Source organism: Sprattus sprattus (genome assembly GCF_963457725.1).
Source record: "Sprattus sprattus genome assembly, chromosome: 18".
In the NCBI taxonomy this organism is placed as follows: Eukaryota; Metazoa; Chordata; class Actinopteri; order Clupeiformes; family Clupeidae; genus Sprattus; species Sprattus sprattus.
This window is the reverse complement of record NC_137916.1, coordinates 23967696-24039784: the sequence shown is the minus strand read 5'-3', so window position 1 is coordinate 24039784 and position 72089 is coordinate 23967696. Positions and strand designations below refer to the sequence as shown.

The window sequence follows — 72089 nt, the reverse complement described above, 5'->3', positions numbered from 1 at the left end:
TGTATTAGTCAATTAAGGTGTCAATATCTGATGAAAGAATCCAGCAGAGGCTATATAAAAGACATTTATCATTCACAGACAACTTTCAACTTTTCTATCTAGTAGCTAATTTGAGTTTTCCTTTACTGATGGATCAATTGGTGTTGCAGGTCAACTCCAACGGAATGCTCACTTTTGACAGTGGATTGACCAGTTATTCTCCAAGCCGATTTCCTGGTTCAAGACGCAACATCGTTTCCCCATTCTGGACAGACATTGAAAATCGATATAGTGGCACCATATTTTACCGCCAGTACACCAGTGGCAGTGTCCTCCAGAAAGCTACAACAGACATTAACCAGTACTTCCCTGGAAGAAGCGTCTCAGCCTCCTGGGTCTTTGTTGCAACATGGAACAGAGTGGAATATTATTCCAGTCGTGGAACAGTAAATACATTTTTTTAAAGACCATATTATAGTTTCTGAAGCTTCATCAATTTAATAATTGAACTACTGTCTGGGACAAAAGCTTTACTTGTAATGGAGCTGGCTTTCATATTATTTAAAAGTTAAACTACTCAATTCTACTCCAATCACTACTTTAACATCCTTCTCTTGTCTCATTATCCAAGCAAATCTCATTCCAAGTGGTCCTGATCTCAGGGGCTGAAAGCTCATTTGCACTGATGAATTATGGTTACATTTCCTCTTCAAGCAGAAATGTGCAGGTAAGCAGACAATACAGGCTTAATGTCATGAGGTCCTCCAAAAAAAGGATCAAGAATGGGCAAGACCTATAACATGATAGTATAGAAAGAAATGTATGTACTTTTCGATTCAACCATCGCATTCTTGGTTGTTAGGCTGGCTATGACACCATCAACTCAGCACATCATTTCTCAATCCCTGGCTCCTTCACGAGCAACATCTTCAATTCAAGGTACACTAGCAACGTCAACAGGCCAGGTCGCTGGGCCTTCCAGATTCATGATGGACCACGAGGGTGCCAATATAATGGTAAGTAAAACAATTATTAAAGCACTCTAACATTCTTTATTCAATCAGTTTGGGAATTAACTCATTCACTACAGCAACGTACTATATAACAGACATGCATACATGTGATACAAGTTGTGGAAGATAACGTTTTACTTGTTTTCTATATGGCCATAAAATGGTCACTCGGTACACAGGCACACCAAGCTCATAAAACACAATAATAGTGAATACGTTTAGACATGATAAAGAATTACTATTTTAAGACACAGTATGCAACATTTGGCCACTCTATGAGGTTTGTTTTTTTATAGGCAATCAGTTTTGGTATCACATTTAAATTCATTGAATTGGTCTATGATCATGTGAGGTGCAGAGACACACCTGTCGTTCCCACCAGCCACCCAGGCTGTGTATTTTGTAGATCTTCACTCCAGCATTGACCACCCTGCAGAAATGACACCAAAGCAATAACTAAAAAAAACTAATGCAGACACCTCGCTTAGGTTCACCTGTGCAGGCTGGAGACTCTTTCTGGACAGATGACACCTGTCAGCAAAGATGCACCTGCACCAGTGGAGCTATCCTCCAGTGTCAGCATCAGCCCTGCACCTTTTCCCAGGCCTGTCGTCGAGCGGCCTTCCAGTACTCCTGCCAGAATATTCAGCGACGCACCTGCACCATCTCTGGTGACCCCCACTACGACACCTTTGACGGGAAAGTCTTTCATTTCCAGGGAACCTGCACATACATACTCTCTGAGGTATTATTCAGTCAATGCCTTTGAAAGAGATGGGATAATTGGGTTTTAGTTTGGAAGCTTTAATTATTTTCGCTTAAACTTCTATTAGGCTTGTGGCAATGGACCCTACTATCGTGTTGAAGGGAAGAATGAGCATCGGGGCAGCACACGTGGGTCGTGGACCCGTCTTGTAAGAGTGTCGGTTTACGGTGAGGAAATTGAACTTGTCAAAGGCCATCATAACCAAGCATTGGTAAGTACAGTATACATACCAGATAACATGAATACATACCAAACTTGCCCCGACACCATATATACAAATTTAAGCTCCAAGTCCTCCATTCAGCCCAGTGTTAACGGTAGCATTCTCCTTCAGGTGAACGGTGTCTTTGTGACGGCCCCATTTACCCTACTGAATGGGGCCATCCAGGTCTACCAATCAGGTTTCTCTGTGGCTGTCAGTACAGACTATGGCCTGCTGGTCACCTATGATGCCTATCACTATGTCAGAATCTCAGTGCCCTACGAGTACCAGAACGCTATCTGTGGCCTGTGTGGCAACTTCAACCACAACCCTAATGATGACTTCCGAACCCGTGGTGGGCAGCTTGTGAGCTCAGACGTGGAGTTTGCCAATAGCTGGAAGGCCCCAGGGGACACTGACCCAGGCTGCCAGGACGTGCCATGTGCAGGGCTGGCTTGTGCTGCCTGCACCAATAACCAAAGGACTCTTTACACAAACACCGCCCACTGTGGAATCCTCAGCAATAATATCGGCCCGTTTGTTTCCTGTCACTCAATGCTGTCTCCACAGAGCTTTGTAGAAAACTGTGTGTATGATCTGTGTGTGAGTGACGGCTACCAGCCCATCCTCTGCCAAGCACTCAACGTGTATGCTGCCCAGTGTCAACAAGAGGGCATTCAGGTGGGCCAGTGGAGGACAGAGGGATTCTGTGGTGAGTACTGCTTCTGTCATGTTCCAAGTCATGTTCAAAAAAGTTGTCTGACACAAGCATTGAAAACACCCATTTTTTCCTTCTATAGAAATCCCCTGTCAAGCCAACAGCCACTTTCAGTCTCAAGGAACTGGATGCCCTGCAACCTGCAGCAACCCCAATGCTACCCAGAATTGCCCACTGCCCAGCCTGGAGAGCTGCATCTGTGATGCCGGCTATGTACTCAGCGGTGGGGAGTGTGTTCTGCAGAGTGACTGTGGCTGCACCTTTGAGGGGCGGTACTATACAGCTGGGGAGACAGTGGTGCTAGACCAGGACTGTGGGAGGCGCTGCCACTGTACTCATGGGACAATGAGCTGCCAGGCACACAGCTGCAGTGAGCTGGAGGGGTGTGGGGCCCACGGTGGTGTGCAGAGCTGCAGTGCTGTCAGCTACCCCACCTGCTGGGTGGAGGGTTACGGGTCATATCGCACCTTTGATGGAAAGACCTTCCATTACCCAGGTGCCTGTAGTCTGACATTGGCGATGGTCAGGGGACAATCACAATTACCTCATTTTCAAGTAAGTGTTGAGAAAGTTCCCACAGGCCTCGGAGATTTTGCCAGACACCTGAAGTTTGAAGCAGAAGGAACACAAGTTTCTGTGGAGATGGGGGAAGGAGCCACCACAAAGGTAAGTTATGTACTTACTTAGACACAGGCATGTCTAACTAGCGAGCCTGACACAGAAAACGCTTCTCACTTTTAATACCGTGATACACATCTGTAAGTATAAACCTAATGTTCTCTCATTAGGTGGATGGGCAAACAGTGGGCATTCCATTCAGTGTCAGCTCAGGTCATATTCGCATCTACCACAGCAGTGTAAAAGGTGTTGTCATAGAGACCAACTTCGGAGTGATGGTGAGAGCTGATTGGCCACATGTCATCCGTATCACTGCTCCTGGCAACTACAACGGCACTCTGGGAGGCCTGTGTGGAGATCTAAATGGAGACCTTCGGGACGACTTCCGTTCCCCCACTGGAGTTCCCATCTACGACTCACAGCAGTTTGGGGACAGCTGGAGAGATGGCTCCCTGTCAGCATCCTGTGTGGAACCTCAGGTCTTGGAACAAGGACAGTTCCAGAACACTAGCCAGTTCAGGGAGCTCTGTGGCATTATGGGACGGGCACAGGGGCCTTTTAGCCAGTGCCAAGCAACGCTAGACCCCTTGGGACGGATTGAAGACTGTGTCCAGGCTCTAGCGAGAACACGTGGTACTCAAGAGGCACTGTGCGAGGCACTGCGTGGCTACACCCTGCTTTGCCAACAGAGTGGCATCTCAGTAGGGGAATGGAGGACTGTCACCAACTGTGGTAAGAGATAGACGGGTCTTAATCCCCCCAGGATTTTGTGAGCCTTTTTCGAGATAGTTGTGGCCTAAAATTCCGGATTTCATTAGTGAAAAAAAAGTTGCGAATTTCCCTTTTTGTAATTACAATTGAGTCATTTGTTGAAGAATAAGTAATGAATGAACAAACATGAATTAAAGAACAAAGCCACTCAGTAATGGTGCTATAAATAACCTTGCCAACATGCCAACAAAAGATTACCAGGACTACAGAAATGTAGTAGTATAGGCGTTACTTATCCACTACGAAGTGCACCTGTTGGCATTACAAAAGGACCATCAGTTAGACTCAATAGAATGTAGTGAATGTCTCAGACTTCACATACTGCAAAAGAAAAAACAGCCTGTATCACTGTCATCTGTCTCGTCATCTGACGTCGTGCCTGCATTTCTGCTGTTCTCATTCTATGTTTTGCAGTGGCAAAGTGCTTATCAATCTGTTTTGCTATCCTTGTTAATTCATTTTATCCATATAGGTGTTTATATTGTTCAATTTAATACATTCATTTAATGTAATTTAATTTTAAGTCATCCCTTCTTCAACAATAGCTGCCACCTTATCTTCAATCAGAAAGTAACTTTTAATCTCCATGGTAACAGTTCTCGAGGGTTCGGGAAATAATCGGATTCATTGCTTCCTTCATTATTCACAGCAAAATATATAATTAAATTAAATTTTATAGATTCATTACCAGACTCTATGTAAAAAGGGCCACGTACACCTTGCAAAAAATAATAAAAATAGAAGCCAGGTCTATATCTGAATTCTTCGGTGGACATGGGCGGAGCGTATGTTCCGTTTCCACATCTGGTGTAGCCATTCTCATTGTTTACAACGGATTAGAACTCTGCTAGTGTCCGCATCGCATCTGCAGGGCAGAATTCCACCCTTGGTGTAACCTTGGGGTAAGGCGGAAGGGAGGGAGTAAGGCGAAAAGGAGGGAGTAAGGCGCAAGGGAAGGAGTTGTGGGAGACGACGATGATTTGTCAAATTTGCGGGAAAGTTGCGGTGGTTGGCTTAAGTTGCATCACCACCCTGAATTCCCAGGGATTAGTTGAATTTGCGTTAATAGTTGTGATCGCAACATCACGAAATCCTGGGGGGTCTGGTTCTTTTGAATCACCTTTGTCAATCCTGACTTTGTAAAGTATGTAAACAGCAAAATTAATCCTTTGAAATTGAACTTACCTTTATTTCCTCTTTATAGATGTAACCTGCCCACCCAACAGCCATTATGAGCCATGTGGAACCTTCTGCCCAGCTTCCTGCCCAAGGATGTCTTTCCCCTTCCTGTGTACTCAGCAGTGTCAGGAGGGGTGCCAGTGTAATGACGGGTTCCTCCTGAGTGGGGATCGTTGTGTGCCAACCATGGGTTGTGGCTGTCACCATGGCGGGCGCTATAGAGAGAGTGGAGAGCGCTACTGGTACGGTGAGGAGTGCCAGTTCCTGTGCCAGTGTAATGGCATCACCGGACAGTCGCATTGCATGGCCTCTTCTTGTGGTGCTCAGGACTCTTGTCGAGTCGTGGATGGACAGTATGGTTGCCATCCTAAACCTGATGCCACCTGCTCGGCCTCTGGAGACCCACACTACACCTCCTTTGACAGACGCACCTTTGACTTCCAGGGTACATGTCGTTATGTCCTGGCATCAGTTTGCAATGGAGCTCGAGGCCTACCTCACTTTCAGGTGGAGGCCAGGAATGAGGCGTGGAATGGTCTGCAGGTCTTCATCCCTGTGGCAGTTTACGTCAATGTGTCTGGACATCTAGTACACATCTCAAAAGACAATCAGGGGACTGTGCAGGTAAGGGTTAAGTTCAAATTATTGTTAAGGTCATCTTCATTCTCATGCTATCATGGTGGAAGCTAGTTTCTCAACCTGTCATCTATTCTTATTTGTTGTGATAACATTCTTATTAATGCTGAAGTAATATTTAAGTTAGTTATTAGGTGAGATTAGTCTCTGCTTGTCATATTATTCTATTTAAAATAACCTTACCCTCTGACTCTGACTTCAGGTGAATGGGGAGACAAGAAACCTGCCAGTCCTTCTTGACGGGGGCAGAGTGTCTGTCTATGCGAACGGACTGCACACGTTTGTGAAAACAGACTTTGGCCTGACTGTCGGTTATGATGGCCGGTTGGTGTTGGACATCACAGTGCCATCTAACTACAGTGGTGCCACATGTGGCCTGTGTGGAAACTTCAACGGCCTCCAGGGTGACGACTTGACTATCGAGGAAGAGGGTTCTGGCTATGTGGACGTCCTTGCTTCTGATTTTGCAGACCACTGGAAGGTTGATGACGGCATGCCCTGTACTGGAGGATGTGGAAACTCCTGCCCAGTGTGCCAAGATGACTCAAGCGCCCGTGTCCAGTGTGAACTACTCAGAGCTAGCAATGGACCACTGAGCTTCTGCCATGCCCATGTGGACCCCCAGCCATTCTTCAACGACTGTGTCTTAGACGTGTGCCTGTCTGGGGGCAGAAATGAAGTCCTGTGCCGTGCGATGGAAGCATATGCCAGCGCATGCCAAACTGCAAGTGGCACTATCTACCCCTGGCGTCAAAATAGCACCTGCCGTAAGTTTCCAGAACCTGGCTCAAACCCTGCTGTACTTGTTGTTTTAATCTTTAGCATCTTACCAGAAGCAATCAAAACAATATATTTAAATTAACTATTCAAGGTACAATCTATGATTCTGGTAAAAAGGTTGTTGATATTTGAGTTCATCATATCACATCCCTCCCTTTCATGCTCCTGAAGCCACATGTTGATTGGTTGAAAAGGTTTATTAGTTGGTCTGACACACTAGGTTTGTTCCCAGTTTACAAAGCCAGGACTGTGTGTGAACTCCAGAGTTGTTTTGAGTGCACATACAGAACGGCCAAGTAGAGTGCCATGAGGAGCAATTTGACAAAATGTGAATTGGATATGAATCAGGGACTGCACCCTTCAGCTTTACAGCCGCAGTGTTATTAAGTTTAAAAAGTAACAAAGCCATTACCCATGTCAACAGAAATGGAGTGTCCAGAAAATAGCCACTACGACCTGTGTGGCACAGAGTGTGGGCACACCTGTGCCAGTAACATTGATGCCAGCTGTGACGGGACCTGTGCTGAGGGATGTTTCTGTGATGATGGATTTGTGAGGAGCGTGGACCGCTGTGTCACTGTGGAACAGTGTGGCTGTCTTTATGACGGCTTCTACTTTGAGGTAAACACAAAATGACCAAGGGTCTACTGTAGATTGAACTGTACATATGCAATCATTTTAAGGAGCACATAACAATATAACATTATGACTTCTAGCAGGTATTTTTCATGTCAGTGTTGCTCTCTTGTCTTGTCAGATTGGGGAACAGTTCTTGACACAAACTTGCTCTCAGCGCTGTGAGTGTTTTGCCCCCAATGACCTCCGCTGCACCCAGTCCTCTTGCCCGCCAACCTTGCCCTACCTGTGCTCTGTCAGAGATGGCATCCGGGGTTGCGATCGTCTGTCAACCTGCACAGTCTGGGGAGACCCTCACTACCTCACCTTCGATGGGGCTTTGGCTCACTTTCAGGTAGGATGGAGAGTAAATAAATCTAAAAATCAAACGAAGAGAAAGGTCCTAATTCTAAGATAATGTTTTCAAAATGAGGGTTTGAACTTCGTACATAATACAGATTTTCCATTCCCGTCTCCAGGACACCTGTGCCTATGAGATTACCCACACCTGTGGCAACATCCCTGATGATGCCTTGGATTTCCGTGTAGTAGCCGCTAATAATCACCGTGGCAACTTAATTGTTTCTTTTGTGTCCACCGTGGATGTATGGCTCTCTCGTGGAGGAGTACAAAGCCACATCACTATTGGGCAGAACAGGAGAGTCAAGGTACCTCTCACAGAACAGTGCACATGAAGAGTCTCCTCAGTTAGGATGTTCTTGTAGTTCAGTACATAATGCAAACACTTCTGCCCCACCTCACTGCAGCTGTCTCCTGTTTTGTTATCAGGTTGATGGTCAAGACAACAATGCAAACACCATTCAGGTTGGCTCCCTGGCGCAGTTGACTCGGGAGTCTGGATCTGTGGTTGTGAATGCCTCAGGGGAGCTGGTGGTCCAGTTTGATGGTCGTAGTAGACTTGTGGTTGGACTGAGTCCAAATTACAATCAATCTGTGTGTGGGATGTGTGGTAATCACAATAACAACCCAGCAGACGACAAGGCTCTGCCCAATGGCACTCTGGCCCAGACTGACAGGCAATTTGGTCAAAGTTGGAAATCAGATGCAAGCAGTCCTGGGTGAGTATGATTCATGTGAAGTAAAAAAAAATATTGGGCAAGACTTTCAAACTGGGACTAAATGGAAGACAATAAATATGTAAACTGCATGCTCAGAAATATTCAGAATATATCAAAGACCATCCCTTTAGGCACACCACGGCACTTATTAATCAGATTTCCAGTTTACTATTTAGAATTTAAAAGTGAAGCGATTCTAGGTATAACATGTAAGTTATTGCACCTTTATCAATCAAACTGGCAACATGTGTGTGAAGGACCGGGGCGGTCACCCCACGTTGTTTGGGGATGTGTCGACTGGACGGGGTGGTGAAGGGTTGAAGAACAGTGCAGGAGATGGTAGTTGTATAAAAATATATATATTTATTTACAAGGGCTATAAACCCCAACACAGTGCCCCCAAAATAAACAAACAAAAACATTCAGGCCGTACCGCCCGGCACTCAAGTGCGTGGCACCCTGGGCACCTGCTTGGCCAATTAGGCCCAAACACCGGCACCTGCTCAAGGCCCAAGCCAGGCCCCAAACTAGGCCCAAAGCTAAGTACATAGCTAGCCACTCAAACATAAACACATGAACTAAACACATCAAAAGGCACAAAGACAAGGCACAGAAACAAGGCACACAGAACAAGCACAAAGGAACAGGCATAAAACAGGGCAAACGCTGTCCACACATCTAGACAGAAAAACACATACACCTTATAAAAACAGGGAAGTACTTTACCCTAATACCTCTCATCATTCCTCTCCACTCTGTCGTGTCTCTCTCAGCCTCTCTTCTTCTTGAGAATGAGGCACCCTTTAAATAGGCTACAGCCACGTTAGGTTACTTAGCTCAAACATTGGAATCAGGTGCGCCATCCCCAACCATTATGGGGGAGGAGTCCAAAAGTCTTAAAGGGCACCATCACTTTCTGCCATGGTGAGGAGGGGGAGAATTCACCTTCTCACAATGTGATTGATTTTGTTCAGTATCTCCTGAACCTCATTGCGGATCATGTTTTTCTCCTGATCTTCCCTAGATGTGGAGCCAGCGACTGGATTGAAGACGGGACGTGTCTCTTCAGAGCAGAATACACAGATCTGTGCAGCATCATCACCAACAGCAGCGGCCCGTTCCAGCAGTGCCACCTGTTCGTTGACCCACAGGCGTACCTCACTTCCTGCGTGTATGATCTCTGTGCCTACACACCAGCCAATGGCATGCTGTGCTCAGCGGTGGAGGCCTATGAGGAAGCTTGCACTGTGCTGGAGCTCCAAACAACAGAATGGCGTTCTGCACTGCATTGCTGTGAGTACATAATTTTCATTGCCTACATTTTAGTTGGAAGTTTAAAAGCAAAAGACCTATTAAGTCCAATTGCATGATTATTAGCCTCAGGGGGTGGACCGATTGTACCGTTACAAACTACAGATCAGACGAAAGTGGAAAATATATTTTTGATACACCTCGCTCAATAAACAACTATGGTCCAAGAAACAGTAGACAATACAGCATTCAGTAGTTCGGAGAGGAGGATTAAGGTGATAAAAGAGAGCAACGACATCTGTAATTAACTCATGATGATTTAACCATGTCGTTTCTTTTACTATTTTAAACTTCATGTGCCATACCTTTAAATCCAGCAGCTGATTGTGGCAGCTTTCACTGGCTGGGGTCGGACAGTCGCCGTAAAGTTATTTATGGGACGTTATCACTGTCTGTCTGCACCAAACAGAGCCGTGCGCTTGCCACTACAGTCTCAAACAGGCGGGATTCCTGTGCTACTTGAAACTATTTTATTTCTAACTCTAAAAATTCAACAAAATAAGTTCACTAAATCAGTTGTTAGGTGTGAATTTGACGATCTCAAAATATTTTTTTAAATATTTTTTTGGTTGGGCTAAGGAAACTTTTGGGGGCTCCAAAATAGGGCTACATACGCCCCAGTACGCAGGTAAACCACATAGCAGAGAGAAATATACAGTATGTATTATAATAAGGCAACCGACATAGGTACTTCTGATGTAAACCAGGCATAAATCAACATCTACCACAAAAAGTTCCTGCAGCGACTGTTTGCTTAGCCTGAGCCATAACAATATCAGCATGACCTGCAGTGTAGTTCTTACTCCTGCAGTGCAGAACTTACTCCTGCAGAGTAATACACACTGTGCATGAAGCCTGTTATGACTTTCCTATTGTAGTGTAACAATTAGTGGTCTACTGATAAATCCAGGTGCCTCCACCGATCATATTTCACCCCACCTGTTTCTGCCAATGCCTATTTCAATTAATTCTACCAATACATCTGGATTTGCCATGTTTTTGAGCAGCTGTTGCTGACCCCTGTGAAGAACTCGACTGCAATGAGGATGAGTGGTGTGGCAAGAAAGGTGGGATCTACGGCTGCTTCTGCAATGAGGATCACCCGAGACCTTATGCTGAGTCCTTTGGTAAGGTCTAATATGACTACATACAGTGGACCCTAATTTTCAAATGCAGTTAAGAAAAAGTTAACGCATATTTTTTCCTACCTCCACTTATGTAGTTCCTGGGACAATTCTGGTATTCATGAAAGTGTTCTTATCTGAGATTCATTCTTAACTAAGAACAGGATTTAAGAACGCGGAAAAGCAGACGTAGATAGGCCAGATTGGAGTGGAGAGAGAGAGAGAGGTAGGAAGAGAGGAAGGGAGAGAGAGAGAGAGAGGGCGGAAAAGCAGTCGTAGAGAGAGGGAGAGAGAGGTAGGGAGAGAGGGAGGGAAAGAGATAGGGAGAGAGGGCGAGAGAGAGAGGGTGGAAAAGCAGTGGTAAATAGGGCAGAGTGGAGTGGAGAAAGAGGGAGAGAGGGAGAGGGAGAGTGAGAGGGAGAGAGGCCAGAAAATAATTTGTAGATAGGCCAGAGTGGAGTGGAGTGGAGTGGAGTGGAGTGGAGAGAGAGAGGGAGAGGGAGAGGGAGAGGGAGAGGGAGAGGGAGAGGGAGAGGGAGAGAGGGACAGAGAGAGAGGGAGACAGGGCATAACAGCAGTTGTAGCCAGAGTGGAGTGTTGAGAGGGACGGAGAGAGGGAAAGAGAGGGAGAGGGAGAGAGACAGGGAGAGATGGAGAGGGACAGGGAGAGAGAAGGAGGGGGAAAGGGAGAGAGAGAGATAAAGCAGTCATAGATAGGCCAGATTAGAGTGGTTAACCCTGACCCTAACCCTGGCCAGATTGGAGTGGCGAACCCTAACCCCGACCCTAACCCTGGCCCTAACCCTGGTCAGATTGGAGTGGCGAACCCTAACCCTGGCCCTAACCCTGGTCAGATTGGAGTGGCGAACCCTAACCCTGGCCCTAACCCTGGTCAGATTGGAGTGGTGAACCCTAACCCTGGCCCTAACCCTGACCCTAACCCTGGCCAGATTGGAGTGGCCCATGTTCTTTAGTTCTGAATTTGTGAAAAATTGTTGGTGATTGTGTTCACATCAATTCGACAGACATCATCGGATTTAAAGAATTATAATAATAATACATACGAGAATATTTGTATCATTAACAATTACGTTTCACATTTACATTCATGATTCTATGAGGACATTGTGATAAATAAAAGCACTACACGAACAATGCAAATGGCATTGAACAAATAAAAAAGAGCTAAACTCAATTGCGTAGATATTGCCATAGTGGAATATAATTGACACAACTACATTCTGCAACAGTACCTCCACCTCTGCACCAGTGAAGATAGGTCTGAGTCTAGCTGGTGCACAACCAGTGTTTGCTCTCCGCTTTGACATGATTTTGATCTCAAGTTGCTTTCTGGTTGCCTGTGGATTCTGTGTATTTTGCACACGTCTCTATACTTGCATGCCCTTACAAGGAGCTGGCGGGGCATTTATGCATGCTAATTCAGGTGCACGCATTCAATTAAGGAATCAGTGCCTCGCTAAGAACACCTTGTCAGTTTAAGAACACATTTCCAGGCGTTCATGAATCCGGCAGGGATCTTTCTTAGTGATGGTCTTACGAAGTGCAAAAGAGGTTCTTAAAGAAGACACTTAAGAAAATGTTTTAGAAATAGGTCCATTGTTACTACTAATGGTACTACTGCTTTTATTAAATTCCTCCTTCTTTATATTCCCATATCACTCTTCCCCTCACCATATTTTCCTCCCTTCTCTCTCCTCCCACCTTTCTCAGACTCCCTGGAGGAATGTTCCAGCAGCACAGGCACCATGTCTCTGTCTCGCTGCCAGCTGTTTGAAGAAGGCTTCTCTGCTGTCACCCTCCACCTCAACGACCCCAGCTGCAATGGCACACTCCAAGATGGCAGAGTGGAATTCCTCTTCGACAATGAGAACCACATTTGTGGAACCACTCTGAGGGTATAACAGCTTCTACACCAAAGATTTACAAAAGAAGCTATTATTTAGAGGGATATTGCTTTAAGTGTAAAGTTCAAATCAGAACGGCAAAAACATGGCAAAACCCAGACAGTTAAAATATGATACTCAGAATTCACAGCAGAAGATGGATGAAACCATTGTTGGTTGCTACCGTTGTTGGTTCCTACCAATAACATTTACCCTTGTGTGTGCTGTCTGTTGCCCAACAGAGCAATGGTAGCCACTTCATCTATGAGAACATAATCCAGGGGGAGGCCAACTCAGCCGGTGGCCCCATCAGCAGAGAGAGACGGATACAACTGCTCTTCTGCTGTGCCTACCCCCTCACTCAGGCACTCTCCATGGACATGGAAATCAACCCCCTGGAGAGGTCGGCACTTTTCTATCACTTTTTCTTGGTTGATTTGCAGCCTTTCTTCAGTGACCAAACACAATACATTGGAGACAGAATTCTACTATTTCTCACTCATAAAACATCCAGAGAGTAGTCTTTCACAATATTTTAAACAAATATATGTTTACAGCACACACAGTGCATCAACTACTCCCCCCAAATTAAAGCCTTTCATAGAGGAACTATCACTATCATCAAAGCATACGTTTTCTGCCTGTCTTAAAATGATCTGAATTATTTCTACAGTGTTGTGACTAAGAAGTTACCAGGAGGTCATGGAACCTACCGTGTCCGAATGATTCCCTATGAAGATGCAGGATTCTCCAATGCGTTCTCTGGGAATGTGTCTTTGGGGGTAAACCAGCGGATGTACGTGGCAGTCAACGTGGTGGGAGTGGACAGCCGCCAGATCGCCATGGTGATGGACTCCTGCTGGGCCACTCCTGTCAATCAGGCAGACTACCACATCCGTTGGGACCTCATCATTAACGAGTAATTTGTGCCAACGCACCAACATACCCACTCTTACTTCTTACATACCTTTCTACCAGACTAGACTATCACACGTGCATAAGTTAATAAGGGACGTAGAGCTCCTCATATAAAACAACAACTATTCCTTATTTGTTCAGCCTTGTTTTTTGTTGCTCATCATGTGGGTTGATTCCCTTTTTCATTAGTCCCTATTGTCCTCACTGTCTCTTTTGCCATATGTTATTCCCCCTCTAGGTGCCCTAACCCCAATGACCGCACAGTGCAGCTGCTTCAGAATGGCAACAGCACATCAGGTCACTTCTCCTTCAAGATGTTCTTCTTCACTGCAAACACCTCCAAGGTTTACCTGCACTGCAGTATCCACCTGTGCTTGGTGGCGGGCAACGACTGCACAGCCGTAAGTTCACCACATCTAGAGCACACCAGGATGGAATTTGACTAGTAGATTAATGTCAAGGTTTGGCTGCAGTTGTAGCCTTATATGTTCGTCTTTAAGTGTTTAAATAAAATACTAATAATAATATTTCAATAGGAGCAAATGTTAAAAAGAAAACAAATCTGTTCCTTTTCTCTTCCTGTTTACAGCACTGTTACCCAGGGTACCCCCTGAGGAAGCGCCGCTCTGTTGATTTCCATGACAGCGCCTCCCTCTCACTGGGGCCTCTGGTTTGGGCCAGTGGCAGAGCAGGTAAATATGGATAATTTATCACTGACTACACCCAGCTAGATGTCAAATGTGTGTGTGTGTGTGTGTGTGTGTGTGTGTGTGTGTGTGCGCAGGCTATTTGATCCTTTGTTTATATTTAGTGTTGTTACGGGTTGTAACCTTCCTCACCCTAGATAAGGGATCTGCCCATCCCACATTCACTTTGGTCTGAAATTGTTCCCTTAAATCCAAATTAATTCTGTCATCTCATTTGTTTTGTTTTTCCAGGTGGTTAAGACATGATTGTCCCGACTGTCTGACTGCATATCTGATGGTCCTGTTCCTCACCCCTCTCGTCTAGAACAGAACACAGATACACAATCACCTGGCTCTGAAAAAACAACATTCACAGCTTTCATAGAACACAGTTACACAATCACCCAGCCCCGAAAAAACAACATTTATTGTAGCACAGAACACAGCCAGACAATCGCTACAAAAAAACTCTTCCAGCCACACTGGCTACATCTGAACCTACTGTATATGTGCAAATATGTATGGCCTATTTCTTTAAATATTAACCATTGGCCTCAATGATGGTCATCTCTGAGATGATCTGACAGTGCTGTACCATTTCCTTTCTGTGGTAACATACAGGAGAGCATGGTGTCCTGCTGATTGATATTCATTGATGTGAGAACATACCTAGACAATCACCTGGGTCTGGGAAAGACCTACATAGACTGTGTTCATATATTTCTTATATATTCACAATTTTCCTGACGGGCTATAAAGGTATACTATTGCTTTGCTGCGCTATAGAGCTATTCTATTTTTTTCCTTGCTAAGCTATAGATGTATGCTATTTCCTTGTTGAGCATGGTTTATTGCTGATTAAATTACATCCTTTTATGGTGTTAACTGTCTTTTCGGGGAAATTTCAAATAAATAAAGTGGAGAGTAGAGAAAGAATTTTGCATGTCACTGATGTCTACATTATGGCTCTATGTGTGTATAGAAAATATAATGCTTGATTCAACATTGTTCTTACAGGAAACCTGTCAAGTATGATTGGTTGGGTTCAGTGTCTTCATGACGTAATGTAGGGACACCCAGTGAAGTGTCATTATTGGGAATAGTGGAAGTACATATGGATGGATGGACAGATAGAAAACCAGTAGGACCAGCTGACTGATTGGTTGGTTTATTTAATGAGAATACTTATACACACTGTGAAATATGATTGCTTAGGGTTTTCTGCCTTTCTGAACTAAATTGATAAAGGGGGTATTTATTTCAAGCTTTTAAAAATGGCTCCATTGTGATAATCCAATGTGGAAAAATCCAAAGTAAAAGGTGAGAAAAAGCAAAGATGAGAAAGAGGGATAACACAGAGTCATAGTGGTATGTTCGAACAATGGATAAGCAGCAGAAGCACCTAAAAATTACTTACTGAGTGCACATGTCATGATTACATTAAGCTGCTGTTGGCCGTGGGCCAGAAGGGCTGTCACTTTAATAAAAGAATGTGGATCTGTGTGAGGGTGAAGGGAATTGCTGCAAAGCACCTGCCTCCTGTCATGAGACAAGTCAAGTTTCAGGTTCTTGGTATTATCAACTAAAAAATAAACAAGCAGCTGCTCATGTGACTTCAGGTAACTCAAAATGGTGTCTTCAGTGATTGATATATCTTTAGAGTTTTACTTTAAAAATGTTAAATCTTGAATAATATATTGGAAATATGAATGTTTGTCATATAAAACAACTACAGTCCGAATGAGATGGAGCCCCCCTGGTGACATTGCTGGTAAAAGTATCATTGCCTGCCAGTTAGTGATGCGTGGGAATGAGACCATAAGGACATCTACTTCTTCTCCTGACCCTAACCAGCCACCTGCCCCTGCCCCTAACCCTAGCCATCTACCTACCCCTACCTCTTTTCCTAACCCTTACCAGCCACCTGCCCCTAACCCCAACCCTAACCATCTACCTTCCCCGGCCCCTGCCCCTTACCAGACACTGATTGGCTTAGCCACTTTAACCCCTCTGAGCTAGAGCTTGAGTTGCCACAGCGCATTAAGCGCAGGGAAAATCCTACAGCCCACTCACACGGGCACTCCTCCCTGGGCTCAGCTCTGTCCACTTTGAAGTCCCTTCCACCTCTGTCATCCAGCTCCTCTGTGGGACAGCGCTGACCAGGCCCAAACAGCAGACCATCACCAATGGTAGCAATGTAGCGTTAGCTGCAAAAGAACACACTGCTATCATACCTCAACCCCCCACCCCCCTCTCACCTCTACATCTCATTCAATGACAGCCCATCCTCCACACAGCCCCTCTGCCCCCACCCCTGCTCCCCCTCCCTCCTCCTCCTCCTCCCCCCACTTATCTGGCGATGTGTCTGCCTCTCCACCATCCTCTCCCATGCTGCAGGGGTCCGCAGTAGCCCCTGTAGCTCCATCTCACGCTGTGTCCCACCAGTCCAGAGCCCCCACTCCATCTCCACCTGTAGGCAGAAACAGATTAAGCCTGTTGAAAAAGAAAAAACATCCATTTTCAGACCCAAATCAATGGGAACCGGTCAGACATAGAGAAACCCAGCGTACTCGCACTCGCACACTGACTCATACACTGGTCCATCCAGATCTGCAAACCCGTTGTCTTCCTGGGGGACTCGAATCTGTCCAGAATTCCCTCCAGGCAAGACATACATTTGCAAATTGACAGTTTTCCAGGTGCGCACATTCGTCATTCGTCAGACTTCATTCGGCAGACTTCATTAGTAAGACACCTCAGCCAGACCCCTGTCCGACTACAGTCATCTTGTTGGTGGGCTTACTAAACCGTGCCAACTCTGAGGCCACCATACGTAAGGTCATATTTTAACATCTGAGAGCTGCCAACATCCAGTTCCCGGTAGCGAGAGTGTTTTGTTGCCCTGATTAATGACCAACCAGGTCTACCATATGAGACACGTAAATTGATTCAGGCTTTTAATAATTACCGGAAATCAATCAAAAGTATTTTAAATTGGAGGGCTTGGATGCCATTCAGTGGACAGTGAACACGGCACAGTGTATTTTTTAAAGTTGGCTTTTTGAGGTACACTTCTGATTTTAACTTCAGTCAGACAAGCACAAAAAACAGTAACCCATACATGTCGTGTGCCCACACATTTATCAGCATCAGCGCAAGTGTTCTGTCTGCTCCGTGAGACTTGCCTAATTGGTTACTGCAGATCAGGGAGAAGCTGATTCAGATGGGCTACCCCAGTGACATCACAGTCAAGATGGTGTGATGCTGTCACCAGGGAAGGAGGAAGAAGGACCTCTGATTGAGGACCATCAGAATGCCTGTTTAATTTATGCCTGTTTAATTTAATTTCTTATATTGTTTTAATTCATCACATGAGCTGTGTCTCAAATAGCATACACCCATTTCCACATGAATGCATATGAAGAAACACAAATACTCATACTTATATGATCTCTTTCTATATTCACATATATATTACATACTGTCAGAAAGTGCCTACGTTTTACTAAGAATTCTGCTGTAGAAACTCTCCTCTAATGGTACAACCTGCCATTTCAAATATAAATCTTTGTTATTTTTGTGGTCTTGAAATGTTTCTCCATATCATGAATAATTTCCTACAATAACCAACTATTTCTAAATATGAATGCCATGAACTGGACCCGGTACCTCAAGATCAGTGTGTCCCTATGTCCAGCCGTTTTGTGTTGTGTGTGCCACGTTCCGTTTCTCTTCTCATGTGAAAACTGAACCCTTCCTCATGCAGCCGCTGAGTGCGCTGAGCTAAAATAAGTACGAAAAATGTCCCACCCACCTTGTGTGGATGTGGCAAGTACTAGGCTACAGGCTAGGACTGTAAAAAATAACCGATACGTATCGATATCCTTTTTAATCGTGTAAGATACAACTACATCGATGCGTGAAGTCCCGTATCGTTATTCAAATGACATGAACCGGTGTTTGCCCGATTTAAAAGTTATGAACCGGTTCACAAGCGTTTGTTTCTCCGTTAAGTTGCTACGCAAAACACTCACTTGCTGACATGTTGCATTTGATCTCAGTCAGAACAATGACAGCCTCTCATTGGCCAAAGCCTGCATTACATAAGCCAATTTGCGAATTCAATTAACTATAGTATAAGGTTTCTAATGGTGAATGTGACCTACTATAACTGTTATTATCAATATATTGAAGGCCTGAGGTTGTTCAAATTATTATTGGTACCATGTGAACTTTGTATAATGTGTATTTCTTCATTTTCTCTGTATTTCTTCATTTTATATAATTAGTCTTTTTGTATATATTTATCACATTCTTGGATTATGCACCTGGTGGAGGACAAATCAATTTTCAACTACAGAGTTTTGTCTCCCTGCAGCTCTTTCTGCATACCCTAAAAGACTCTTGACACGATAACCCTTTGACATTTGGTGGCAGCAGTGGGTTTGTGCGTGAAGCACAAGGGTGCGCTTCCCGAAGGGGAGGGCAGTGTGATGATGTGTCGTCACTACACATGAGTGTGTGCTCTGACTGCCATGCATCGAGCATAGCTCTTTGACATTTGGTGGCAGCGGTGGGATTGTGTGTGAAGCACAAGGGTGCGCTTCCCGAGCATAGCTGTTTGACATTGCAGTCAAAGTGCAGGTTTTGCACCCTGTAGACCTGTGTTCAAGTCTGGCTGGTGTGACGACTCTCTCCTCTGCGCTACACTGTGCAATATCAGATGGCTGTTAGCATGAATATATTGAGCATCCACCATTCTGCTGATAAGTGTCCTGCTCAGGGTCAGGTGAATCCTGGTCATCATTTAACTAATTTTCATTGTTTGGCTGATTGCGTGCGCGGTTCGTCCCTGAATGTCCTCTTGTGTCTGTCACGTCACACTCCTCCCATGTATCAGTCTCCATTAGATCAGTTGCATCTGCAATATCTGCACCAATGTCATAATGTATGTGACTCTCATCTGCCAAACTATTCAATGCATCATCAAAAGCTGGTTTATCATCCCTTATGGTTATGTCCTAATTCTCTGAATGTTTCTCTTTCAGTTTTGATGAGGCCCTCAGTACTTTGGTCATATAATGGTTTGGACCTGGTAATGCCCTGTAGAATTCATTCTTGTTTTGATACCCTTGGAGGAGTTCTGATGGAGAACATTTCATACAGTGATCTTGACACCATTATCTCAAGCCAAGGCCATTGATGTGTGGCAAGTCTTTCAGCTGGTTGAGATTTCCATTTTAATAATGCTAGTTTCAAGATGACTTAATGTTTATTTTTTTTTTTTAAATATTTTTTATTGTATATTTCACCATAACTCACCAAGATATATACAAAATAAAAAGAGGAAAATTGCCCTTTGAAAAGCTATAGCATCCATTTAACACTACTGTAAATACTGAACTGTAACAAAACACTAATATGAAGGGTGATAATACTGTATTGACAGATCATGATAATGATAATCTACATGGTGTCTCAAAATGGTGTATTTGACGGCACTTAACTGTCAATGTCTGACCATTTTTTTCCTTTTCTATGGGTGGTGATCCCATCAAACAGGTAAAAAATGTTAACAGTGGTCTTGTCTCTCTCATGATCAGGGTTACAGAAGACAATGCAATATACACACCTGTTAAATGCATTTAGTTTCTCTCACAGAAATAACAATGCTGAATAAAATCTAAATAAAATCGTTATTAATAATGACGCTAGTATTAATGAAGCAAACTCTCATCGCTGCCTGTATTTTCCAGAGCATATAAACACAAAATACCTACATCCATAAGGAGGGGGCACTATGGGCTGTATGTAGATATGCATCTGGCTGTGCAAGAATAAGCTATTTCACACTGCTGCCTGCAAAAACTGGCATGCACGCACACACACACACCACAGAAACACATACACAAACACAGCTGTTATTCTGCTACAGCTTCTGGTGGTTCCTCTTCTCCTTGTGCTTCAGCTCCTGCCTCCTCTAGTTTCTGTTGGTACTGACTCTTGAAGAAGCCCGACTGAAATTGAAAGACAAATATGAAGGAAAGAAAGGACAGACAGACAACAGGCAGATAAATATATGGCATAAAAGAGAGACAGAGTGAAGACTGAAATAAAATCGAATAATTGCAAAATTCTATATTGTTCATTGGTTACCTTGGAGAGGCCAGCTGTCATGAGAGCCAATAGGATCAGACCACCCACTACTCCACCAATGATCTCCTTAGTTAGATTTGGCTCCTCGTAGACCTCCACAAGTGTCTCAATCTACAGGGAACACACACAACAATGCAATGTACTCAAACTACAAATTCACTAAGACTGTTCCCCTTTTGTCTGTATACATAATCATATCCCTTTAACATTGTTCAGCAACACCATTTTAAACTCTAAACTTAAACTGTTTGATTATGCAACTGCGACTTTTTGACTATGTGCTCTGCTGTTACCCTGGTGACAGGTGCAAGGCGTGAGGAGTCTGAGGAGTAGAAGATGTATTTGTTGTTGTCGTACTCCAGCGTGGCAGAGCTGACCAAATGGAACAAAGCAGAACGCAGTCCAGTCTGAGAGAAACAACAAGAAAGAAGGAGAGGAAAGAGATTATAATAATAATGAGGAGAGGAAGGATACATTTAATAAAAATTAGAAGAGGAAGGAGATTATAATAATACATAATGCATTAATAATAATAATCATAACCAATGCAATTCTGTGTCTGTTTTCAACACATTATTGAACAAAGATAAATCATTGTAACCCTTTAAAGTAACAGAGTCAGCACCTGTTCAATCCATCCTGAGCTCACGTTCCCTGAGATTGTGTAAACTCTGCGGGCGTCTCTAGTCATGTATGAGGTACACCTGAACTCCAGACACGCAGCAATGGAGCAGTTCTGATGAAGATGACAGATGAACAGCAATGTGACAAAAATCACATCCAATGTCAACGATATGTAACTGGAAAAACTGTTGAAAAAAAAGCATTATGTTATAAATGTAAAAAGAAACAAGAAAAGAGGGGGGCAGAGAGGTGGATAGTGAAGTAGTGAGCATGTTCTAGGGTTCCGTTTCAGGGGAGCATGTTCTAGGGTACGCTTCAGGTGAGCATGTTCTAGTGTGTCCTTCTGGTGAGCATGCTCTAGGGTGAGCTTCAGGTGAGCATGTAATGGGTACGCTTCAGGTGAGCATGTAATGGGTACGCTTCAGGTGAGCATGTAATGGGTACGCTTCAGGTGAGCATGTAATGGGTACGCTTCAGGTGAGCATGTAATGAGTTCGCTTCAGGTGAGCATGTTCTAGGGTACGCTTCAGGTAAGCATATAGTAAGTACCCTTCAGGTGGGCATTTTCTAGGGCACTCTTAAGGTGAGCATATTATGAGTACGCTTCAGGTGAGCATGTAATGAGTATGCTTCCGTTGAGCATGTAATGAGTACACTTCAGGTGAGCATGTAATGGGTACGCCTCAGGTGAGCATGTAATGGGTACGCTTCAAAGAAAGATCACTCATGGTCTCCCAAAGAAGGGATGTTTGAACTTTTTAAAGCATCATAACTAATCCCCTTATCACAATAAACACTACAAGTACTACTTGAAGAAAGTACTTGGAGATGTATCTATGTAAAACTTTAAGTAAAATGCTAGACCTTGAGGTCCTGTGAAATGTTATAAAGTTCTGCTAATCACCACATCAGGCTCCTTGTTGTCCTTGAAGGTGTGCTGCAGGTCTGTGATGGTTGGGCTCTTCTCACCCCCTCTAGTGCATCCCTGGATCTAACAGAGGATGAAAATACACAGTCCATTAAAACTATTATTCAAAACATAAACAGATTATCTCTGAATCAAATGGGCAATGAAAAAAGACATCCCTGTACTCCCTGGGAGTTAAATTGAGTACACAGAAACTTCACAAAAATATCAATATATTGTTGGGAACAACAATTTGACTTATTTTCTTTCAATATATATGCAATTTTCATGAACATCATCTGCAGCTACTTATCACTGTGGCCTGCATGTTTTCTATTATAATTACAGGATATATACTGTATATAGGGAGCTTGTGGTGGACTACCGGCGGAGCTGGAGGAGGAGCCCCCTAACTAGAGGCTGTTGGGGAGGAGAAAACGCGGAGGAAGCTGGGCTGTTTTTATTTTTATATGTTGTATGTGTATGTTTGATTCCTATTCATGTTGTCCCTTTTATTCACTTCATAGTCCTGCTGCTACAACCTGAATTTCCCTAACGGGATTAATACAAGTTTATCTTATCATATACTATATAGTAATTATATACTGTAATGTATATTACATAACAATTATAATAGTGTTAATATTAATGAGTACGCACATCTAAACTGTCCACATTTGTCCAGATGTTTTTGCCTTTCAGTTTTACTGGAACATGTATGATGGTCGTCAGATTGAGTCCTCTAAGGCCATTTGTCACCTGTGATAGAAAGAGAGACAGACAAACAGAGAGAAGGGGGCGTGGGGACAGAAAGAGAGGCAGAGGAAGGAAAATAGAGAGGTGAACTAAATAGTGTGGATGAGAGCTGGATCAATCTCTGTGGATATGATTGTACATGTTTTTGTTTTGTTGTAAACAGGAAAAGATGTAAAAAAGATGCAGGGTGCACTGCCACCCTCGAACCTAGCCTATGGCTTATAACCCAACAGGCTGCACTGCAGCCATCATGCCCATGCCCATAGCCCCACACAACAACAACAACAGAAACACCTCCGTGAGCATGTCACTGGGGTTATCAATGGACACCTTCTTTCGTCAGTGTTTCACTGAATTAGACCCATAACACCCGCTGAAGGCTCAACAGTAGTGTGTTTCACTGAATTAGACCCATAACACCCGCTGAAGGCTCAACAGTAGTGTGTTTCACTGAATTAGACCCATAACACCCGCTGAAGGCTCAACAGTAGTGTTTGGCATCCCAGACCTGGCCCCCCTCCATGCTAACAATGGGTTAGGAATGTGATCGGAATAAAGATGATAAATATATCATGCCATTCTTTATACATCCAATGTTTATACATCCAATGCAACTATACCACTAAGTATATAGTCCATCTAATCTGACTTATTAGGTTACAAAGTAACAGAGATTAACACAACTTTACAATTTCAAAGTGTAGTGTTTTGCAAGTACAAGCATCAGTGGTTTACTCTACCTCTAAATTCTGCATCACTGGCCTTTGGAGGTCGTTATTACCGGCGGTAAAATTAATGTAGTTTGTTGTGTCATCAAATCTGATTGAACAAGAAATGAAATAGATTTTTTTTTAAAACTGCAGCCTGAGAGAAATACATTTTAAGAGTGTTTCAAAGAACTCTGACCTTTTCAGTATGACATAGATGCTGTATTTGACCCCAATGTCCAGAGACTTGGACAGTTCGCTATCAGGAGCGTGTTTCTCGTTGTCACTAAAAACAGATCATAGTTTGACTCAATGGGCAGCATGGGCTTTAAGCCCTAACATCTCAATACCTGGGTAGTGAAAAACAGATGTACTAAAATATATGGTCAACCTGTACTACCGTTCAAAAGTTTGGGGTCACTTGTTTTTCATGAAAACATACATGAAATTAGTTTGAATAGGAGATATAGTAAAAGGTTAGAAATAATGTTTTTTAATTTAAATAATAATTGTGTCCTTCAAAATGTTCTTTTGTCAAAGAATCATCCATTTGCTTTTCTTTCGAAAAAAAGGAAATTCCTAAGTGGCCCCTAACCTTTGAACGGTAGTCACATTGGGCCTGTTATTGTGGGTGTAGAATTTACCTTGAAGCCTGGGCCCGTATGGTGACTCTGTCAGCAAATTGACTGTTGCCGTCAATTCCATACTGAACAACAAAGACAACCTGAAAAATATAATGAAAATATTATCATTATAATAAAAATATAATTAAATAATTATCGTTATAGTTAAAGTAGAATTCCGGATCAATTGCCTATCGCTTACGATATGCTAGCGGCTAAAACTAACTAAATCTCTTGAAATGTGCTGACTTTGACATTATGACAAACTAGTTAGTCAACAACTGTCCTAACACAGTCAAAGATCAAGCAAGTGCAACCCAAGACAAAGCAAGACGGCAAATAAGCTACTTACTAGTTCGACAGTGAAAAAACGGGCGGCTTCAGGCAATCCTACATTTAGCAGTAATATGCCTATGAACCCTGGTGGCGATTCTCCATATTAAAAGTCATTGTAGTGCCCCAATTTTTTTCAAGCTGTTATTTTAAGGTAAAACTGCTTATCCTAACCCTAATCCTGAAGTACAATTGTTGCATAATGCTTCTTTAAAATAAATGTAAAAATCTGGACTAGGCTTTTGCATTTTCACATTCCTTAAGTCTATTTTGTATATATAAAAGGATAGTGTGTACTGTATGTGTGTGTGTGTGTGTGTGTGTGTGTGTGTGTGTGTGTGTGTGTGTGTGTGCTTTCTATTGTGATGAAAACATTTGGCTCAGTTGAAAATAGAATTCAGCTGTGAACAGCGCCCTCCACTGGTGTTGACCAGTTATCACCACTGATAAAGTAAAAATCAGAGCATGTACTCAGTTTTTCTTACCTTTTCACCAGCCCTAAGGATGGGTCTGTTGATGCTGCAGTCAGTCTTTCCCTGGGTGGATCCATCTGGACTGTCTAGAGAACTGCACTCCACTCTGCCCTGTCACAGCAAACACAGACACGAGCTTAGTAGTGAACATTCTTTTCAATAGAATACCAGTATTATCATATGTAAGGATAATGGATGACAAAGGGTTTGACTAGCAGACAATTCTTGGTAAAGGTCCTGTAGGAGAGGACGTGAGAGTAGGACAGAGACACAAACACATATAGTCACGCAATCATAAAGACATATATACACACACACACAAACACACACACACAAACACACACACACACACACACACACACACACACACACAAACAAATGTCTTGGTGAAGGTCCTGTAGGAGAGGACGTGAGGGTAGGACAGAGACACACACACACACATACATACATACATACACACACACACACACACACACACACCTGGGTCTTGGCGAAGGTCCTGTAGGAGAGGCCATATGGGTAGGACAGAGACACACGGGTGTTGTAGGAGTTTTCTCCCTTATTCTCCACCATCACCGTCACATTCATCTCCTGTGCAATGCCCACCTCTATGGCAGAGGACCTGTTTGAACCAGGCAACAGTGCTCTCAAGTACCCTTCTACGAGGAGTCTTTACCAAAAAAAGGAACTCCTTGCTTATGGTTCTTCTCAGCAGATTCACCTGCTGGTCAAATGTGTGTGGTGCAAGGCTATGGCATCCTCAATATGAATTACTGTCAATTCAGGTTTGAATGATGTTTTCACCCCCCAGTGAGAGTGTCGTCTTGATATTCGTTTTGCTTTCATGATCATGCTGCATTTTGAGCCACTGATTTCGTTACATCCAGGGTAAAAATACCTCCACTTGACATCCCATAATGTAAGAGTAGCATTGGTCGTCCTGATTGTGGAGTTTGCAGTGTATCGGTAAACCAGCTGCAGACAAACATAGCTGCAACATCTACAGTGTCTCTGTTCTCTCTACTTCGTGTTGCTTAGGTCTGCTAGTGGTGGTTCAGTGGTTAGCGTCGCCGCTTTCTAAATGTGGTCATTCATTCGCTTAAAGTGGCTGCTACAGAACCAGATCTTTACCTGTTACTCTTCATGTTCCCAATAATCTGTTCTACAACAAATACTTCCAACGCTGGCTCTCTCCATTTGTATTCACTATCAATCTGATGTTTCCTTGAGTGTATGTATACATATATACAGCATGTATGCAAATGTTAGTTATACTGATGCATGTATGAACTTATCGGCTTGCTTCTTATTCTCGCCTTAGTGCTTGCTCCAGGGAGGTTCAGGCTCTGGGGTCTCTGAGGCGCCTACACACAATTTCAAGTGCTACTGGTGCTTTTTAAATACAACTGAACTGAACACTCCACAAATGTACTGTATGTAGCACCATCTTATTTAAGAGATGCAACAATGATTGATGATCCACATAAGGTTTATAAGGTTTACACAGTTATTGAAGAGCCTTTTTCGATCTTTTGCAGACTTACCCAGAAAAGTTGATGTCAACTCGTATGTTGTCTTCACAGACTTTGTCTTCTCCACAGTCGATCTCAAAATGTAACTGCGGCACATAAATCAGTTGGGCTCAGACAACGTATTAGGCTATTAGTAATGACAACACACAGGCCTTGAAAAAGTAACTTGTACAGCACTTGGACACACACACATGCAAAGACATTTTCATTTAGCAGACGCTTTTGTCCAAAGCGACGTTCAAGGGAGAGAACAATCAAGCTTCGAGCAATAGAGTCCTAGTGTAACAATAAATACTATTTTACATAAGAAATAGAAAAAAAAGTGCAGTTAATGTTACTGTTGGAAGTGCAAGTAAAGTACTAGAAGAAGTGCAAGTTAGGAAGGGAGGTGCTCTCTGAAGAGTTGGGTCTTCAAGAGCTTCTTAAAAAACATTGAAACATTATAAACCGTAGTCCAGAGTGCCATGTTAGTAGGTTTAGCTTCAAAAACAACCAAATGTAATGATGTCTATTAATGAAAATCAATCAATCACCTTGTGGTCTGTGACTTTACTGGACCCGCTGGCCAGCTGTGGTACAAGGCCGTCTTCATTCTGTATAGGAACCCCCTCAAAGGAGACGATCACCTGGACGTCTACAGGACTCAGAGCGTCCTCAGGTAAGCACTGGAGGACACAGGGAGCCGGGGTGGAGGAAGGATGGAGGGAAACATGGTGGGTGAGATTCAATGAAAATTAGAGGATGCAAATCGATATTTATCATATTAACACATTTAGTGATAGCTATGTATACATGTAACGTGATTGTCTTGACCCACATCAAAAATTCCTTCATATCAAATGTATTTACATAAATGTGTTCAGTGTGTTTGAGGGCCTTTGTCCTGAGAAGGGATAACATGGTAGTTTGCCTTTCACTGTTATAGTCCAAGCAGACCCAAAGCAGTTGCCCTTTCTAAGGACTGCAAACTAACCTTCACGAAGAAAGGATGCCGGAAACAGTGTTTTTGTAGTGACACTTGGGACTGGAAGGTTTCCTCTTTTTCCTTGTCCGTGAAGTATGCGCGAGTCCGTTGCCGGACATAATCCAGCTTCAGGGTGTAGCTGAGTTTTGCTTGCAGGTCTAAAAGAAGAACAAGCTCTCATTCAGTGCCATCTCTTACACCTCTTAGTCACACATTTGCTGGTGTCAGCGATGGCTTCTTTTGATTAGGATTTGGTATCGCCAATCTCACGGTGAGGATACTAGTCAGTAAACTCCAGTGTAAGAACTGAAAGTGGATATAAGATAGCATTCATTGCAGAATAAAGTCAACTCTAGAGAAACTCTAGAGCCATTAAGTGTGTCCAAACAGTACATCTGAACGGTCTGAACTTGATGCGTCTGAACCGTCTGAACTTGGCTTGTCTGAACAGTGTTAAATTTGACTCCATTTTCTCTATGTTGCTTGGAATCATGTGGGTATCATGTGCATATGCTATATCGCACATATGTACATATGTTATATAATCTGATACGTGAATGAATCCATCCGTTTGCCCCTGATTCTCTCTTCTCCTTCTCTCCTCCCTAGCTTCTGCCCCCCATTCCCCTTTCCTTTTCTATCTCTATCTCTCTACCTGTCCCCTCTCAAGCAGATGGGTTCCCCTTTTTGGTTCCTGTAAAAAGGGAATATTACTTGCCCCAGTCACCTTATTGCCTGCTCTAAGTTCAGGCTCTGGGCTCTATAAAGTGCCTAGAGACAATTTCAATCGATACTGGCGCTATATAACTACTTGAATTGAACGTTTTTTTTCCAGACATGCACAAAATGAGTAAGGAATAATGAACACAGTGCATGTTTTGAAGATGAAGCGTTGACGGAGCATATGATGACCGTACCTTTGAAGTTGTCATTAGTGGCCTTGGTCATGCTGAAACACACTGATGCTGTGATCTGTTGGGAATCCGTGCAGCCAGAGATAGAGGTGGGGATTTTGGGTGGGGTAAAGGTCACTCTGGTCACCATGGATACGATGGGCCTGGACCTGACCATCAGAACACAATACAACAATCATCTCAGAAACATAGAAACACACATGCTTACTCACTGACATACACACACACACACAATTATTTATGTCACACCAAGCAACAGTAAGGTTGTGTGGGTGAATGTGTATGTGCGCACGTTTGTATCTACGTGTGTGCTTTAAACTCACACTGAACACCATTGGTTTTACAGGTTAGTTTGGACATTTGAAAGCTCATTGGTTGTATGTAGTGTATGCATGCCCTGTATGTGTGTATGTAGTGCATGCAAGCCCCTGTATGTGTGTATGTAGGATATGCATGCCCCTGTGTGTGTGTAGGTAGTGTATGCATGCCCCTGTGTGTGTATGTAGTGTATGCATGCCCCTGTGTGTGTATGTATGTAGTGTATGCATGCCCCTGTGTGTGTGTAGTGTATTCATGCCCTTGTCTGTGTGTGTGTATGTGGTGTATGCATGTCCCTTTGTGTATGTAGTGTATGCATGCCCCTGTGTGTGTGTATGTAGTGTATGCATGCCCCTGTGGGTGTGTATGTAGCGTATGCATGCTCCTGTGTGTGTGTAGTGTATTCATGCCCCTGTCTGTGTGTGTGTATGTGGTGTTTAGTGTCTTCATGCAGTGTGCCGTTAATATGATTAACCTGAGCAGCAGAACTGCTCCTTTGGACCCGACTGCAATGTCAGGCAGCCCGTCTCCACTCTGATCCAAAGCAGACTGGGCCACAGTCAGGCCAAAGAACCGCAGTCCGGACCGCACCGATGAACCTGCAATCCTCTGTCATGGACAACGCGACAGAAAGAGAGTTAAACAGAAGTACTCATAACCACACATCACTTAGCTGTTTTCTTCAGTTATGACCAAGGTCACAAACATGTCTATTTGTGTCCACTGTGGTTTCCTGTTAACAGTGTGACTAAAGTCACTGTATGACACGACAAAGACATTTTGCACAGGTCCATGCTGCAGTATACATGTATAATGGCCCAACAACTACCATGACTACCAGTTAATCATTCATGTATTTCTGTCTGTCTCACCCTATATCTCTCCCTCTCTCACCTGTGAGTAGTTGGGGTTCACTCCTCGTTTCCGCCCGTTGAAGATGTACACGCTGCCCTGTCTGTTATCCTCCAGAGGAGCTCCCACTGCCACATCCCTGATCCCATCCCCGTTCAGGTCTGCCAGGCTGGCAAGAGACGAGCCGAACCTCCCCCTCTGACCCTCCATCCCCAGCAGGGACACACCAGTGTCAGACACCTCTATGTGAAAATACTGCACGGAAAAGATGAAAGTAGCCTATGTGTGTATCTGCCTCCTAATGGTGTGAGATTTAAAGCACATTATGGGCACGTACCTTTACCTTTGGTCTTGGCATACGTACATATGAAATAAGTCCATCAAACACACTACTGTTCTTTCAATTATGGTAGAAATAAGACACATGAACCTGACTAAGCATACCTAACAGGCCACTTATGTATGGGTGTACAACATGAATTATAATATGAAATCTTTGACCACTGCCTGTGATGCTCTCATAATTCATCACTATTCATTAGATATAGATTCCGCATGCGGACTTTTCTCATACCTCCTTGGTGAATTTATAGACAAACACTTTCCCCTCTCTTCCTCCTTCTGTGTGCATGGGGGCAGACGCCAGAATCAGATCAGTGTTGGAGTCTCCATCCAAATCCACCACACACACCTCTGCTCCAAAGTAAGCACCGATCTGAGACTGAGAGAGAGATTATGTTATGTTAATGATGATTATGATGAAGCTGGTGACGTTTAAAGGGTTGCTAGGTAACATTGGCACCTTTGCTAATTTTCTTTTTGTATATTTGTGTATATCGCAGTCTAAACTGGTGCCAAGCTTGAATGAGCACCACGCGTTTTTGCATTTATATAATATATGAGTTGTTATCACAGTGACCTCAGTACCTGTTTGAGCATCTGTGGGTCTTCTCCAGGAAAGAAGACCATGAGCAACCCCTTGTGTTTATACCTGGGGGCTCCCATAACGATGTAGTTCTGTCTGTCTCTGCTTGCTACAGCCATCGAATAGCCTGGAGAGGGTTTAGTAAATATGACAACAACAAAATAACTGACTACTAAGTTTCACTTTTGCATGACACTATGTAAATTAGACACACAAAGCTCAAGATGGAAGAGTATAAAATATTTCAGTGCCAGGGTGAGCAGTCTCTCACCCAGATAGCTGTCAGGAGTGACCTCATGAACCCTCCTAAAAGGGTTGGGCGTCCTGCTGGACAGAGGGATGTCCTGGTAACCCCCCCTCCACCCATTTGCCCCAATCACACTCACTACAAACCTCTGCAAGGGAAAAAGCATCGAAACACACAACACAGGAAGTTCCAGCATTACATATACATTACTTGTTTAATAAGTCACAATATGATACATTTTAAAACTAACTTAAGTAACAACAAAATTATTTAAAAAGCTGAACGTACTTCTGGTCTAGACACAAGAGCTGCACTAAATCCATTCTGGGCAAATTCCATATGGGTGGAGTCACCAGTGGTTTGGGTTCCTGGGGTACAAAGAGAGGAAGGATACAGGAAGCAATAACGTCAACCTGCTCCTACATATGACTTGACCACCATGCTTCCGCTGCAGTGTCTTACTGACACAGTGAAAGAGTTTGTGTGTAAGTTTCAAGCTATTTTGTGCAGGTATATGCTCTTTATATTTTTCAGAGGTATTGGGGATAAATAAAAATAGCGAGCTAACTTACATGTGAGGGAGAGAAAAAAACACCAGTTGTGTCCACTATATACCACCAAAATACATCAGTTCAGTAGTTTTCACGGGAGCGTGCCTACATTCCCACAGCCCTGTGTTCCCACATTTCTAATATTCATTACAAAATTAGGCCCTATGTTCCTAGTTCCCACATTTCTACTCCTGCCTGGTAGTTAAGGGTTCACCATTCCGTAGCTGGTGATATGAAGGAGTTAGCTAGCTTCCAAACTCTCTTGAGCTCAACACAGCTACTCCAACATGGGGTTGCTGTGGAGTGACAAACCCTCATACCGAATTTAAACTCACCTCCATGAGTACAATTGAGACACAGCATACATTTAACTTTCTATAATTGTTTAATGAACAGTACACATTCAAACATTCTATATAAGTTTCAGTATTTACGCAATTTTTTGTGCCTTCAAAGTCCTAAAAGACTAAAATTACTATAAGCACACAAAGGATGTGCCAAAATGATGCCAGGGAACAGCACAAGCCAGGGAATCTTTCAACAGCTTCCACAACACAGTGGCTGACAGCGCTCCAGTATGACTCGATATCTCTATCGTCATCATTATACTCTCCCTTCAGTCAGGCCAATGTGAACTCTAAGATCCTCCACTTGGGTCACCGTCGCGGGGGTGCACCTGATCTAGCTATTTTTCAAACATTTTTTTACATTTGTTATACTCAAGCAGAGTAACAGACAGACTATTTCTGACCATGGGAATACATTCTCTGACATATGTAGATGTTGGTAGATGTCAAGAACATGCAAATTGAATGTGTAATTGCGGAGGAATTTATCATTTACTTTAGGCATGCATTTGTAGGCGTTTTTGTCCCGAAAACGGCTGGGACTTAACAGGAAATGTGGGACCATAGGGTTTAATTTTCAGAAAATCTAGAAATGTGGGAACATGGGGATTCATTTTTCAAAATAAATCTGGGAAGTGGGAACAAAGGTCTGTGGGAACTTAGGGCTGTGGGAACATAGGGCTGACCCCATTTTCATCACTGCCGACTGTGCTTTGTTAGTCTTTTAAGGCAAGTCTGTCAGCTGTTAACTAGTAAGGTCCTTGGTTTTATAGCAAAAGTCAATAATGCCTCATTAGGGTAAAGGTGTTTCTTCCTCTGGTTGTAAAAATAGTTGCAAGTGCTGACCAATCTGAATGTGCCCATACCTTCAATGGCAATTATGCTCTTTTCCAGGGTATTACTAATTTTGTTCAGTGCCTCAAAGCTGTCCACTTTAAACACATGGTCTGATTCTGGTGATGATGCTATGCTCCTGAGCTCATTTCTTGCATTCAGGGAGTTAAAAGCATCGCCAACCTGTCACATAAGGAAGAGAATTAGCATCTTACATTAGGGGATAATTAGCTCCTTACACCAGAGCAAGTCCTATGTTTGTTTTTGAAATTGTATCTAAAAAATGTCCTGTTGCACAACTGGAAGAGCAAGGTGCTGGCAACACTAGAATCATATAATAACATACTGACAGAATGCATATCTGGACAGGACTTTAAATGTCATATGAAAGGCATCTGCTTAATGAATAAATGTAAACATATAGCTCCTCATACCCCAACAGCGTATCTAATTATGTTCTTTCTGTCAGCCAGTGCTGTGGCATCAGGATAGTCATAGGAATCATGGGACTGCCCATCTGTGATGACAATGAGAATCCTGTTGGCATCCGATCGCGCTCCAGCAGGGGAATCAAACACATTGTTCCTGTGCAAATTAGCAACAGGCTCATGATAGACACTTCAGATTATCATAAACTATTATAAACTCTTCATGAACAACCAACAAAGTTATTAAGTGCTTATGACTGAGTGATGAAGTCCCACTGCCTTTTTAACATTTTAAATGAGAGAGGATTAGTATTGGAGAGAAAGTCTGCTTGTCCAGGGGGCAAATTAAAACTGTTGAAGGTTTCAGGTTCATTTAAGACTTACACAACTACCCGGATGCCCTTTGCAGTATTAGTGCCTCCTCCTATCTGCTGGATTTTGTCCACCTGACGGTCCCATCCTGTTCTTTGAAACTGGTTAAAATTTGTGTGGATGGTGCAGGACCTGGAGTACTGTGCAACGGAAAACTGCAGGAGGGGACAAACAGCTCAGCAGGTAAGTGTAATGTCAACTGTAAATCTACATGGATTGGTATAAATAAGGTTATGTAAGGTCAGGAAAGAGTCAGGCTCACTTTGGTATTCTGCTTTAGAAGTTTTCTGATCAGATTCTTCACAAACTCTTTCATGGCAATGAACTGGTTAGTATTCACACTTCCAGATCCATCCAGTAAGAAGGCAATATCTGTAGGCTTTGGGCAATCTGAAGAGGGAACATTTATAGCACCGCCATTTTACAAATCTTATTCAGAGTGTCATCTTTTTGCTAAGTATGCTACTCATGTTCAAATTAAGTCATACTTTCACTGTAACCCTTTCAAACAAGGTCTTTTAAAAAAAAGGTTTACTCCGATTTAAGTTTCCTAATATGTGTGGCCATAATAAACTGAACAATGCAATTTAACTGATTAAGCGTGTTATATGATGTTACAATCTAAATATGATAAAATAAGAAGGACCTGGACCTGTGTGGAAAATGTTGAACTGAAGAAGAAGAAGTTTGTGTAGAGAGAAGAGAAGGTAGCAAACATTTTGGAAGAGCTATGATACTTCTTCCTGATACTAGCGTTTTGTATGAAGGAGAATTGTGTATGTAGTCCTACCTTCAAGAGAAGATGGTAGCGGTCCATCTGTTTTAAGTGATGGACTAATGCTAAAACACATCCCGCCATAGAGATTGATGCTGTCACACTCTTTAGGGATAGTCGGACCACAAACCTGACCGACAACAAAAGTAAGAAAGGGTAAGAAAAAAGAAAGTAAAGCACGGGAGATAAAGAGTGTTGGCAAGGAGAAAGACTGACTGAGAGATGGGATGGGAGGGGAGGGGTGACCTACCACTGTCTTTGGGGACGTCTCAGTCTTGCTCATCGTCAGGCCAAGGGACATATTCACTCCATCTGAGGGAACTATTGCACACACAAATGGAATTTAGACAAATATAGTATAGAGCAAAGCAACCACAAAGGGGATAAGATACATGAGGGACATGCCATACGTCTGGGACACTAATTAAGATATTGGAAATTAAAAGAAATTCATTCAATTCAATTCAGGACAAGTTGACTGAAGGTTTGGGAATTTCAAATATGAAACTAGAAAATGCATTTCCTGAAGGAAATACCAGTGCATGAAATGCAAAGGTTAAGAAAGGAAGAAGAAAAGAAAGAAGAGTGAAAGAAGGAAAGAAGAAAGGAAAGAAGAGTGGAAGAAGGAAAGACAAAAGGAAAGAAGGGTGAAGAAAGGAGAGAAGAGTGGAAGAAGGATAGAAGAGTGAAAGAAGGAAAGAAGAAAAGAAAGAAGAGTGAAGAAAGGAAAGAAGAGTGGAAGAAGGAAAGAAGAAAAGAAAGAAGAGTGAAATAATGAAAGAAGAAAGGAAAGAAGAGTAAAGGAAGGAAAGAAGAGTGGAAGAAGGAAATAAGAAAAGAAAAAGAGTGAAAGAAGGAAAGAATAAAGGAAAGAAGAGTGTAAGAAGGAAAGAAGAGTGAAGAAAGGAAAGAAAAGTGGAAGAAGGAAAGAAGAGTGGATGAAGGAAAAAAGAAAGGCAAGAAGAGTGGAAGAAGGAAAGAAAAATGGAAGAAGAAAATAAGAAAGGAAAGAAGAGTGGAAGAAGGAAAGAAAAATGGAAGAAGAAAATAAGAAAGGAAAGAAGAGTGGAAGAAGGAAAGAAGAGTGAACAAGAGTGGCTCTGGATGAAGAGATAAAGAGAGAGTGAAAATATTGAAAAAAGGAGATAAAAATGGAGTGAAGAAGAGAGATTGAGTGTGAGAGAAAGTTGACTGAGAGAGAAAGATGGAGAGATGGAGAGAAAAAAAATAGAGAATGGATGGTGTCTTAATGTTCCTAGTTACAGTTAAATTGAGAGGGACAGAGAGAGAAGAGGTTCCTTTGATTTGGCACAGGTGTCAGTAAAGCACAGGTGCAAGCCAGTTTAAAGACCCTATCATGATGTCATAATGGCCCAATGTAAGTCAATGGGAGAAATTTAGATTCGTTTTCCTTTAATATCTTAAAAAGTATAAAGTTTAGAAAAGTGAAAAATACATAGCATAAGTGTCGTTTACAAGACCTATGCAACAACGTTTGAATGAAGTTTCTACGTTAAGCGGTTCGGGCTGAATTAATCACAGAAAAAGGTAACAAGAAGAAGAAGAAGAAGAAGCCTAGGAATAACAATACAGGGCATTTCATGCACTGTAATAACTGAAAGCTGACTCAACACAAGTGTGCCTCATACATAAAATATATATACATCAACATATAACTGCTATATACTGTACATGTGTTAATACATACCATCTATTCGTATAATTGAGCAGGAAGTGGGTGAGACCTGGCATTGGTAAACTTGTCCCCTCCTGTCCACACGGAATTGCTCTAGAGGGGCACTTACCAACAGACTATAGAGGAAGAATTTTGTAAACAAAATTAATATGAAGCAGCACAGATGACACATTTCAATTATGTCAGTGAGTTTCATTGATTATGCTGGCAGACTATATAGGAGGATAAAGAGGAAGTATTATAGATTGTATTAATGATGTTAGCGACGTCATTGATTATGCTGGCAGACTATAGAGAAGGATAAAGAGGTATTATAGATCGTATAAATTATGTTAGTGGCGTCATTGATAATGCTATATGAGCATCTTCTGGGTGTTCCTGCCATTTGTACCGTGATGCACTATCCTGGATCACTCTGTAGCCAAAGCCCTCGGCTGGTTGGCTAATGTGTCTCCAAGAAGTAGACTCAATGTTGAAACATGCCACCATTTGCAATGCTGATGAGAAACAGTACAACAATAAAAAAAAAAATGTTTAATCAGGATAGACAAGCATTTACCATTCCAAACATATTTGAACTTTTAAAAAGAAGTAGGTGGCATGGGTATCTGGCAGAGCTGTCTGGATGCAAAATAGTTTTCATGTAAGTGTTGAAATAATTCACATAAATATGGAGCGTCAATGCGAGACAAACTGTGAAATTACTATTCATATGTCTTTATGTAGCTCCATAATTTCCTTTCTGATAAAGTCAAAGATGGGAAAAAGCCCAGCATAACTTTTGGTTAAGTCTCTCAATTGTAAATTCAGTACATTTGAACAGACAAAGTAAAACAAATGAAATGTCCAAGACACACATCTCTCTCACACTTCTGTTTCTTCTGCACAGGTTTCATCTGCAAATTGAGTATATTTAAACCATCTCCAGTCAGATTTCAAGTAGACTACATGTTATTCTCCATAGCCAAACATGTCATAAAAAAATAGTATATATTCAAGACAAGAGACAGGCTACCTGCTTTTCAAACACACAAATGGTTGTGGCTGTGGTTTCAACTGATTCATTAGATTTTTTCAATACAAAGAAATTAGATGATGGTTATATCCACAACTTACCTGAAAAGAAGCACAAGGTGAAAAATGAGGCAAGCATCCTTTGTCTTCAAGTTGGAGCGAATTATGAGACAAGGCTATGGTTGGGTGGTTTATATAGCAGAGAGTAAGGAAATGAGAACACAAGAGTGGGCAGAAATAGAAAGAGAAAGAGTTAGAGTGACAAAGAGAGAGAGAGTGAGCGTTAAAGTGACAGAGGGAGAGAGAGATAGTTAGAGTGACAGAGAGAGAGAGTTAGAGTGACAAAGAGAGAGAGAGTTAGAGTGACAGAGAGAGAGAGAGTTAGAGTGACAAAGAGAGAGAGAGAGTTAGAGTGACAAAGAGAGAGAGAGAGAGTTAGAGTGATAGAGAAAGATAGAGAGGGAGAGATAGAGAGAGCAATATCTTGTAACACTTCACAAGTGACAATTCTACAACAAATGCTTAAAGCATCAAAAGTTTCAGTAGTTTCAGTGGCCTAACTAAGACATGCATTGACACATTGATCCATTTACTTTTGCCATTTATTTGACAGTCATAAGGTAAAGCTGTTGTTCCGGCCCTCGATTACAAAACTACAAAATGATTAGGCTGGGGCTAATTGGATTAAGAGGTTGGTTTTAGTATCCTGGTACTTACCTCCCTTACCTTAGAAGTATGTGGTTAGCTACAAAATCATACCCAAAAAATTGTAAAAACCTGCGTATTTTGCCTAAGTACTAAGTATTATCTTAGCAATAACTCATCCAGAGTTACCATTCAGTTTTTTATTAAATATAGGATATTACTGAAGGAAGTATAGATAATGCATTATGTGCTCAATTCTCAGGGTTTATACAACGTTTACAAATGCTGTTGCAATACTGCATAACTCCTGACATAAGTTCTCAGAATTGTGAAAGTGTTGATTATCACAAACCAAATTCAATTTAGTTGAATTAAAATGACAAAGCATGTTCTGACAACTTTCAGAAATAAAGTGTCTTTAGGCTTTGTCACCTTGGCATTACGCTGATGATGCATCGGGTTTTAAACTTGCTTTTGCAGGACACAAGTTGGTGATGGAACACTTGAACATTCACCTAACATACCAGAAATACAGAAATACAAAAGAGAAGTTGATAGGTTTGCAACTTAATTTGCAGAATCTGACTGCTCAGAAGCGCTTGTATTTTTGGATACAGTGGGGTGCTTTCAGTTCCCATTAGTGTGGCGAGTGACCTAAAACTGTGAGAGTGCAAGACTGGTTGAAACAATTTGCAGGAGATGTGTGAACTCAAACGCACGACTCAGACAACAGTAGTAGAGTGAAAAAAACATTTTACTTATCCGGGTTCGGTACACAGTAAGGCAGTCCAGAGTAGGCAAACAAATCCAAAAGGGCAAAGGCAAAAGAGAAGTCATAATTCAATCCAGGGTCGGAAACATGAGTAATCAAAACAATACAGACAGGGAATAGGCAGGAGAATGGTCGAGGTAAAGTCCAAGGTCGGCAAAACAAGAAACTTAAATAATTAAAGTGAACACGGAGGAACACTCGAGAAACACTAAGAAACCACGGAGAAACAAACACGTAACATAAATGACGAAGACTCAACGAGTAACAAGAATACACCAACTATATACACCGTGGATAACAAGGGACAGGTGAAAGCAATCAAGGCGGTGGAGACAATGAATGGCAGGGGCGTGCGGACTCACACACGAGGAAACAAATGTAAACAAACACAAAACTGAAACACGTGATAACACAAGGGAAACGAACTAGGAGACAGAACGGGCAGAATATCAAGGGGAGGGCATGAGGAGTCAGACACGAGGAGACAAAGGTAAACAAACACAAATGAAGAACACATGACAACACAAGGGAAACAAACTAGGAAACAGGACAGGGACAGAGCACAGACCTGACATAACCCCCCCTCTTAGGGCCGGATGCCAGACGGCCCAAAACTATCCGAACAAGTCCACATAGGGTGGGTGGAGGGGTCAAGAGCAAGGCAGGTGGGCAGGCGGGGACCAGACAGAAGGCCGGCTAGGGACCAAGGGTCAGGCGGCCGGCTCGAGAGGACGGCCGAACAGGAGTGGAAAGTCAGGCGGTCGACAGGGCGGGTGGCCAAACAGGGGCAGAGTGTGTGGTGGCCGGCCGGGTACGCGACCCAACAGGGACAGAGTCTTTGGCGGCTGACCGAGTGGTCGGCCAAAAAGAGGCAAATGTTCTGGCGGGCGACAGGGAGCCTTGTGGGGGATGAAGAGGCCACAACCAGCCTCCTAACCGCCTGGAGTGCCAGATTCACTGGGGATGGCGGTACCTGGGACAGGAGCAACTTGAGTGGGGAATCCTGGCGACAGGGGCAGGAGTGCCTGGGACAGGGGGTGGGACGCCTGGGACAGGGCAACCTGGGACAGGAGCAACTTGAGTGGGGAATCCTGGCACACTCGAGACAGGAGCAGGGGCGCCTGGGTCAGGGGCAGGGGAACCTGGGACAGGGCTAGGGGCGCCTGGGACAGGGGCAGGGGAGTCATCAGCAGCAACGCTATCAGGAGGTGCTGCTTGAGCAGTGTCGGCAGATGGTGCTGCTGGGCCTGCATCTGGAATGGATGCAGGAGGTTCTGGGTCGGCAGCGGTTGCTGCGGTGGATGGGTCGACAGCGGTGGCTGCGGGGTCTAGCTCGGCAACGGTGGCTGCGGGGTCCGGGTCGGCAGTGGTGGCTACGGGGCAGGCCTCAGTGGCGTCACCATCAGCGATTTCGTCAAATGCTGACAGAGGCTGCTTCAGGGGTGGTAGCAACAGAGGCTACATCGGGGGCATCAGAGGCTGCTTCGGGGGGCGGCAGCGTCACAGGCTGCTTCAGAGACAGTAGCAACGGAGGCTACATTGGGGACATCATAGACGGCTTTGGGAGTGGCAGCGTCAGAGGCTGCTTTGGGGATGGTAGCTACGGAGGTTACATCTGGGGCATCAGAGACGACCTCGGAGGCGGCAGCATCAGAGGCTGCTTCGGGGGTGGTAGCGACAGCGGCTACAACGGGACCTTCAGAGACGACCTAGGAGGTGGCAGCGTCAGAGGCTGCTTCGGGAGTGGTAGCGTCAGCGGCTACAACAGGACTTTCAGAGACGACCTCGGAGGTGGCAGCGTCAGAGGCTGCATCGGGAGTAGTAGCAACAAAGGCTACGTTGAGGCCATCAGAGGCTCCTTCTAGGGCGGCAGCGTCAGAGGCTGCTTTGGGTGCGGTGGCATGCACTTTATTCACTACTGCACAAAAACTAGACACGTTTGCAAAACTAGACGTTTGCAATGATGTAAGTTAAAGTAGGTAAAACAACTTTCGCCAATATCTCCGTAAGGGAGATGGGTTATGTGCTCAAATTTCCTGGGATCAAAGAAGACGTTAGTATTCATGTGCAAACTAAGAATCACGTCTCAGGATTGCTGCGCATGCAAGTTATTTCGGGTGTATCAACTGTACCCATGTCTCAACTGTACTCATAACACTGTCATATAATTATGAGTGCTTTGTTCTCCGCATCGCCGACATTACTAAAAATGTAGGCTACCACCTGGTGTTTGCAATAAATGACTCGAGAAGGTCTTGTAAATTAATTATTCCTTGTCGGCTGAATCGGAAGCGCTCATACAAGAACTCTGATGGAAAAATGGATCTTGGCAATCGCAAAGAACTCTCTCACTACGCTAATCAAACTCTTTAATATGACTTCTTGGTCAATGGGATCCCTCCTTTTGACGGGGGTGTGGCAAGCTTAGCCAGCTAAACTTAGGTTAGCCTGCCCTGGAGCAGGTTAGTGCTAAGTGATATGTTACTATGGTCATTTATCAGAAGTTGCTTCGCCGGACCAAAAAAAGGGGCGCTTTCTTTTTTTAGCCTGGAATCTAGCTTGCTAAACCGCTTAGCGAGCTACGCCTAACAGTACCCTGGTGTTACTGAGCGTAAGCCTGACTCTCATTAGTGAGTGAGGCCTGGTGTTACTGAGCGTAAACCTGACTCTCAGTATTGATTGAGATCTGTCTCCACTTTGATTCTTTGGAGCAGAAGGAGCTTGCTGGGGCTCTCAAATGTGGTCAGACTGTATTTAATTTCTTCCTCATTTAGGTTATACACAGGAAAAGATGCTCAATGTATTGTGCAATTGGTTGAGCACTTCCTACAGCGACCAGTCCTCTCACTGTCACACGCAAGTACTCATAGCCAACAACTTAACCAATATAGCCATGCAACCATAGCCTGAATACAAAATCTGTCCTGTGCATGTTCTGACAACTTCCAGATATAAAGTGTAATTTGGCTTTGTGACAACAAGCTGGACACAAGTTTGCGATGGAACACTTACCAGCATTAATATAGCATTCCAACCATACACAGATACAAAATAGAATTATCTAGTATCTCCCAGATCTGAAACACTTTTTAAAAAAATGTATTTTGATATCTTTGTACAAAGTCTGGTGCTTTAAGTTCCCCTTAAAGTAAAGTGAACTTTCGATACAGGTCCCATCGCTGTCGATGTTCTGAAAGTCATTCAACAATGTATTGGAACTATTCACACTACTAAGATATAAAGTGTAATTTGGCTCTGCCACCTTGACAACAAGCTGGAGACAAGTTTGCGATGGAACACTTAGCAGCATTAATATAGCATACCAACAATACACAGACACAAAAGATAATTATCTAGTATCTTCCAGATCTGAAACATTTATTTTGTTATCTTTGTACACAGTCTGGTGCTTTTAGTTCCCCTTAAAGTAAAGTGAACTTTCGATACTGGTTCTAATCGCTGTCGATGTTCTGAAAGTCATTCAACAATGTATTGGAACTATTCACACTAGTAAGATTTTATTGAGATTACAGAAGCCATGAACATATTAAGAGGCTATCATTATAAAAGTAAGCAGGTTTTGGCTAAAATGTATAAAAACATAAAACCACAAGCTTCACAGACCCCATTTCCCCATCCTTATATTCTCTCTCCACAACCCTTACGGCAGGCACATGCACAGACATTTTGGGGGACAGGTGCTCAAACCAAAAAAAGGGCACCCATCGCCAAAAGTATTTATGGCATTAAAAATAATAATAATAAATAAATAAATAAATAACACAGTAGGATATTTTCAACTTAGATATTTATTTTTGTTAACAAACTAACTCAAAATATCTCCTGAACATTACTCAGTCATTCTTTCCTCATCTGTGATGGGCTTCTCTGAAGCAGGTAGGGTTACTGATTCTCCCTCATTTGTTTTACTGATTGATGATACTGAGAGAGCTGCTACCCTGAGCTGCTTGCTGCAGTTCCCTAAACTTCTGCTTTTGGAGTTCTCTTTCCTTGGCATTATGCTTCACATTTTGTAAATGAGATAAATCAATGTTGTGCATAATCATCAAGAGTGACTTACATAATCTCTGTAAGCTGACAACACAGTACACACACATTGTTTTTTTACCGTTTTCTGACTGAGTTTAAGCATAAGCAGCATTACACTAATAGTATACCACAATATACCTCACCAGACTGTCATGTAGCTCAACTTAAGACCTACCTTTCATTTAAATAATTATTTTAAATTAAACAAACCTAGTGAACTTGTTTAATTTGTAGAACAGTAAAATTGCCTTTAAATTCTCTGCCTGCCTGCCTGTACCACTCTCCCTCTCCATTAAACACGACAACCGCAGTAAACAATTGTACAAGGCTTTGAAATCACGGATTTAGTGAGTTTTGTGTTCGTTTTAGGAAACGACAGACCAGTTGCGACGTAATGTTTTCAGTGGCGCTAATGTTGTGGTTAATTTATCACCAAACAACGTCGGGGGATTGCACAAAAACCGTCATTACCTGTTTGTCTGATGCTGCGGGTCAGGGAAGAAGTAGGCTGCAGACGTTTGGCCTGGCGCTCAACATTGCATAAGCACTAAGCGGAGGAGAAGGAGGAGGGAAGGACGCAGCGGGGGCTTGTGAGCGCGGCTGAGCACGTTGGGGCGAAATTCTCACAAGAACTTAAATAAATGCCCCGTCAGATATCAAAACACATTTGGGGAGAATTGATGACAGAGAGAGAGTAATTTTTATTCCTAAATCTTCATGAATCAAGAAAGTATTTTGCTCCAGCAGAAGGGGCACTTTTCTCATCCAGGCCAAAAGGGCAAGTGCTTGAGCACCACTAGGGGTCTGTCTGACTGTGCACATGCCTGCCTTACGGAATGAAAAATGAATGGAATAGTATCAGTGACAGTATCTTTCACACACAAAGGCAGTCCCAAAAGCTGAACACAGAAACATTCAGCAAGAACCGACTGAAGAAAAACAAATAAAACAAATAAAGTCTGTAACAAAGATGAAAACCTATAAGGAAGTGTATACAAATAAAATGAATACATACAAATGGGAAGTACATATGAGAAGTACAAATGGGAAGTACTCAATGTAAACACTCAAGGGGCCCCCACCCCTTTCCCCTAAAGTTTACAAACATTAGAACTACTTTGTAATGCAACATGTTTACCAATTTCCATCACAACATAACGGAAATGTATGTCAATGTAAATGTGCCAAATAATTTCTTGGTATATTAGGCCTACTTGGTACTGTACATTTTTTCCATTTCAAGAGTGATGTAATATTAACAGTACAGAAAAGCAACACATAAACATTCAGACCAGGACAAATACTAATATGTATTAATAATAATACTAATACTTTATGTATATTAATCCTAATACTAATACTTTATGTATATTAATCCTAATACTAATATTTGTTTTATGTCCATACTGTTTTCAGTTACAGTGACATGCACTTCTTACAAAAACTGGATATTTATATTCATATACATTCCCTCTCAAAAAATCATACACATAATCGCAGTTCACTCGCTCTCTCTCTCAGGCACACACACGCACGCATTCACGCACACACACAGACACACACAAACACACACACACACACAGACAAACACACACACAGAAAAACAGACACATACACACACATAGACACACACACATAGACAAACACAAACACACAAACACAAACACACACACACACACACACACACACACACAGAGACACAGACACAGACACAGGCACACATATGGACAAACAAACACACACACACACACACACACACTCACACACACAAACACACACAAACACACACACACACACACACACACACACACACACACACAAACACACACACACACACACACACACATACACACAGACACACACATAGCTGTTATTCTGCTTCGGCTCCTAGTGGTTCCTCTCCGCCTTGTTCTCCTGCCATATCTAGTAGTTTCTGTTGGTACTGACTCTTGAAGAAGCCCGACTGAAATTGAGAAGATTTGTATTCATTTATTTATCATGGAGCTACCATGCGTGCTTGCAACTGGTGATGATTGGCAACATAACAAAATATTCTTTCAGATTCTTGCGAAACCCCGACTAACATGAAGCACCTTAAGCAGTGACTAGGAAGGAATGTGATATTTTTTGTAGCGAACATCCTTTGGACGTTGAGACGTTTGGACGTTTGGACGTGCGACTGAACAGAACCAAATGCCAGCCACAGGACCATGAGACATGTCAAGTGTACACTGGAACAATGTTCATTGGTTACCTTGGCGAGGCCAGCTGTCATGAGAGCCAATAGGATCAGACCAGCCACTACTCCACCAATGATCTCCTTAGTTAGATTTGGCTCCTCGTAGACCTCCACAAGAGTCTCAATCTACAGGGAACACACACAACTTAAAAAAAAAGCTATGTAGTAATTCCAACTTAAATCAAAACTATTCTCCTTTTGTTACATAATCATATATTTTACACCTAACTCGGTAACACCATTTTAAACTCTTTCAAAATTTGATTTGGTTTCTCCTGTTACCCTGGCAACAGGTGCATGGCGTGAGGAGTCTGAGGAGTAGAAGATGTATTTGTTGTTGTCGTACTCCAGCGTGGCAGAGGTGACCAAATGGAACGAAGCTGAACGCAGCCCCGTCTGAGAGAAATATGGAGAGCAGAAGGAAGAAGGTGAATGATCAGGTTAGAGAAAGAGCTCAAGAGGGTTAACTGCTCTGCCATGACGGCAGGTAAACCCTTCCAAACGGCTACGGATTTGATTCAGCACCTTTTCGATCCATCCTGAGCTCACGTTCCCTGAGATGGTGTAACGCCTTTTATCATCCCTCATCATGAATGAGTTACATCTGAACTCCAGACACACAGCAACGGAGCAGTTCTGATGGCAAGATGAGGAGGAAAGAGAGAGAGAGAGAGAGAGAGAGAGAGAGAGAGAGAGAGAGAGAGAGAGAGGGAGATCAGAGGGAGAACACTGAAGCGGGGAGCACAAATACTGTACACTTCAGGCGAAGGTTCAATTTTCAACGTTCACACAGAGGAATGCGCCTAGAAATCTATCATGAGAGTCCTGTGAAATGTTGTGATCATCACATTGGACTCCTTTTTTCAGCTTCTAATCACCTAATCACAATTAACACTACAAGTACCACTTGAAGAAAGTACAGAGACATTTCTATGTAAAACTTTAAGTAAAATGCTAGACCTAGAAGTCCTGTGAAATGTTATAAAGTTCTGCTTATCACCACATCAGGCTCCTTGTTGTCTTTGAAGGTGTGGTCTGTGATGATTGGGCTCTTCTCACCCCCTCTAGTGCATCCCGGGATCTAACAGAAGATCAAAATACACAGTCCATTAAAACCATTTAACACATAAATAGATTATCTCTAAATCTAACGGGGCATAGAAACAAATGGTCCTCAGCGTGCCTCCAGGGAATTCAAGCCATGATTTTGATTATTATTAAACATTAATTGTATTTCTGGAAACTTTTTGAATATTTATATTCATCTAAGAGGTGAAGAACTTATCTGGGTTATGTAGACAAATATCTGAACATCAGCTGAGGATACTTCTCACAATAACCAGCATTTGTCGTTTTGTTTTCTACAAACGATGAGTGTACATACATGCAAGCTGTCCACATCTGTCCAGATGTCTTGGCCTTGGAGTTTTACTGGTACCTGAATTATAACAGTCAGATTGAGACTTCTAAGACCATTTGTCACCTGAAAGAGAGTGAGTCAGTTAGATATAAAGATAGAGATAGAGATGGATAGATGCATACATCTGTACAGGCATGTTTCCACAAGCAGTATAATTAATATGTGTGACCACACCTTACACAGTGCATTTGGAAAATCTTCAAACCTTTGAAGTTTTCCACATTTTGTTATGTTTCAGACTCAGTATAGTATACACACAATACTCCCCAATGACACAAGGCACGAGAGAGGAAAAAGCATTAGTGTTTGCATGTGCATAAAAGGATCTACTCTACCTCTACATTTTGTACCACTGGTTTTTGCAAGAGATTATTTCCTGCGGTGAAATTAATGTAGTTGGTTGTGCCTTCAGACCTGTTTTTAAGTGAAAGTACAAGAAACGAGAAAAAAGAGTAATGGTGGTGTAAAATTCATCATTGTAACTTGTGAAAAAACAAATGGTAAGAGTGTTTTTCAAGAACACTGACCTTTTCAGTAAGACATAAATGCTGTATTTGACCCCAATGTCCAGAGTCTTGGACAGCTGGTTCTCAGGATCATGTTTATCATTATCACTGAAAAAGATTACAGTTTATGTAGTTCATAGTTTATACTTATGGTTTATAGTTATACAGTAATTTGAAGGGAATGTTCTTATTAAAGCAATGTTCTATTCAGGAATCTGATTCTGACATGACATGAACAAGCACAGACCTTGCTGTGGTACTATTATTTACTTTATACATCGCCAAAAACAACTGAAAATGTTTCTTGGTGACTTACAGAGCCCAAATCACAGTCTTCTCTATAGGACCCTGTAACCCTTTCAGGATGCACTATGACCTTTGTAATTCCTCAACAACCTGGTGTACTCCTAGAATCCTTCAAACCCATTGGTAACATGCACTGTCCTTATTAGATAAGACACTCCTTAAAGTAATAAACAATTCACTAATTTAAGGATAGGTTCCAGAATCATTTAAAATTGCAGGGATCAAACCATCTCTCAAAAACCTTGATACTGATAACCTCTCACTATAGGCCTATATCCAACCACCCTTTCTTATCAAAAATACTTGAAAAAGGTAATAGCAAAGCAGCTCAATTCCTTTCTACATAGAAACAATATCCAATCTGGTTTTAGAGCCCACCACAGCATTGAAGCAGCCTCAGCCTACTAATCGCATCTGATCATGGGTGCATTTCATTACTGGTTCTTCTAGACCAGTGGTGTCAAACAAAGTTCACCCTGGGGCACATCAGCATTATGGTCGGCCTCAAAGGGGCCGCTTGTGACTGTAACACCGAAGGTGTCAGACTCATTTTTACCCTGGGCCACATTGCAAATGCTGATGACTGTGAAAACATTGTTACCGGTCACCATAATGTCACGTGTGTGCTGAACCAAGCTCCGTTCTCCATCACCATAATGTCACGTCTATGCTGAACCAAGCCCTGGCCACGCCCCCTTTCTTCGCTTTTGGAATAATACACTACATTGGGCTACAGCGTATTAAGACTTCATGGTGCCCCTGGGCAACAGTGACTCTGGTGCCCACCTACCCCCACCCCGCAGAACACAAACCATATCCACAGGGGTGTTTTAGTCCTTGAGTAGAAAAATACTTTCTTAGTATTAGTTCTGAGTATCTATACTTTACTTGATTGCTTTTTTTATTCATACAGTACTTTATTGCATTTTCTCGCTTATATCACAGCTTACTTGCAAAAGTAATTAATGCATATGCTGTAAATTATGTTAAATGTGAACTTATGTTATTAGAAATCATAATACTTGGGTGCCCTGCTTGCACAGACACAACGCAGGAGGCACCACAGACAAACTGAGACACATAGTGGGACGTTAACTAAAGCTGCTGGTCACTGTTGTCCCAAATGTATGTACTGTATAATTGCAATTATATGTTTTATCATTATTATTATTATTATTATTATTATTACTATATATTAAAAAATATATATGTTTTTACATCGGTTGCTTGGGGCCCCTGGCGTCTTGGGGCCCCTGGGCAGTTGCCCAGTTGCCCATATGGTTAATCCGGCTGTGGCTACAGCACCTGTTAATCACCCATATAGCCTCCCTGTTGGTTAGGGTTAGGGCTATCCACTGTGTGTTAGAATCCTGAGTTTTTTTTTCGTGTTTTGTCTGTGCTTCCCTCTGTTAACCCTGTACTGGCTGGTTCATTAAACTCCATCACCCTGCAATCCTTGTGTCGTCTGCCATTCCGTGACACACAACCACATAATACTGTATATATGCATATTATGCAGCCGATCTCTCCCCGCTCACTTTGTCTCTTTCTTCCCCTCCTAGTCTAGACTGTCTCCACTGTGGGATGCTTTAATCTGTTGATGTATTTATTTTAATGTTGTTTCTACATGCATTTAATATCAGCCATTTTGCAAGCTTAAGCATTAACAAGAAACCTGTGAAGAATCATTACAGAAAATGGTGGCCATACACCTTAAGCTGCACCACCATAAACCCAGATAACACCACATGTCATAATTTGCAGAAGTAGTTAAAAAAAGGGAACCAAACATCCTCTTAACATCACTCTCCATAACCCCCCCCCCCTCCCCCATCTCTACCTCTCTACCCATCTGCGCCCCCCCCCCCCCCCCCCCCCCCCCATGACTTAAGGTTTCTTCCTGTTTTTCGCTGTTGCCTCTGTGCTTGCTCCTTGGGCTCTGTAGCACCTTGAGACAATGTTATTGTTTTGGCACTATGTAAATAAAATTGAAATGTTTATTATTTATTTAATCTAAGTATGTATTAAACAAACGAATACTGTATTATGATCCTTTCTTGTGGGTGTAGAGCTGGAGTCTTAAGCATTTACCTTGAAGCCTGGGCCTGTATGGTGACTCTGTCATCAAATTGACTGTTGCCATCAATTCCATACTGAACAACAAAGATAGCCTGAAAATATAGAAATAAAGAAAAATAAAGACAATCTGGACCAGGTCTTTACATTAGCAAATTCCTATGGATTGTTTTTTTATATATACACACGCTAGAACTATGCATGTTTGTGTGTAGGTGTGTGTGCTTACATGTGTGTACACATCTAAAGTAGCGTTTCACATTATTTCATTTTCATTACTCTATAGATGGTGAACAGTGTGGTCGCAGTATAAGACAGACTTCAGATACAGAAATCTAACAGCACCACTCACTGGTGTTCACATGTTATCACAGTTCATACAGTAAAAAGGCTCTTTAATGCCTATGGCGCCAGGTCACTCATTACAAAATATTTTAAAACCATCTGGGAGTTTTCCAGGAAAAAGCATTGTAATATTTAAGAACCAACACACGTAATCATTGTGTGTGTGTGTGTGTGTGTGATTAGTTTTTCTGACCTTATCACCAGCCCTAAGGATGGGTCTGTTAATGCTGCAGACAGTCTTTCCCTGGGTGGATCCATCTGGACTGTCTAGAGACTTGCACGCCACTCTGCCCTGTCACAGCAAACACAGACACAAGCTTAGTAGTGAACATATTTTTCCATAGAATTCCAGTATAATCATATCTAAGGATAATGGACGACCAGGCGTTTGGCTAACAGACAATAATGTTCATCTTGAAGATGTTCTGCAGCCCGAATGCCATGAAATCAATAATTCCTCTTATACCATGGTTGCCACACTCAGACATCCTAAGTTGCAGATGTAATTTCTAAATTTTCCATCCCTCACGCAGAACTAGTTCTTTCCACCACTCACAAGTCACGGCAGTTGCTCGTTCTAAATATCCGGTTGCTATTGCCAAACCAACAGCATTAGTTTCAGACCTGCAATTGCCAAACAAGCATATCCTAGCCTGTCTGTAGAGCATTATCTTTGTAAAACTAGTGAAATATTTCAGAAATACTTCTGTTTTACGAGTAATTTGTAACTTGTTCCTTTTATTTTTGCAATTCATCCACGTTAAACTTCAGCATGAACTGACTGAGTTGATATGAAGTGTTATGCAGTCAGAACGATATCATAATCAGATATTCAACCTTGCTGCGGTAAGCAATATAACGCTGAAATAAAGTATAGTTTCTAATCATCTCCCCACCTGGGTCGTGTTGAAGGTCCTGTAAGAGAAGGTGTGAGGGTAGGACCAAGACACACACTCATATAGTCACACACTCACACACACATACATACACACACACCTGGGTCTTAGTTAAGGTCTTGTCGCAGAGGCCGTGAGGGTAGGACAGAGACACCCACACACACACACACACACACACACATATTCACACACACACCTGGGTCTGGGTGAAGGTCCTGTAGGAGAGGCCGTGAGGGTAGGACAGAGACACACGGGTGGTGTAGGAGTTTTCTCCTCTATTCTCCACCATCACCATCACACTCATCTCCTGTGCAATGCCCACCTCTATGGTGGAGGCCCTGCCGATGGCAAGGGAAGAAAGAGAAGACACTTTGCTGAAACAGCCCACATGTGAATTAAGCCCTTATTTCATGTGGTCATGGGGTATTATTAACTGCCCTTATATCATGTGGTAATGGGGTAGTATTAACTGAGAAGTAGATTTTGTTCATATTCCAACATGATTGATTGAGGCCTCTATAGTGGAAGGAGAAGCAGGAGATGGAAATGCGAGATCATTAGGCTCTCCGATTCTGATCAATCAAATCAAATTAAATCCAATTATAAAACACTTGGGTTCTATCGCGTAATTTAGCTGTTTCTGATTGGACGAGAGACGTTCCATGCTAAAGGTTATTCGTCAACATACCAACAGTTATGGGACTTTTCACAGCTAATAATAAATCACTCCGCGATGAAACATTCGTGTTGATGATAAACGTTAATTCAAAATTCTTAAAATTCCAAAACAAGACGTTGGCAATGGAACTATTTTTTGTTGCGGAGAAACAATGGCGAAATAAACCATTTTTAATCAATAACTTCGTGTTGAAATGTTAATTTGTTGACAGTAGAATTGTTTTATAAAAGCAATATATCACGAGTGGGTGTGGGGTAGGTAAGGGATAATCCGACAGGTGTTGTTGCCTACGCCACTCGGCCTGCGGCCTCGGTGGCTACGGCCGAACACCACGCGTGGGATTATCCCTTACCTACCCCACTCCCACTCGTGCTATTTTGCTTAAATGTTTTCATACGGCTTATTTCATATCAAGGTAACACAATGCACTTCACAGAAGGAAATGGGGGTAGGGGGGCGGGCGATTCTGATTTAAGATTAAACGGGACACAGTCATCTTGATTACCATGGGTCTCACCAGTACATCACAGATGTGCACAGACCACAGGTGTGCACCGAAGGCTTACCCAGAAAAGTTGAAGTTGAGATGGAGGTTGTCAGTACACACTTTGTCCTCTCCACAGTCAATTTCAAAGTTTAACTAGGACACAACAAAAAAGCTGCTATTACAAGAGGCTCTTCCCAGAACCCATTTGCTTGGACAAACAATGAGAAACATGTGTGGTGTTGCTTGTGGAGAGCCACACAGGCCATCGTGAGGTCACACTTTTTTGGGGTTGAAATGTATTTGGTGAATATAAGATGGCAGCACATTGGGGTTTATATGGGGTAAATACAGGAGAGAAAGGTGGCGGTAAAATAACTGTAACAACACTCTCTCTTTCTCTCTCACTCACTCACACACACTCACACACACACACACACACATACACTCTAACTAACTCACTCACAGAAAGAAAGAACCTGTGTACATAACTGTGTCTCAATTACATTATTAATGTTAGATATCCTCTGTTCAACGGTGTGCCGTGACAGCTGCAGGTCTGACACAGTCCGCTTAAATCTGTCTTTGTCAGGGTTGAGGATAGCAACGACGTCACGTACACAAGACTTCACAACCTCTCCCTCACTATACTTTTTTGCTAGAGCAGTATTCCATGCCACCTAATACGATGCCAACGTGATTGTTTCAGAGTACTAAGTGAATTTTCGAAAAAATAGAGTCTGTTTCTCTGACAGATGTTTTAAAGTACAAACCTTGTACTTGCGTAGCTCTGTGCCTTTAGCAAACTCCTGGGCTATGTAAGCATGGTGTGTGGAGAAATGGCACTCCAAGTTTGAGGCTTTAAAATGCAGTGACGACTGGCATAGTAAGCAGAGGGGTTTTCTATTTCGCTCCACATTGCGCACTTCGCCATAACCCTAGTTTGTGTAAGTTACCGTTTTAAAACTTCCGTCTATAATATAAATCTTTTCACGTCAGATTTGCTCATATAGTTGGTTATAAACGGTTTTGAACAATGGTCTGATGTAAATAGATTAAACAGTGATCGATTAAAGTGTGGCTTGTTAATGTCATCCCTTTCCTAACCAGCCTCTTAACAACATCGATTTATTTTATCTTGTTGCTGTTATGAAGTGACGCAGCGGGGTTAATAAGGGTTTTTTAGGGGGGATTCAGGCAATCCAGGCTCCATGTAAACAGGCCCTTAGACTGGTTTCCTTCCTTGGGCCAGCTGCACTTCCCTAGAACTAGGCATACCATGACCTCACAGTTCTGAGCAGTTAAGAAGTCTTCAGAACTGTAATAAGGGAATACATTTAAAAAACCCGGGTGCTCTCATAGATTACTTTCTGACTTGGAATATTGAAATACTTCCTTTTCACAATTAAATTGTCCTGACACTAAACATCTTAAGCTATGCATACAAGCCACTAAGAACCAAGTTGTCTCTAGCTAAGAAAAATGGGAGATATTCACAAAGTGTACAGAGCAGTTAGGTCATGGGAATTAATATTGCCTCCAGAGTTGAATCTACAGATTGACCTGCTTGAGTTGCTGTGACGTCATCAAGATATTAAGATCAAGATGAAGGTCAAGTTATAACTAATTGCCCCTGTGGGGGTATGTGTTTTGGACTGCGGACTGCAGCACCACAACAAACAACAGAAAACACAGGAACATAAAACATTGTGAGTTGTGTTTGGGTCTGTTAGGACATTGAACCTGTTCCCTGCACTGATGGAGATAATTTCCAAACACTGTTAATGACTTAAGAATATAATAATCAAGTGCCTTTTATTGTTAATTACGTTATATGAATCATGTACTTATGTAAGCAGGAACATGGCTTTTCTGTGTTTTGACGTGTGTGTAACTTGGAATATTAAGTGCCACTTAGTCTGCATTTGTACAAGACAATGTTTAGACCAGAGGTGATTAGCTTCCTCTGACCTTGCAAAACTTCCATCCTTGCCTCGGATGTCAGAGATCCACCACGTGGTTATCAGAATCAGAATCAGAATCAGATTTTATTGGCCAAGTAAGTTTTGAACAAACAAGGAATTTGACCTGGTGAACTGACTCTCATTGTGCTTACACATAAAATACATTACAACACAATACAAAACAAACACAACACAATACAATACAAAAAACAAAAACAACACAATACCATACAAAAACAAACAGTGCAATGGTCTATGAAAGTTTGAGAAAGTATATACAGGAGCTGGGAATGTAAAATAGTGCAAAGAAGAAGTGGAGAGTGCAAGAAGTGCAGGGATAATCCCTACTGAACGCTAAACTTCTGTCTATATAAACCTTGTGCGATTTGTTTATCCTTGCTTCACTTTCAGCCTTGTGCTGGGAGTGAGCCCGATTGCAATTGTTGTTGTTGTTTGTCTAATAAATGTACTTATGTGCAGCTCTGGAGTCCTGAGGTAACTAGGGAGAATTTTCCCCTAACAAGCACGATACCTTGTGGTCTGAGGTGGTGGAGGGGCTGCTGGCCAGCTTTGGTCTCAGCTCGTCTGCAGACTGGATAGGAAGCCCCTGGAAGGAGAAGGACACCTGGACATCCACAGGATTCACAACATCCTCTGGGGAGCACTGGGAAATGAGATGAGGGGATGGTTTGGGGTGGTGTGTGAGTATATGATGAAAGGAATATTTTGTGAATTAAGTCTTTTTAACCTTTGAGACAATGAAAAAGACTAGATTACTTGACTGTGGTGGTGGTGCCCTTTTTTCAGGCCGGAGCAACTGCCCCTCAAAATTCCTGTGCACGCCCCTGACTCATAGCAGATACTCAAGAATACTCACCTGGACAAAAAAAGAGTGTTCGAAACAGTTTTCTCTCAGAGACACCGTGACCTCTTTGTTTTCTTCCCTCTCTTTTCCGTTGAAGAAGGCACGAAATTTTTGCCGGACATAATCCAAGCTCAGCGTGTAGTTGAGTTTTGCCTGCAGTCCTGAAAGAAAAACAATTACCAATAACTTAGACTTCTATTTTCAGTTCTCTGTTAAGGCAATCAAATACACCCCTCTCTTCCGTGCTCCTGAAGCGACATTGTTGATTGGTTGGCATAGTGCAGGCTTATTGTTTGGTTCGAGCCATTATGTTTGTTTCCCTTTTATAAAGCCAGGACTGCGTACGAACACCAGAGTTTTTTTTGTTTTACCTCATACACTGAACAGACAGCCAGAAGACTTTGAGAAGAATTTCACTGAACATGACAAAAAGTGCATTGGATTAGAATCGAGGGCTACACCTTTAAACCAAAACATCTGCAACAATAAGCCATACATTAGACAAGTACCTTTTCCTCAAGTCTGAACCTGTAATCATTGCAGCACACATTGCTTTGTACATTGCTGGGGTTGACCAAGTCACTAAAGTTTTGTACCTGCTAAACTATCCCTAGTAGACTTGGTCATGGTGAAGCACACTCTGGCTTTGTTCTGTTGAGAATCCGTGCAGTCAGAGATGGATGTGGGTATTTTGGGCGGATTAAATGTAACGCTTGTGACTATGGACACAATGGGCCTTGACCTGAGACAGAAAAAAAAAATGTCATTAGTGACACCTCAACAGCTGCATCAGTTCTAGTAAGTAAGTAAGTAAGTAAGACTTTATTTATATAGCACATTTCGTGCCAGAGTTGCAATTCAAAGTGCTTTACATAAAATCAATAAAAGCAAGCAGCAGGAGCAATACAATAATGGTCAACATAGTATCAGAACCTGATGTTCCGATAGGCTTAAAATATTAAAATCATAATAAAAGTAATCAAACCCTTCTGGCTGGTTTTTAGCATCCCTAGCAGGGTACTCATGGACTGGTGTTATACTTGGAAGTGTGTGTGTGTGTGTGTGTGTGTGTGTGTGTGTGTGTGTGTGTGTGTGTGTGTGTGTGTGTGTGTGTGTCTGACACATGGACTGGTGTTATAGTTTGTAAATACATTTTTGATCTGCCCTTAAGCAGGGAGGGGAGGGTTCGAGAACCTGAGCAGAAGAACCGCTCCTTTGGACCCGACTGCAATGTCAGGCAGCCTGTCTCCACTCTGATCCAAAGCAGACTGGGCCACAGTCAGCCCAAAGAACCTCAGTCCAGACCGCACCGATGAACCTGCAATCCTCTGGAACAGAAGTGATAATAAAGTGATGATTGTTTGTACTCATGTCTATGCTTTGTTACACCAAATTTAGTCCAGTCAACACAGACTTAAGTTTTATTCATTCAGTATCTTTCAATCCCACTCTATATCTCTCTCTCTCTCACCTGTGAGTAGTCGGGGTTCACTCCTCGTCTCCGCCCGTTGAAGATGTACACGCTGCCCTGTCCGTTGTCCTCCAGAGGAGCTCCCACTGCCACATCCCTGATCCCATCCCCATTCAGGTCTGCCAGGCTGGCCAGAGACGAGCCGAACCTCCCCCTCTGACCCTCCATCCCCAGCAGGGACACACCAGCGTCAGACACCTCCATGTGAAAATAATAAACTTTATTACAGGCTCAAGGCCCACATGGAAGATGTACAATACTTAAAATCAATACATTACATTAAAATATGCATACAATCATAAAAACATATAAATACACAAGGAAAGAAGGGCTAAAAAAGGCACTTATGCCAGTGTTCCCAGATCTTAGATGTGTACTTGACAGAGCTGCGGCCAGGGTCTGTCATCAGATCAATTATAACATTTGAAAAGCGGTCCAGCCGACACATAAACTTAAAAGTAAGGTTCCTCAGCAAGGCCATGAAGGTGGTTAGACCCATATTACAGAACAGCTGACTGGCTCTAGTATTCTTGGTTTTTTTCAGGAGTATCCTAAGATTATACTGCACAGAAAAGAAAAAAGTAGCCTACGTGTGTATTTGCCTCCTTATGGTGTGATATTTTAGGCAGCGTTATGGGCATGTACCACCTTGGTCTTGGCATACGTATGAAATAAGTCCATCAAACACACTTCTATTCTTTTAGTTATGGTAGACATAAGACACATGAACATGATTAAACATGCCCAACAGGCCACTTATGTATGGGTGTACAACATGAATTATATTATGAAATCTTTGACTACTGACTGTGATGCTCTCATAATTCATCACTATTCATCAGATATGGATTCTGCATGAGTACTTTTCTCATACCTCCTTGGTGAATTTATAGACAAACACTTTCCCCTCTCTCCCTCCTTCTGTGTGCATGGGGGCAGACGCCAGAATCAGATCAGTGTTGGAGTCTCCATCCAAATCCACCACACACACCTCTGCTCCAAAGTAAGCACCGATCTGAGACTAAGAGAAAAGATGATGATGTTGATGGTGAGTATGATAAAGCTAGGTAACACGGCACCTTTGCTAATTAGGTCATTGTATATTTGTATTAGAGTAGCTACGGTAGCTGCTCCCAAGGATAATCACAGTCTAAACTGGTGACTGTCAAGCCCCGTCCTGTTTCGTAGTTAGTTTTCCTTGAGTTGTCATGTGTTTTTCGGTTTTGTGTTTGTTTACCTTTGTCTCCTCGTGTCTGACCCCTCACGCCCTGCCCTTGATTGTCTGCCCCGCCTTGATTGTATTCACCAGTCCCTCATTATCTATTGCATAAAGTCTGTGTCTGGGTTCACGTCATGTTATCTGGGTTCACGTCATGTTATCTTCATTGTGTTTTTCCGTCTTCCTAGCAATCATTGTTTATCAGTGTGATTTTAGTTATTTCCCCGGTTTCCAGCGATCATATATTATTCTATGTTTATTGATTCCCTATGTTTCCAACTGGTTACGGATTACTCCTTTGCCTATGACCCATTTGAGTTCACCACATCACCTCTCCGTTGTTTCAGTGGCGAGCTTGAATAAGCACCACGCGTTTTTGCATTTATATAATATATGAGTTGTTATCACAGTGACCTCAGTACCTGTTTGAGCAACTTTGGGGCGCCTTCAGGAAAGAAGACCATGAGCAACCCCTTGTGTTTATACCTGGGGGCTCCCATAACGATGTAGTTCTGTCTGTCTCTGCTTGCTACCGCCATCGAATAGCCTGGAGAGGGTTTAGTAAATATGACAATAGAAACAAGACTGACTACTAAGTTTCACGTTCACATGACACTATGTAATTTAGACACAAAAAGCTCAAGGTGGCAGAGTATTAAACATTTCAGTGCCAGGGTGAGTATTCTCTCACCCAGATAGCTGTCAGGAGTGACCTCATCAACCCTCCTAAAAGGCTTGGGCTTCCTGGTGGAGAGAGGGATGTCCTGGTAACCCCCCCTCCACCCATTTGCCCCAATCACACTCACTAGAAACCTCTCCTGCAAGAGAAAAAGTATAGAAGTTCACTTATATACACCACCCAAAGTTCCACCCTTACATAAACATTCATCACCAATATTATAGAAATCCTTTAAAATCTGAAGTAGTCTTGCTTAAAAAGAATACTAGCTATTATAAATGGTCAATGGACTGCATTTATATACCGATTCTCCTCTCATAGAGCACTCAAAGCGCTTTACAGATGGATCCCTCAGACTATTCAATTCAATTCAACTCAATTTTATTTGTATAGCGCCATAACAATACAATTGCCTCTAGGCGCTTAACAGAGCCCAGAGCCTAAACCCCCTTAGTGCATGCACAATGGCAACAGGGGCAAGGAAAAACTCCCTGTTAGGCAGGAAGAAACCTTAGGCAGAACCACGGCACATAAGGGGGGACCCATCTGCTTGAGGTCGGCCGGGTGGACTACCCATTCAAACACTGAAGGCAGAGGCTACTTCCTGAGTTGCACATTGTGAGCGGTTGGGGGTTCAGTGTCTTGCTTAAGGACCCTTCAACACTTGGTGAGGAGGAGACAACATCAAACTAGCAAGGTACTGTTGGCTAAATGACTTCTCTATCTCCTGTACCATTATCACCCACAATCACAATATGATACATTTTTCAAAAGTTGTAAGTAACAATACAATATTTAAAATAGCTGATCGTACATGTGGGCTTGACACAAGGGCTGCACTAAATCCATTCTGGTCAAATTGCCTCTGGGTGGAGTCACCAGTGGTTTGGGTTCCTGGGGTACAAAGAGAGAGAGAGGTACAGGAAACAATAACATCAACATGCTCCTGCATATGACCTGACCACTTTGCTTCCACTGCAGTGTCTTACTGACACAAAAGAAGAGTTTGTGTGTGAGCTTGTTTCAAGCAATTGTATGCAGGTTTATAATTCAATGGCATTGGGGAGTTTTTGTTGAAAAATAGTGAGCTAACTTACATGTGAAGAAGAGAGAAAAATACCAGTTATGTCTGCTTTATATCACTGAAATACATCAGTTCAGTAGTTCAGTAGTTTCTATCACTGCCAACTGTGCTGTGTTAGTTTTTTAAGGCAAGTCTGTCTAACTAGTTAGGTCCTTGTTTTTATAGCAAAAGTCCATAATGACTCATTAGGTAAAGGTGTTTCATCCTCTGGTTGTAAGAAAAGTTGCAAGTGCTGACCAATCTGAATGTGCCCATACCTTCAATGGCAATTATGCTCTTTTCCAGGGTATTGCTAATTTTGTCCAGTGCCTCAAAGTTTTCCACTTTAAACATGTGGTCTGATTCTGGTGAGGATGCTATGCCCCTGAGCTCCTTAAGTGCGCTCTGGCTCTTAAAAGCATTGCCAACCTGTCACATAAGAGGGGAATTAGCATCTGACATAAGGGGAGAATTAGCTCCTTACACCAGAGCAAGGCCTATGTTTGTTTTTGAAATTGTATCTAAAAATGTTCCTGTTGCTCAACTGGAAGAGCAAGGAAGAGCAACACTAGAATCATACAATATACTGACAGAATGCATATCTGGACAGGACTTTAAATGTCATTGGAGAAAGGCATCTGCTAAATGAATAAATGTAGAAACTGATCATATAGCACCTCATACCCCAACAGCGTATCTAATAATGTTCTTTGTGTCAGCCAGTGCTGTCACAACGGGATATTGGTTGGAATCACTGGACTGTCCATCTGTGATGACAATGAGAATCCTGTTGGCTTGAGGTCGAGCTCCAACAGAGGAATCAAACACATTGTTCCTGTGCACATTTTAATAAACAGGCTCATTATATATACTTCAGATTATCATATACTTCATGAACAACAGAAAAGTTATTTAGTGCTTACGACTGATTCATGAAGTCTCACTGCCTTTTTAACAGTTCTAATGAGAGAGGATTAATATGGAGAGAAAGTGGTACCATTTTGAGAGAAAAGTCCAAGCCAGGACCTTTAGTCCAGGGGGTAAATGGTTGAAGGTTGCAGGTTTCAGGACAATTTAAGACTTACACAACTGTCTTTATGGCACTGGCAGTATTGGTGCCTCCATTTTGCTGCTTGATACTGTCCACCTGACTTTCCCATCGATTTCTCTGAAACCCATTAAAAGGTATGTGGATGTTGCAAGAGATGGAGTACTGGGCAAAAGCAAACTGCAGGGAAAAAAAAGAACAAAAACAGCTCAGTCCAGAAGTCAACTGGAAATCTACATGGATTGGTATAAATAAAGGTTATGCAAGGACAGAAATGAGTCAGGCTCACTTTCGTGTTCTGCTTCAGAAGTTTTCCGGTCATATTTTTCACAAACACTTTCATGGTCCTGAACTGGTTAGGATTCACACTTCCAGATCCATCCAGTAAGAAGGCAATATCTGTAGGCTTTAGGCAATCTGAAGAGGGAACATTTAGAGCACCGCCATTTTACATAGTAGTAGTACGTACATAGGAAACTGAACATACAAATACAATTAAAATGATCGAAGTTTCCTGATACTAACGTTGTTTTGTATGAAGGAGAATTGTGTGTGTAGTCCTACCTTCAAGAGAAGATGGCAGCGGTCCATCTGTTTTAAGTGATGGACTAATGCTAAAACACATCCCGCCATAGAGATTGATGCTGTCACACTCTTTAGGGATAGTCGGACCACAAACCTGACCGACAACAAAAGTAAGAAAGAGTAAGAAAAAAGAAAGTGAAGCACGGGAGATAAAGAGTGTTGGCAAGGAGAAAGACTGACAGAGAGATGGGATGGAAGGGGAGGCGTGACCTACCACTGTCTTTGGGGACGTCTCAGTCTTGCTCATCGTCAGGCCAAGGGACATATTCACTCCATCTGAGGGAACTGTTGAACACACAAATGGAATGTAGACAAACATAGTATACTGTAGAGCAAAGCAACCACAAAGGGGATAAGAGACATGAGAGACATGCCATACGTCTGGGACACTAATTAAGATATTGGAAATTAAAAGAAATTCATTCAATTCAATTCAAGAAAAGTTGACTGAAGGTTTGGGAATTTCAAATATGAAATAACTGAAAGCTGTGACTCAACACAAGTGTGCCTCATACATAAAATATATATACATCAACATATAGCTGCTATATACTGGACATGTGTTAATACATACCATCTATTCGTAGAATTGAGCAGGACGTGGGTGAGACCTGGCATTGGTAAACTTGTCCCCTCCTGTCCACACGGAATTGCTCTAGAGGGGCACTTACCAACAGACTATAGAGAAAGAATCAAAATAAAGATGAAGCAGTACAGAAGACACATTTCAATTCTGTCAGTGAGTTTCATTGATTATGCTGGCAGACTATAGAGAAGGATAAAGAGGAAGTATTATAGATCGTATAAATTATGTTAGCAACCTCATTGATTAATGCCGGCAGACTATTGGGAAGGATAAATAGAAAGTATTATAGATTGTATAAATTATGTTAGCAATGTCATTGATTACGCTATATGAGCATCTTCTGGGTATTCCTGCCATTCGTACCGTGATGCACTATCCTGGATCACTCTGTAGCCAAAGCCCTTGGCTGGTTGGGTGATGTGTCTCCAAGAAGTAGACTCAATGTTGAAACATGCCACCATTTGAAATGCTGATGAGAAAGTTTACATTTAAAACATATTTACACCTCAAAAAAGAATAGGAGTCATGGCTATAGGCAAGGGTGTCAAAAGTGTAAAACACCAAACTCCAAACAGGAACAAGCATGGGTACATGTCTCTCGTTGTGTATCAATCTAATGTTGATGTAACATGCTAACAACAAGTTAAGTAAGTGCTTCATCAAGCGCTTCGGATGAGAAATTGCGTTAAAGCAGGGAAACAGAACTCGTCTTTGCGAGGCCAAAATGCCGGTGTGCTGCTCCTTGTTAACAAAGTGAATGCATTTGTCTGAAAATCTTGACCTTTGGCATGACCTCATAATTGTTGGAAATTACGAAACGCTCCCAAATTTAGGATTGGTAATTGCTGACCAATTTCTCTCCTTTCCTTCTTTCAGCTGCTAATCACTTCATTGCATTGAAGGAGCAGTTTGCGAGGACTACAGTTAACTCATGTGGCTTTGGGACCCATTTCTCTGCACAGTTTATTGAGCTGGAGAGGTTGAAACACTTTTTGTGTCACTTGTTCTCTTGTGACCTTCTGGGTAAAATTGATGTGTGAATACCCCCCCCCCCCCCCCCCAACTCTCTGATGTGGCCTTTCTCCTCCCTTTCACTTCGACATACTTGTGCAAGGCAGGTTGCTCCAAATTACTGCACTTAAAAACAAAATACTGCAATCCTGCTCAGATTGGGGTCGACCTGAGGCTGTGTTTATCTCAAATTAAGCAGAGAATTCAACAGCTTTGCAGAACAAATCTGCAGAGCTGAGACTTGGCATAAATGCAGGCATGATGATAATAACAATAGAGGCTAATAATAGTAATAACCAAAACAAAAGCTAGTAACAACCATAAAAAAAAACAACCATTAAAGAAAAAGAATAATAATAATCATAAATAACGTAACTAGAACTTTACTGCTACTCAGTGGCGCCTGCAGCCGTACGGCTGTACGCACTGTGCGTACCTTCTGCTACGCATTTGACTTTATGATCAGCATATTCAGGGCATTGCTTCAGTAGGCCTATCTTACGCCCCTCGTCCTTATCCGAGAAATGTATGGCAGGAAATAAAGCGTTGGTGGCTCTGTGCGTACCTCAAAATAAAATTCTGCAGGCGCCCCTGCAGTTACTTATACTACTACTAATAATAGTTGCTATAATCTATCTGTGGGGGGTTGTAGAACAGTTGGAGCATTTTTTGTTTGGGGGGGGAGGGGTTAAAGCAAAGAATATGAAATGCAGAAAAATGTATTGTGTGATTACTATGGGCAAAGAGTCCAAGTGGGGGTTGTAGGCCTATAATATAAAATGTACTGGCCTACACTAAAGACTAACTGTCTCACACTGGTGTACAAAGTAGGCCTACTGCTAAGTAAACAATATTTTTATTAGGTGATACCCTAACATTGCAAATGACAAATCGTGAACCCCGTGAGCATGAACAAACGCTGGATGGATTCATGACATAGAATGAAAATTGAGATTAATGAGAAACACATTATTTTACTCTTGTAGCCAATTACAATCATTTACATCAAGAAGAAGTCCTTTGCTTTAACTAAAGAAAAAAGTGAAGGAGTTGGCAACCCAAGTGAACGCAGGTTAAGGAGAAAATGAGCATTGACATTGAAGTGCAACCGCCTCAGGGTCACTTATAACAGACACAAGTGAAGTAATTTCCTTACCCAAAGCAACTTACAAGTGCGGGATAACAAAGCAACACTTGATTGACGCACCGCGTCCTCACTTTAAACAGCACCTTATAAAGTAGGCCTTTCATTACTTTTAACATTTCAACATATCTATTCCTCTTTTTCAACATCTAACCATATCTTCCTCTTTCCCAACATCTTTTCCTCTCAGTAATACTAAGTATTAGTAATATTCATAGAAAAAAGTTATCACGGGTCACTTAAGAGAATCCTTTTACCAGGCATTTGAAAATTGTTCATCAATAGGAATTCATACTTAGCCTGGAAACCATCCCAACTAAGCCCCGCCCACAACATTTGAGGTCTGGAAGTTCGGTCTGGCACGGCTCCGTTGGGGAGAAATGATCAGAAAGCAAAAATCTTGCGGACCAATCAAATTGTCAGGGCGGGCTTTATATGATGATGGACAGATGATCAACCGTAACGTATTCAACCACGTCACCAAAGAGCGCTTGGGTTGAATTCGTTTTCAACAAACATGGCTGCCACTCTTATAAATTTTAAGACTACAACAACCATCCACAACAACCAACAACCAGTGGTGTAGTCCAGGGTATACGCAGGTATACGGAGTATACCCACTTATTTTTCTGTCAGCATTGAGTATACCCACTTCTCAAAACAGGGCGTTTATCCTGTGCTGTATGGGCTGCTTCAAAAAATTAAGAGTATACCCACTTCTCCAGGGACCACTACACCACTGCCAACAACAATCAACTACTATTAACCAGTGCAGCATGAGAAAAGACCCATGAAACATACAGTCTACCTTATACAAAGGTATTTGTGGATAATCAAACCAGACAAGACACAAACAAACAGGACAATAGAAATAGGACGAGAAACTGCAGCTACTCCTCAAGTCTATTTAGGACTCGCATCCTGAGATAAAGAAATTAAAGAGAAGAGGAAGTAAGAGAAAAATAAAGGCATCGATAGATAGATAGATAGATAGATAGATAGATAGATAGATAGATAGATAGATAGATAGATAGACAGATGGGGAGTAATGGAGGATGAGTATGAGAGAGAAAGACAGAGAGAGAGAGAGAAACAGCTGCAGAGACTGACAGTTAAAGAAAGTTGAAGAAGCCCAAGTAGAACAATACATATAGAGTATAGTGACTACTTGCCATGCACTTTCATAAAGAACTGGCTATGCATAGCGCCTTTAGCCTTCACCACAGGTATACATGCACTGTCATAAAGAACTACCTATGCGTAGCGCCTGTAGCCCTCACCACAGGTATACAGGCACTGTCATAAAGAACTACCTATGCGTAGCGCCTTTAGCCTTCACCACAGGTATACATGCACTGTCATACAGAACTGGCTAGCGCCTTTAGCCTTCACCACAGGTATACATGCACTGTCATAAAGAACTACCTATGCGTAGCGCCTTTAGCCTTCACCACAGGTAAACATGCACTGACATAAAGAACTGGCTAGCGCCTTTAGCCTTCACCACGCGTAGCACCTGTAGCCCTCACCACGGTTCATGGACTTTTTCAAATCAATGGTCGATAACATCCGGCGCAACATCACCCCCGACCAACCTGATCTTCCCTCGGATCTTGCCCCCCGTGATGGCCTAGCCCTTGATCATTTTGCTGAGGTCACCCAAGCTGAGCTCCCCAGCATTGTTTTAAACACTTTGTGATACCCTTTGAGTGTAGGTTACCATGGCTGTTACTTCATCACGTTCCACCACTGAGGTACCACCAATAAAAAATAATAAATGCATCTCTAGAAGGGTAATTGCTGTTTCCCGGGAGACTAGCTGGTATGTTGACCACTTATCCCCTGTGAGGAAATCACTGTTCCTCTTGGGGCTGCGTAATGGTAAATTGCTGTGGTGCTGTAGGCTACAGCCTTGTTTCAGCTGTAAATCCCCTGTCCTGTCTCAGTGGGTTGCAGTCATGAAGTTATACAAGTTATAATTGTCTTGTGTGCACAAGATAATAACTTTTCCCACAAGATAATCAATAAGTTGTGCGCACAAGGTAATAAATATCACCTCACAGCGCTCCCTAGAACTCTGACCCGCCTATCCAGTTAGTTCAGGCCTATGGCCCTGTTACCCCATAACTGATAATGGCCACATGCTGGAGGACCACAAGTTTTTTTCTCGGCTGATTCCTTCTTATTCTGTGTCCTAAGGTCCTGTCAGACTATAAACTGGTGTTCAGAGGTAAACACCATCAAAATAATCCCCAAATAATCTCCAATGTATCTACCATCTGGCTCTCTCCTTCACACACCTACCCATCATTACCACACACTCAGATTCAGGAAGTGCTAATTAGCACAGCAGAGCAGCTGTATCCTCTGGACTCTCTCAAAGTTTACAAACTTTGAAGTAAACTTAACTTAAAAATTATACATCGCCTATACTGATTTATTTTGTTGTCCTTTTCATAATTTTTTAAGTTCCCTGAACTCATATTATTCCAAAATCGTCTAGGATTTTGCCTTGTCGGATATTTGTGTTTCTCTGGGTCTTTCACAAACTAGTTATTACGCCCTTACAAGTTTTTGAAAGGGTATCTCCCTTACGTTCCAACTTCTTGTGCAAGCTCTTACTGTAGAGAGAATTGTCATTGGTCAACCGCCTTCCCAGTGTTGCCTGATGTACATTTACATTTACATCTGTGATTAAGCAGACGCTTTTATCCAAAGCGAATTACAAGGAATGTTGCATTTATAGATCTGGAGCAGTTTAGGGGTTCACACTTTTACACTTGGTAAGGAGGAGTGGGGAATCGAACTAGCAACCTTCCAACCTCTCGATTACTAAACGACTCCTCTACCTTAAGTCTGCTGTCTCTGTGTCTCATCACAAGATCTCTGCAATGGTGTTCTCAACGACATTTATGACATCAGATACTAAAAAATATGAGTTATCAGGCAACGTTTTACTAAAAAAAAAATACTTTCCAATAGAATTAAACCGTCTTCACCTGCTCAGAAAACTAATACATTAAAAGTTGGGTCAACAAAATACCAGGTTTTAAAGGCACCCAGTGCAACTTTCGAGGCTTAAAAATAAACATTCAATTTCAAGTCTTTTTTACACGTAGAAAGTTTCAATAACTCCATACCATTACATATCGACATTCAAGGAGCAAAGATGAGATGTCATTGTGTGGTGAGAACTGATAGAAAATCGATAACACCAACAATCGCCGCCATTTTCTTTATTTATTGGTGCCGCAATAAATAAAGCAGGATTCCAGTCAATGGAAAAATGGCCTCTCCCCACCATTTCTACATTCCCCCACAGGTCCCAGGAGTCGTACTTACCCAAAACAGTGGCGAGCGTTACCATTAGAGTTGCCATCCTTCCTTCCTCATTGACCGAGTACAGGAAAGACAGCTTCACACTGAAGATTTGTGTGGCTTTATAGGAAGAGAAAAAAAGGAAGGAAGATGATGAAGCCACAGGATAGAAACACTGAGAATGAAGGAGGGTCTTTCAGAGGCACAGCCTTCTCCACTTCTTTTAGTATTTCACCTTTTAAAGCTTCGTTTAAGCAACTGTGTGTTTTTACAAAATATGGCAACTAGTTTTGGTTTCATATCTACTACAGTAAATTCTTTTTGATGGCGAATGATCATGTGAAGGACAGATAAAAACACATCTTTCATCACCTCAGGCCAGCCAGGCTGTGTGTATGTTCATCACTACGTCGCCTGTTGTCTTGGGACGGAAAAATGTGCTGTCTGTTGGTCATAAATCCTGACTAGGGGCTGACAAGCATCCCAATAATGCAACAACGAAAGCGCACACACAGACACACACACACACTCTCTCTCTCTCACACACACACACACACACACACACACACACACACACACACACACACACACACACACACACACACACACAAAAGCACACGCACACACAAGGACACACAGACAAACAGGTTAAAAAAGGCCCTTGGTGCTCATGGGGGACTCGTCGTCCCCACACAGGCCACTGCAAACAGAAAGTGTGTCAGTGTGTCAGTGTGTGTGTCAGTGTGTGTGCCATAAACCCAGTCATAAGGTGATGATGTTGATGTTAAGTTGATCACTCATGTGGAACGGAAATCCCCTCACGCGTAGGCAGGAAGTACACGTACCACAAGATAGTGAGTAGTGTGACCTCCACCCAAAGTGAGTAAAAGGAACCAGTTATTGAGATTGCCTTGAACCGTTGACCCTTTCGTCATAGAACATGATTAATGAACTAAAGAACCCAAGACACTTACATTATGAATACCATGTTTTTCCTTTAAACAGCAAACACCGTCAGCAAACATAAGCATGATGATCGATTACTTGAATGTCTGTGAATGTTGATTACATACAAAATCTTATAGCATTTGTTTTATGCAAATAAACAGAGCCTAAATTGAGTCTATTGACAACGACCACGATAAGCATTTTTACTTTATCTTTTGAACTTGCTGTGGCACACCAACACGCCTTAGAATGAAACACTCCTGATACACTTGATTGTCCTTGTAGGCGGAACAAATTCCAGTGGAAATAATTCTTATAGGGAGCTTATTTACTTATCACTTAACCCTCCTATTATGTTTGGGGTCAATTTGACCCCATTCAACATCTCTAAATATTGACATATATTGACATAGTCTTCAATGTTTGCCTTCACTGACAGAGCCACTGTTGTCTCCTATTGCCCCAAGAAAGGGAAAAATGTCTATATATAAACTTGAAAGGGCTATTTATTTAGGGAGTAAACTTTGGTTACAATTTGAATTATGATAATTTTCTGGAGGTTTCAATTGCTGGGGTCAAAATGACCCCAGGTATAAAAGATGTTAGTAACATTTGAAGGTAATAGGAGGGTTAAGACTATGAGTTGTGTACAGTGCCTATTTAGAAGTGGATTGGGCAATGTGTTCAGCCAAGCCACCTGTGTTGTAAGTCAGGGATAATGGATGACATGCTGTTCGGGTAGCAGAAAATAGTGCCTGTTCGAGGTGACAAAAAACGGTGACAACACAAAGCAAATCTTTATAGCACAAAGCCCATATCTGCAGGCCCGCCCACAGAAATGACTGGGCCCCTGAGGTCCTGTGACTAGGCCCTTCATATCTCTGCTTTACTCACATCAACACCTGTGTGTGCTCTCTCTCTCCTACATAAACACATCAATAAAAACTGTGGTGAACTTTTGACATTCATGCAGCATACGCTACTAACTAGCATACTAATTTCAGGATGGATGACAAAGCGAATCGGCTTGTTCATTCTGCAGCAAAGATAAATTCTCTCTCTGAATATAGTTTTATAACACTTTATTTCAAAATATTAGATTAGATAGATAAGCAGGCTCCATGTTACTGTAGCAACAACAAATGGAATGTTTATTTTTTTTTAATTGGAGGCATAACACAAACACAACATTGTTTCTCCGTTTTGTTTTTAGGGTAATTAGCTTGGGGGGTAATTAGCTTGGCATCCGGTGCCTTTTTAGCTTGACAAGGCCATTTTGCTGAGGTGTGTAAGGTACACATCTAAAACACACGAGCCATAAGCCATTCTTAAAAAAACCTGCTTCCATTAAATTGCATACTTTTAAGAGATAGTCTTTCAGAATGCTTGATGCTGGGTTCAGTTAATTGTTGTGAGGCGACTCCTGCAACCTCTGTGTATACTGGCTGGTGAAGAAACCCACCTAGATAGAGCAACAGAATAAAAACAAACAAAAAATAAACTTCTGTTGCACAGTCAGTGTGGTAACTCTTTACGATAAAGGAAAATAGACCAGAAAAATAATACATTACTTAAAACACCTCTACCGCTCTACAAATGACCTATAACCAAGCAAAGCAGACAACTTCCTGTCAGTGATGTGCACAACAAAAAGAGACAGTGTTTGGTGTTCATTACCTTCACAAGGCCCACGGTGACCAGAATCAGTAGAAGCAGACCGCCTACTACTCCACCACTGATCTCCTTAGTGAACCTGGGCTCCTCATAGACCTCCACCTGAGTCTCAAGCTACAGAGAACACACAACTGCATCATTCATTCATGCATTCATTCATTCATTCATTCATTCATTCATTCAGTCATGCATTTATTTATTTGCCATTCATGCATTCATTCATTCATTCATTCAGTCATTCAGTCATGCATTTATTTATTTGCCATTCATGCATTCATTCATTCAATCATTCATTCCCAAGGGTAATGGCTATAACAGTTTAACCCATTAGTAACCAAAGTAAGCAATGCTTTCAGGTTCTTCAGAATTGTATTTTGTGTTCATGTTTAAATGTACCATAGTGAAGGAGGAAGACTGCAAGCCATCAGCCGAGGGCAGGATGTATTTGTCTGAGTCATATTCCAGATTTGACTCACTGGCCAAAATAATCTGACCAGACCTAACTCCAGTCTGACAACAAGCGAGAGAGAGAGAAAGAGAGGGAATGGGAATGAAAGAGAGAGAATGAGAGAGACAGAGAATGACAAAATATGACAATGTTTTATTCCTTATCCTTATTGATTGGTCAATCTAAATATTTTTTTCATGCTTTACGTCTGTAGGCATTACCTGTGATATCCACCCTGAGTGCACTCTGCCAGAGATTTTATAAAACACGCAATCCTTCCTCTTCAAGTACACATCGCACTTAAACACTCTGCAGACAGCCACAGAGCAGTTCTGAGCAGAGCCAACAGGGCAGAGAGGAGACAACAGTACGATCAACCCAAGTATAAGGCTTTCAGTAGATAATAATCACTACTATGCTGGTGAATCGTAGTATTCAGTATTCAATGACTGGAAAGCTTTAGTGTTGCGATGGTCTTGATTTAAGTACAGAGAGAAGCGCTCACCATGATTCGTGTCTTTTTTAGAGTTTCAACAGGATGATCAGTAGTTGGCTTCATGTCATGGCTCCTCTGGCAACCTGCAATCTGAAATAAGAATCAAAATGGCTGTCCTCAACACACAAGACATGATAGGAGCCTGCAATTTGAAGTATGAATCAAAATGGCTGTCCTCAACACACAAGACATGATAGAAGCCTGCAATGAGCTGAAGTAAGAATCAAAATGGCTGTCCTTAACACACAAGACATGATAGACGCCTGCAATCTGAAGTAAGAATCAAAATGGCTGTCCTCAACACACAAGACATGATAGACACCTGCAATCTGAAGTTAGAATCAAAATGGCTGTCCTCAACACACAAGACATGGTAGAGGCCTGCAATCTGAAGTAAGAATCAAAATGGCAACTCCCCAACCACAAGACATGATAGGAGCCTGCAATTTGAAGTAAGAATCAAAATGGCTGTCCTCAACCCACAAGCCATGATAGACGCCTGCAATCTGAAGTAAGAATCAAAATGGCAACTCCCCAACCACAGCTTCTGCACGGCAGCGCAACAACTGGCTGGAGAGAGCCGCAACACGTGTCACATTTTGTACCCGGGATCCGTAAAGGCACTCTTTCACACTTTCACACCCACAGGTGCTAAACACAACAACATGACTGCCCGAACCATAGAACCTGAGCAGCAGGATACAACAACAACAAAACAGAGCTGTCTTCATTAAAATTTTCAATGGGCTTTTCAAGCAGGCACCTTACTTCATCAGTGTTTAGTTGAACTAGGCCCACAACACCTAATGGACGTCCTTTAAAAAAAGGTGTGCTCCATATTTGTTCAAAAGGCGTGCTGAGCATCTTGATTTCATGTGTACAAGTTTAGACACACACACACACACACACGCACACACACACACACACACACACACACACACACACACACACACACACACACACACACACACACACACACACACACACACACACACAAACACACACACACCGCAAACACACACACACACACACACACACACACACACACACACACACACACACACACACACACATAGGCACACTGTAGAGTCTGTCCATTAACACAGTCTGTCCATACTCATGAATGCAACATGAAAAATGATGAAAGGTTGGCATATAATATTCCTAGGTTAACCAAGCTAAACTTGACGGAATAATTCCCTACAACTGTTACAGCCAAAACTTCATCTTTACCGATAAAGCCTTCATATCAGACCAGATATCCATCTTGCCTAGTTTAACAGGAACACGCATCACGACAGAGAGATTGAGTCGCGTGTTGCCATTTTCCACCTGAAATCAATGAACACACAGAGGGAAGAGAATCAGCAGAGCCAGGTGAACTCAGTGAGACGGTGAACAGTAGTGGCGAGGTCTGAGTTTACGACAGTTGTGGTTTGCACACTTTTGTTTGTTTGTTTGTTTGCTTGTTTGTTTGTTTGTTTTAGAACATATAGGGCCCTATCTTGCACCCAGCGCAATTGACATTGTCACCGACGCATGTATCATTCCTATCTTGCACCCGGCGCACAGCGCGATTTTCCCTCCAGAGGCGCGCTTCGAAATGAACTTGCGTCGACATGGGCGGGGTCGGAACAGAGAAGGCGTTTCTCTGGCGCAAGTGGTATTTTGCAGTTTCAAAAAAAACGCCGTGCGCCGTGCGCCATTGACCAAAAAAAAGCTGGTCTAATGTGAGGCGCAATGTCTAAAGTCTGTAACGCGTATTCAGAACGCTATTTTAAGGGCGCATGTGCTTGCCCGCACAGTATAGGACCTGTAGGCTACACTTTACTTCTGTCGTCTTCACGAGAGATTTACACCAATTGTTTGGCAAGCCATATAATTACAAGGAAAATAAAGTATTTACCACATGAGGAAATCATTGTGATATCCGTATCCAAGACATTTAAAAACTAGGCATACATCTAGCGTACACAATTGACCCAAATTATTCCGGTTAATTGAAGCTGCGTGACATTTGATTTATTGTATGGCTTTGTTGCATTTATTTAATGCCAGTATTATTATAAATCTTGTAAACTCATCTCTGTGTATGTGGACTTTATTTATGTACCTTGGGTTTGGTCAGCTGGTGCACTGGCTTGGGTGCCGATTTCCATGCCCCCAAATCCCTGCACGCTCTCAGGCGTGAGGGTAGACGTGGCGATGTCCTCTGCTGCCGTCAGATCCTGGGTCGAGGCAGATCCACCTCCCGTGAAGGCACGAGAACGTGTGTTACCTTCCAGCTTGGATGTCCCACGTCTCCGGACGTCATTATAGCGTTTTCGGCAACGTTTTCGGGTGCCCCGTTGCAGAAACAATCACGGCAATATCTTGACATGCTTGCTTGACTTTGCTTACTTTTGGAGGGTTTCTCGCATCCTCATATATATCTATCTTCCGGCTTTTTACAAAGCCATACAATAAATCAAATGTCACGCAGCTTCAATTAACCTGAATCATTTG

At 42.4% G+C, this 72089-nt stretch overlaps 3 protein-coding genes across 3 annotated transcripts in view; 1 reads left to right on the top strand and 2 right to left on the bottom strand.

Annotated features, from left to right (window-relative positions):
* The window catches only part of LOC308379203 (alpha-tectorin-like), a gene marked incomplete at both ends in the record, with an annotated part of 17928 nt that extends 367 nt beyond the window's left edge, over positions 1–17561 (top strand). Inside the window, 24 exons of the mRNA XM_080856261.1 lie at positions 150–425; positions 611–706; positions 842–995; positions 1481–1737; positions 1826–1969; positions 2093–2672; positions 2761–3344; positions 3467–4028; positions 5272–5870; positions 6085–6649; positions 7087–7283; positions 7420–7632; positions 7757–7945; positions 8067–8356; positions 9381–9649; positions 10675–10794; positions 12523–12707; positions 12938–13098; positions 13369–13614; positions 13852–14014; positions 14203–14305; positions 16414–16488; positions 16581–16771; positions 17502–17561. Of these exons, the coding sequence (XP_080712387.1) occupies positions 150–425; positions 611–706; positions 842–995; positions 1481–1737; positions 1826–1969; positions 2093–2672; positions 2761–3344; positions 3467–4028; positions 5272–5870; positions 6085–6649; positions 7087–7283; positions 7420–7632; positions 7757–7945; positions 8067–8356; positions 9381–9649; positions 10675–10794; positions 12523–12707; positions 12938–13098; positions 13369–13614; positions 13852–14014; positions 14203–14305; positions 16414–16488; positions 16581–16771; positions 17502–17561 (6279 nt within the window). The remainder of the gene's footprint in view (positions 1–149; positions 426–610; positions 707–841; positions 996–1480; positions 1738–1825; positions 1970–2092; positions 2673–2760; positions 3345–3466; positions 4029–5271; positions 5871–6084; positions 6650–7086; positions 7284–7419; positions 7633–7756; positions 7946–8066; positions 8357–9380; positions 9650–10674; positions 10795–12522; positions 12708–12937; positions 13099–13368; positions 13615–13851; positions 14015–14202; positions 14306–16413; positions 16489–16580; positions 16772–17501) is intronic.
* Positions 17562–20220: 2659 nt separating this feature from the next.
* On the bottom strand, positions 20221–36786 carry LOC308379316 (integrin alpha-M-like; the record flags this gene model as incomplete). Its single annotated transcript, XM_080856402.1, has 30 exons — positions 20221–20316; positions 20456–20566; positions 20749–20862; positions 21081–21191; positions 21984–22070; positions 22647–22745; positions 23483–23561; positions 23649–23735; positions 24094–24173; positions 24891–24989; positions 25359–25500; positions 26423–26496; positions 26944–27075; positions 27384–27532; positions 28292–28437; positions 29082–29215; positions 29501–29713; positions 30033–30179; positions 30386–30510; positions 30655–30778; positions 30919–30998; positions 32395–32545; positions 32797–32947; positions 33175–33317; positions 33425–33552; positions 33953–34067; positions 34188–34258; positions 35646–35749; positions 36025–36130; positions 36750–36786. The coding sequence occupies 30 exons, from the start codon at positions 36784–36786 to the stop codon at positions 20221–20223; spliced, it is 3435 nt and encodes a 1144-aa protein (XP_080712528.1).
* A 7198-nt stretch (positions 36787–43984) lies between these two features.
* On the bottom strand, positions 43985–66079 carry LOC308379317 (integrin alpha-M-like; the record flags this gene model as incomplete). Its single annotated transcript, XM_080856403.1, has 30 exons — positions 43985–44077; positions 44369–44479; positions 44636–44749; positions 44879–44989; positions 45354–45434; positions 45738–45836; positions 46109–46187; positions 46301–46387; positions 48677–48756; positions 49200–49298; positions 50099–50240; positions 51148–51221; positions 53562–53693; positions 53907–54055; positions 54491–54636; positions 55089–55222; positions 55366–55578; positions 56240–56386; positions 57007–57131; positions 57276–57402; positions 58078–58157; positions 58605–58755; positions 59011–59161; positions 59412–59554; positions 59664–59791; positions 59939–60053; positions 60174–60244; positions 60534–60637; positions 60909–61014; positions 66043–66079. The coding sequence occupies 30 exons, from the start codon at positions 66077–66079 to the stop codon at positions 43985–43987; spliced, it is 3429 nt and encodes a 1142-aa protein (XP_080712529.1).
* Positions 66080–72089: the final 6010 nt, after the last annotated feature.